Source organism: Poromitra crassiceps, assembly GCF_964638095.1.
Source record: "Poromitra crassiceps genome assembly, chromosome: 12".
In the NCBI taxonomy this organism is placed as follows: domain Eukaryota; kingdom Metazoa; phylum Chordata; class Actinopteri; order Beryciformes; family Melamphaidae; genus Poromitra; species Poromitra crassiceps.
The window spans coordinates 22,797,669-22,869,757 of record NC_139632.1 but is presented as its reverse complement, the minus strand read 5'-3'; the positions used below and the strand labels follow the sequence as shown (position 1 = coordinate 22,869,757).

General features: G+C 43.0%; 5 protein-coding genes across 5 annotated transcripts; 1 reads left to right on the top strand and 4 right to left on the bottom strand.

Annotated features, from left to right (window-relative positions):
* Positions 1–442: 442 nt before the first annotated feature.
* On the bottom strand, positions 443–12,351 carry cdh24a (cadherin 24, type 2a; the record flags this gene model as incomplete). The annotated part of the gene is made up of 13 exons (XM_083647273.1): positions 443–1,336; positions 1,444–1,843; positions 1,979–2,171; positions 2,375–2,683; positions 2,797–2,914; positions 3,461–3,582; positions 3,737–3,873; positions 4,008–4,264; positions 6,286–6,467; positions 8,242–8,409; positions 9,203–9,322; positions 9,434–9,728; positions 12,106–12,351. 13 exons carry the CDS (start codon positions 12,349–12,351, stop codon positions 443–445), a joined length of 3,441 nt encoding a protein of 1,146 aa, XP_083503399.1.
* A 10,135-nt stretch (positions 12,352–22,486) lies between these two features.
* Positions 22,487–23,548, bottom strand: psmb11b (proteasome 20S subunit beta 11b; the record flags this gene model as incomplete). Its single annotated transcript, XM_083647272.1, has 1 exon — positions 22,487–23,548. The coding sequence occupies one exon, from the start codon at positions 23,546–23,548 to the stop codon at positions 22,487–22,489; it is 1,062 nt and encodes a 353-aa protein (XP_083503398.1).
* Positions 23,549–24,439: 891 nt separating this feature from the next.
* Positions 24,440–37,689, top strand: LOC310786350 (protein sel-1 homolog 3). The gene is made up of 24 exons (XM_083647546.1): positions 24,440–24,543; positions 24,863–25,385; positions 25,563–25,689; positions 26,662–26,783; positions 26,970–27,085; positions 27,373–27,422; positions 28,355–28,478; positions 28,865–28,997; positions 29,282–29,422; positions 29,511–29,725; positions 29,811–29,990; positions 30,603–30,725; positions 30,875–31,015; positions 31,156–31,218; positions 31,308–31,484; positions 31,609–31,736; positions 32,809–32,892; positions 33,031–33,112; positions 33,276–33,351; positions 33,433–33,551; positions 33,751–33,872; positions 34,073–34,187; positions 34,423–34,486; positions 34,739–37,689. The coding sequence occupies exons 1-24, from the start codon at positions 24,484–24,486 to the stop codon at positions 35,017–35,019; spliced, it is 3,366 nt and encodes a 1,121-aa protein (XP_083503672.1). The 5' UTR covers positions 24,440–24,483; the 3' UTR covers positions 35,020–37,689.
* Positions 37,690–46,794: 9,105 nt separating this feature from the next.
* Positions 46,795–51,761, bottom strand: LOC310786089 (sodium-dependent phosphate transport protein 2B-like; the record flags this gene model as incomplete). The annotated part of the gene is made up of 12 exons (XM_083647271.1): positions 46,795–47,343; positions 47,446–47,570; positions 47,732–47,848; positions 48,141–48,308; positions 49,080–49,185; positions 49,579–49,674; positions 50,223–50,418; positions 50,542–50,653; positions 50,824–50,967; positions 51,259–51,387; positions 51,498–51,632; positions 51,719–51,761. The coding sequence occupies 12 exons, from the start codon at positions 51,759–51,761 to the stop codon at positions 46,795–46,797; spliced, it is 1,920 nt and encodes a 639-aa protein (XP_083503397.1).
* An 8,065-nt stretch (positions 51,762–59,826) lies between these two features.
* On the bottom strand, positions 59,827–61,544 carry LOC310786087 (chymotrypsin-like elastase family member 3B; the record flags this gene model as incomplete). Its single annotated transcript, XM_083647269.1, has 5 exons — positions 59,827–59,998; positions 60,414–60,542; positions 60,781–60,878; positions 61,270–61,358; positions 61,502–61,544. 5 exons carry the CDS (start codon positions 61,542–61,544, stop codon positions 59,827–59,829), a joined length of 531 nt encoding a protein of 176 aa, XP_083503395.1.
* Between the last annotated feature and the right edge of the window lie 10,545 nt (positions 61,545–72,089).

Here is a 72,089-nt window from a genome sequence, read left to right as displayed (position 1 = left end):
AACTATCAATATTAAATATCACACTTTCTGCTCAATATTTTACGAGGCCTATTTTCTAACAATGCAGCTTTCAGGGCTCAGAATCAATATTTCAGAAAGTAAATTTTTCATAACTTTAGCTTTGAAAGCCTAAGTGCATTATTCATATCAGTTACACTTACAAGAGCAGTGTAAAAGTGACCGATTTGAGATTTCATAATGCATTTTATAAACATAGTGGAGGTGACTCTTTGAGGTGTGCATTGATTCTGCCGTGGATCTTGGCTCCACCCTTCTCAGCATCCTGGCTTTTCTGGTTGGTTGGTTGGTTGGTTGGTTGGTTGGTTGGGGGGGGGGGCATGAATCTGTGTATTTTGCCACCCTATCATGCTTAAAATCCATCACTGTCAAGGCAGTTCTCTCTCTAATGTTACTTTTTCATCTAGCGCACGTCCTCTAGAGTCTAGAAGTCCCATCTCTGCTGCTCTACTTTGTTGTCCTCCTCAGTTTCTTGTCGATGTGTCTCATTGACTGTAGCCTCCATATTCTGGCCTTCCTCTACCACAGGTGTCTCTTCCTCTGTCAACTTTCTCTCCTGCTCCTTCTCCTGTTCCCTCTCCTTGATGATCTCCACCAGCCTCTGGAACTTCTGGTTTAACTCCTCCATGCCTCCCGCCGCTCTTCCCTCCTCCTTCTCCCCGTCGCTCTCCAGCGAGCTCAGCGACTCGGCCCTGGAGTCGCGCCCCTCGAACTCGTAAGTCTGCAGTGAGTCATACGGTGGCTGGGAGAGGTCAAAGGTCACCTGATCCAGACGGAAATTGAGGAAATCTTCTACTCTGAGAGGCAGCAGGTTGGTAGCACCTGCTCTCTCGGGCGCGTGCTCCGGCCCGCACGCCCAACCCTTGTTGCATCCAAACATCGCCCCAGGTAAGGGCAAAGGCTGCGGGGTCAAGTCCTTCCTTCCCATCCTGTACATGTTCAGAAGCTGCGCTCCCCCCGGGTACAAACCACTGCTGCTCGTCCCGTTCACAGACACCCCTCTGTTATTTGGATTGAGAGAGCCCACGATGCTGTATGTGTCCCCTCTCAGGTAGACGGGGGCGTTCACAGTCTTGACCTGGCCGCTGTTGGAATGGTTTCTCTCTGAGATGGAAGGAATTGAGGAGTCGGTGTCAGTTTCGTCGACTGTAGAGCTGGTCGCTTCAGTGCTGATCTGCGTCTGCGATGAACCCGGTCTGCCCTCCGGCTGGTTGGATGAGGAGCTGGTGTGACTCTGGCACGACGACTCATTTGGGTCACAGTAGCTCAGAGCTGCAGCTTTGTTTGCGAGTGTCGCCTCTGTTTCTGTTGGGTTAATCTGCAGAGGAAAACAAGAGGGAGGGAATTAGACGACACAGAAAGACACATGCAGAGCTTAGGGTAACGGCGGCATAATTCCATCTGTTTATATCAACACTGTCTGACCTTGACTTGGTCCTGGGTGTGTTTAGCGTCACAATTGTCCTCACTGGCTCCGCTCCTGACTGTGGATTTGCTCTTTGCCAGCATGTGTTCTGCCTCGTAACTACCCAGCTCAGCAGAGTGAGCTGCCCCGGGCTCCACGGGCTCCAAAGTGCTCTGGTTCTGGGTGACGAGGGAGTTAGCGATGTGGCTGCCGGTGAGCCCGTGGGTCAGCTGGGCTAGCTGCAAACCTGCCTCCAGCGGCCCTTCTGGGTAATCTCTGAGAACGGGCAGCGTGTGGACGCCGTAGCAGAGACGACCGTAGAGAGGAGCCGAGCCTGGCCGCTGAGGCTCCAGGCCGGGGCGGGGCGTACGACTCCAGCTGTACGTTCTGGCCCTCGGCGGATTCTGCTGGGTGTACCATCTGTGCAAAGAGACGAATGTCAGAGAGTGTCACACACACACACACACACACACACACACACACACACACACACAAACAAGCAGATACTTCCATAAGCCACCATCACAAGGATCAACTTTTTCGGACGCGGCTCACATGTTCCTGTTGTTCTGCATGCGCTGTATTCGGTGCGTGTTCTGCAGCGCCGTGATGTCAAAAGCTGCCGTGTCTGCTTCCCCTCCCCCCTCGTCATCGTAGGATATGATGTTCTCTCTGACATCATCGTCCTCCAAGGGGGAGTGGGGGTCTCGCTTCTGATGGCGCAATGACAGCGACAGTGCACACACCACTAAAGGGCAAAAACAGACACATTACCATAGTCTTTAGACACATTTACCATAGTCTTTAGACACATTTACCATAGTCTTTAGAGGCAACCTGACACGAAAGTCTCAAAAAGTCAAGAACATTATATGGCGAGTACTGCAGAGACATGCAGAAGCTCAAGCCAAGGATAGAAGGACAGCACAGAGTAGAGTAGAGTAAACGTACCCAGCAGAGTGGTGATGCAGGCCAGCATGGCTAGTAATGTGACCATGCTGAATATGAGAGATGGAGAGGCAGAAGGCATTGGCAGACAAACCATATGTCTTTCCCATCTCCTGTCCCTCTGTCTCCCCCTATCCTCTGTCTGCATGCCACCCCTCAGACAGGGACAAATGGTCACAGTGACCGTGCCAGTGTTGGTCAGACCAGAGGCGCCATCGCGCAACACAACTGGCACGTACAGGGTGAGTAAGGAGGAGGAGAAGCCAGGGAGAGGCTCCAAGGCTGACTGGAGCACCAGGCTGGCTGTCACACCTAATAACAACAGGGCAAAAATAAATAAATAAAAGAATCAAACAGCATGTTTGGCTGGCGTTGTGTTCTGTGATTGTGTGTGAAATAGGAAAAACAGACCAAATTGGTACTACCTCCACTTTCCTTGATGGTGAGGTTGAGGGCAGAGCTGGACTCAGGAGGGATGCTGAAGTGGACCGGAGTGTCCTGCCCTCCCTGGTCTTTGTCGATGGCTCGCATGACCTGCACCACCTGCGAAACACAGAAGAGGAAACTATTTGACCACCAAGACAACTCCATTAATGTCAATTAATTAGTAGCCTTTTTTTAATGCAAGTATCGATTATTTTAATTATCAAATGCTGAAGCAAAGGAGGATGAATCTTAGTATGTGAGGATGATACAGCAGCCAAGAATGAATCAACACAATTTTGAGAACTCTTAGACACTGTGGACACTATTTTATGTCTTCCTTGTGAGAGCTGCTGTAACGAGTACATTTCCCCACTGTGGGATTAATAAAGGCAATCAAATCCAAATCAAATCAAAGAAAATTTCCCCAAACAATTTTGTGAATTAAAGGAGGGGGTAAACCCAAGATTTAGGTTGGTTTACCTCTGCTGTACCCGTTGTCTCAGCATATAATGTTTTACCGTAAGAAATCAAATCAGAAATGATTTTAGAAAATCCTTTCAAAATTCATGTGACTTGCCAGAGCTCAGGAGAAGATGGATCGTACGCAGAAAACAATCTGAAGTGAAATGGAATATCAGTCAACGGATGACAGAAAAAACTGACCTGACCGGGAGCACTAGAGTCACAAACAGACGTTGTGTACTGCCTGTCCAACTCCGGCGCATTGTCATTCTGGTCCAGTGTCTCTATGGCAACCACAACCCTTGACACAAGATTGGGATTGTCTGGAGGAAAGGAAACCAGCACTTATGTTGAAAATATCTTGGAAATTCCAACATTTCCATTCCTCACTTAACCCCAGGCTACGCTGTCACTGAAATATGACCCTGGACTCAGCTGCGCCGCCTGTAGTGCCCGAGGGCAGAAGGGCTGACATACCCCTCTGTGTGGCGATGACAGTGATATTATGCCAGTGCTCCTGCTCGCGGTCCAGCTCCATCACTGTGCTGATGAGGCCTGTGTCAGAGGCGATGCGGAAAAACGCCTGGGGATCTGACTGTGGATCGATGGAATACCTGAGATACAGAAACAGACAGAAGGGAGAAAAGGAAAGCACGAGATAGACCAGAGAGAAATGTGAGTGAGTGAGTGAGCGAGGTGGGAAGTGAGTGAGTGACTGATTGACTGACTGCGAGGATGTAATGGCCACCTGATGTTGGAGCTCTGTCCGGTGTCGGGGTCCACAGCGTAGACCCGGCCGACGGAGCAGACCGGGGGGCAGTTCTCCGACACGTCCAGGTGGTACCGAGCCCTGGAGAACCGCGGGGGCTCGTCAGCATTAAGGACCATGACCCGCACTGTGGCCTTGTCCTTGAAAGGACCTTTCCTCAGGTAGCGAGCATCCACCACAGGGTTGGCAACCTCCACAGAGAATGAGTACGAGCTCCGGGTCTCATAATCCAGCAGCTGTAGACAGAAAAATAGCTCAGCCTTAGTCTGTATCTTAGTCTGTATGCTATGATATTGAGGCCCTTTCATAGATGGTTCATATATGTTTGTACTGTATATATCCATTATGCATATATACTGTATGACCAATCAGAATTCTTCCTGCTTTTCTCACTCCATATCTTCCTTGGGGAGTATTGAACTACATGTTATTAAATCAGTAGTTTAACTCCATTTTGCAGTAGCTTGCAGGTTGTTCTGTTCTACTACATTCATATTTGCATAGTGATTCAAGCACAGATAGTTAAATTACCTTTTGCTATTTTTTGTGTGTAGTTAACTACTGATTGTGAAGGCATGCCCAGGCAGGGGATGCATTCGTCAGGCAGCCATGGCGTTGCTCAGTGCTTACTCTCCATTCGCTCCCGCAGTATGAATTCTAAATATAGATTCTCACAATAAGTAAAAAGTAATGTACACAATAATTACAGTAGAAAGTAACTAAGTAAGAATCATCAATACTATGGCAAAAATGTGCCATATATACAGTATATACAGTATAAACAAAGTAGTGTGTTAACCAAACTAGATTTTTCCCTAGGGTAGCTTTGATGTAGTACAGTAATTGGTAGCTTGCAAAGAGCTGCTTTCAAGTAGATTCCCCAACATTGCTTCCTCTATAATTCACATATTCCTCTTTCTTTTGTCTTGCTTTTCTCACTCAATATCTCCTTCGATAACTAACTCACATTATTCCTATTTCTTTTGTGCTCATATACTACCCTGTAATTAATTTTCGTCTGCAATTACCCGTCAGGCTCTCATCCTTACCACATGTCCTTAATCTAATCTTGCACTGTACAATGGATGTCCAGTGTTGTAAACACCCTTATAAAGCAAGTATAAAGACAAATTCACATACGCTTCCTTTAATAAATTTTGAATGAAGGATTTATATTTTCAATCAGGTGATCATCAAATCATGGTAATTTATTCATTGTACATTGTAAAACTGCGTTAATCTGCACCTGTCATGGATAGAGGCGTTTGAATGGAGTGTTGAAATGTTTGGTGTCTAAATAGAAATAGTTTGTACAGCAACAGGCAGCAGAGCACGCATGTGAACACATTCTAAAGTGCCCCGAAATAATGTCACATTGTGCTAATTTGGTAGAGTGGCAATTTCAGCTAAATGAGAGAGTTTATTCAATCATGTTGGTCTCACAGCAGACTTGGTGAAGTGCGTTGTGGGACTGGATCTGTGTTTGTCTGATATCTTGTTTATTCACTGTGTCTATCAGCAGCCCTGACAGAGGCTGATTGAAATCATATTGAATGCAATCTCTGTGGCAGGAAAATAGAAAGTGACTGTGGTAACATTATGCAAAAAGTCTGGCATAAGCGCATCCAATCAGCTGTCACCCACGTTGTTGAATCCTGTTTTTATACTTTTTGTTGGTATGAAATTACGGTAATCTTGTTCTATACACATACACGTGTATATAACAAACATGTCTCTGTCCTCTCTTATACATATGTATATGTGTATATATGTACATATATATATATATATATATATATATATATATATATATACACACACACACAAAGATATGTATGTTCTATTCACATGAACACATGTATAGAACAGACATGTCTCTGTCCTCTCTTCATCCCATCTCATCACTCCATTGTTATAGTCGAGTCGGACTCGTGACTCGGACTTGAACTCGAGCATTCAGGCTTGTTAATTGATAAAGGCCTTTTTGTTTGTAATAGGCCCTAATCATTTCGCATAAGATATTGATAGCTATATGACTTTATTCAATTTCGTGCAAGTGCAGGCACGTGTGTTCCACCTACTGTACATGTGGATTCACGCTCACGTTCACAGTCAGACTCAGACTCTGATAATGGGCACTCGACTTGGACTCTTTGGTGACTCGGTCTTGGACTCGGGATCGAACACCGGGGACTTGAGACTCGACATGGATTGGACTTGAGATATAGTGACTGGACTACAACACTGCATCACTCACCTTGTTCAGCACAATGACTGCCTCTTGGTCTCTTCCAGTTATATTGAATGTGTCCCCCTCCTCAGCTTCCAGGATGGTATACTCCAGCTGAGCGTTTTCCCCCAGATCAGGATCTGTGGCAGTGAGGCGGCCCACCTCCACTCCTGGTGCTGCTAACTCAGATACAGAGAAGGACCAGGCACCTGCAGTGGGCACAGCATAGAAGAAAAGAATGAATTGAATGATTTTGGGCAGGAGCCCTGCATGTTGATTCAGGTCCCTATTCTTAAACCATTCACTAGGGTGAATTTGTCTGAAAAACACTGGACAGAGAAAGACAGGCATGGAGAGAAACCAAGCAGACAGGCCAAGCAGGAGGAAAAGACCTGGACGGTGCCTGCATCGCTTTTGTGTGTGTGCCCAAAAAACAAAGTTGCTTCAAAAAACAGTTATATGACTTGAAAAATAAATTGTAGTGGCAAAAATTTAATATTAAGATAATGCGCTATGTCACTGCTTGTTGTGGTTGCATACATTAGTGTTTCATTTGCATATTTTAGAAAAGTTATGTTTTATTCAGTGCCTCACTCTCCTAGTAAACAGTAGGCCTATTTCGCTAATATTTTCTTTTTTATATTTCACCTGTAGATAGAAGTAAGTAATTTTCAACTCTAATAACATTTCAAAGCTTCAAAATAGAATGGAAACTGAACTTTACCTGGCTGTCACATATAGTTAATTTATGCATCAAGAGTTATTTTAGTCAATCTAAAAAATGAAAAACCTTCTTAAAGTTAAATCACATCATTTGTGTTTTGGTAGTGCAGTTATGTTTCGCTTGGATTAAAGAATTTAACCGGCATGAAAAAGGCAGCCAATGATCTGTGGCAGCTTCTGTCAGTTTCATGGCGTGACATGACGATCTCTGCATCAGTCTCTAGGATGCTACATTTAAACTAGCTGCAGAGTCAATGCAGGGCTTTCATCTAATGCTGAGTGAGCAGGGCATATCTCAATCTAATCCTGACCGTTAATAATTCAAAGCCTCCGTAATATAAACAACAGTTAAAATCACACCTCTCTCATATCTCATATTCAAAGGGAATACTGGATGAGCTGTTTGTTTGAATTGTCACATTATTGTCAAATAGAAAATAATGGCCTTGAGTAAGGTGGTGTGGGAGGAAAGATTTGCTCATATATCAGTAAATAAATAATAAACGCTCAGCATTTGGAAATATGAAATTGCTTCTATAAAGCACTGTATTAGACTGCAATATATCAACATGAGGGGCGGAGGGGAGGGGTCTTTAAACATGAAGACGAATGGCAGGAAGGAGAGGCTGTCGGAGAAGAAGTAGAGAAGACGACTTCTCTGTGCGGGGAAGGATGCGGGGAGACGAGAGATACATAGAGGAATGGCCTGTACGTCTCAGAGTGTTAGACACATTCGGCAGTGATTTCACTGCCTATTGAAGCAGAAAGCACAATGCACTGAACTTTAGGATGAAATATTCATAGTGTGGAACGTGGAACAGCGTGGAGAAGAAAAGACCGACATGATCTTTCACTCTTCTTTGCTCGAGGCGCCGGCCATCTGAACCTCAGGGACCAAATGGGAAATTGTTTCCACGCATGTTAATGCCAATCATCTTGGCAGAGGATATGATATTGCAGTCGATGTTGGAAAAACAATGAACATAAAATAAGAGAGAAGTATTGACTGATGCACTGTTCAGCTTGAGTTATTTTAGAGCGCGTGTCTTATCTTGCACCAGGCCAGACAACATGGACCCAAAGGAGGGAAGGAATTTCAGACTACTGTCACAAATGCCATTACAAGACGTTTCATCATTTTAATCTTTTACACATTCACGCACACACACACACACACACACACACACATGCATACTCTACAGTCAGTGAGATTGAAAGCAGCCAGCAGTTAAGTAGTGATCTGATAACAGCAGTGCCTACTGCGTCTGAAGAGGGGGGGGTTGTCGTTGACATCGCTCAGCTTCACCGTGACCGTCGTCGTCCCTGATAACCCGCCCAGATGCCCCCCCATGTCTCTGGCCTGAAGGACAACCAGATATTCATCCTGGGTCTCTCTGTCCATGTCAGGTGCAGCTGTGCGCAGGACGCCTGGTGGGAGAGGACCGACAGCACAGACGGAGAGCAGTGAGTCGCAACACTACAGTAACAAAGATCACAGTGACACAATGCTTCTTGAAGTTATCAAATTGACACACAAGCATACATTTTTAATTACAATAAGGCAAAACCAACCAGGGGTGGACTTAGTGATTTGGGGGCCCTATGCAAAGGCAAAGCATGGGGCCCGCTGAATCCCAGCTATCTCCCTTTTTAATCCATCCTTCCTACAGTACATATTACAAGTTGGTGCTGAGAAAACTCTGCATGCAACGGCACTTTGTGTTGTTTCTCTGCAACACTGCCTTTTTTCTTTGTGGTGATACTTCTCCCTCAGCTACTCATGCAGTGGCAAGGAAAATGAGCTAAAGTAATAGTAACAAAATAGTACTAATCACACTAGAAGTGGAATAGCTCACTATATAGCCTGACTGATTAGGGTGGGTGATCATGACTTTATTGTAACAAAAAGACGAGTGTTTGTTGTACATTTCTATTCTTGTCTTTTTTATTGGCGCCCTCTGGCTGCTGGGGTCCAAGGCAGTGGCCTATCTTTACCTAATGGTAAAACCGCCTCTGAAACCAACGAGTCCATGATCCCAGGGAGGCATTTGCACAAGATAATGTCAATCTGACATATGGCAGCAGCACAGATATGACATGTGTTATAAATAGACTGCTGGGATTGACTGTATACAGTATGATCAGTCAGCCAGGCATATACTGTAATGCTAAATAGCTTTGAAGGGATGTGCGGCACTTGTGTGTGTGGCCATAAGCAGACCTGTCTGAGGGTCCACAGAGAAATAGTCCTGGCCTTGGGTAATGGCATACACCAGCCTGGCACTGTTCCCATAGGTTGGATCATCCGCGTCTCTGGCTGTCACCTGGACTATGGAGGTCCCTGTTAAAGAGAGGAGGCAGCATAGGTGACATGCCAAGGGAGACCTCTCAAAAGTTAAATGCAGTGGCTGTTTCTGGTGCCATTTAAATGCTGTCATAGTGCAAGCAATACCTATGTTGGCCATCTCCGGCACCGTGGCAACATAGGGTTCGTTGGGGAAGATAGGCGGGTTGTCGTTGATGTCTTGCACTCTGATGATGAACTCAGACGATGGCTCCAGGGCGCGGCCGGTCTGCCGGTCTGTCACTGTTGCGACGAGCCGGTACTGGTCCTTCTCCTCCCGGTCCAGGGACTTGGTGACGTGTATGTTGCCCGTCTTACTGTCAATAACAAACACAGAGCCCACCCCCTCTCCCTCCAATATATATTTAGTACGCCCATCGCCTCGGTCCATATCCGTGTGCAGCTGTAAGAAAAGAACATACAGAAGATACTAAATGAATGCAAACATGATGTAATGTGTGTTGCCGTCTGATCTCACGTCTTTTCACAACAATGTCAACACGAGGCACATGTGCTAATTCACATCTCGCATCCCTCATTAACGCTCATCCGTTTGTCTGGCAAGTACTGCAAACATGGCCATGTGAAATGGATCATGTACGTTAAGAAGATGTGCTCACTCAGTCTGAAATGAACGGTACCAGGTGTGGAACATACATATGGGATGACCAGGATGCGTACTGATGCATTCAGCAAATCAGCCCATTGGACCACACATGCCATTGGGGGATTGTTGAGGGCAAGAGCGCATCAATGGACGGTGGCCTTGCAAATGTCCCATGTTCACAGATTGACTATTCAGATTCACCATTGACACTGCTAAAGTATTCATTCCTTCCCTTAAACAATCCACCTCTAATTGCCTTTTCCTGTATCTTTAATCCTCCTTTTTTCAGTTTGTGTGTCTCCTCCTTCTTCTTCTTAAGCTACCTCTGTTACGCAGAGGGTCCATCTGCTCACATTTCGCTCTCCGTCTCCCTCTTCCTCTGACTATCTATTTTGCTCTTTGGCGCAGAGTGCTTGTTCAGTATTTAATGGCAAGAGGATATTAGTGTGAGCTAGCTGGGTAAAAGGCCAGACACACAGAAATAGAAAGCTAAAGAGATTACTCAGCCTCCATCACATATAGAGCTTTCTGACCACGGACCTTCACATCTCTCTACCCTTAAGGCAGGCACATCTGCACATGTTCATAATCCACGAGGCTTACCCACACCCTCTGCCGTGGACCTCACTTACTCGCACTCTAACCTGGAATCTTACAATTCAGCAGCAACACTGACCGATTGAAATGGACTGAGCAGTGTAGAGCGTCTTCATTTGATCATATCATTATTTATCATATCATTCATTTGATTTGCATTGCAGCAAAGTTTAATTTGAATTTGTTGTGTCTATATTGTCTGCAGTGAGTCAAAGCATGCCTGGCCTTAAGATGGATGCCCGTTTATTGCACTTGAAAGTGTTTACACTTTCCAAGATGATGCATGTATGTTCATCCCAGCTCCAGTTCACACAATTCGCCTTGACATGCAGGCACACGCCAGGCAGAAGTAGAGGCTCACTGAGCACACTTGGAGGATGAAGTCGGGGATTACTGAAACTCGCGATAGCAAACCCTACAAATTGCTAGTTGAGGGACTCTGAGTTTATTATTCATTTCCACACCCACAGCCCCCTGCCTCTGTCTTCCTTAGAGCTACAGTAGCTTGGGTTTTGATCCCACACTTAACCACCAGAGACATCTCTCTCAGTGTCGGTGCCTATCTCCCTCTCCTGCGTACACTCCCCGCTGTCCAGCCCGTCCTTCTCTGCAGCGCCACTCTCCTCTGTCTAATCGCTGGCTCAGTCGTGCTGTGCAGCAGTCTGCGTGGCACCATGCTCACGGTAGGGAAAAAACGGACCCAATCCATAAAAACAAGGGTGAAAAACAAAAGGAGGGTGGAAAGTCTCTTCCAGCTCCTTTGTCACTGTCTCCTTCTCTGTAATCAGAATTGTCCCTCCTCACACTCGTACTCTATCCTCCTCATGCCGCTTCCTTCGGCGGTGAACCTCTAGCTTTTGCATCTTGTGATTTGAATTGTTGATGAATTCACCTTTAACCTTGCGCAGCACTGGTCATAAGTTTTGCATGATTATCTCTGGTGTGTATGGAAGTAAAAGCAGCAGCATTGGGGGGGGATGAGTAGAACATCCAATCCCCTCACGACGCAGAGATGTTTTATTACAAGTAATCAAGTTGAGGAAGGCGCTCACAGTGAGCTGAGTCTCGTGTGTCTACTCTACTGATTGCTATAACATCCCTCCCTGACTGTATCAATAACAGCCAGAGAGGCAGATTAAACATTTATGAGGTGTACACAGCATTGGTAGGAATCCAATCTAGCCTGTCAGTATAACGTATGCTGCTAGCTGCTACAGCAGAGTGCACGGTGGCGTTCCCCTGTTAGCATTACAGCTGATATAATCCACACTCTGAGAAGAGCTGCCAGCAGCTGCATTAGCTGCCGAGCGCCTGTCTGTGAAGTGCTACAAGTAACCTCCGGGGATCAGGTGCACTCTGGATTAGATCATCTGAGACACTTTTCATGTTGTCACACACCGACAGCACTTGAATGTTGATGGTGTAGTAGACTGTAAAGACTCAAGCAACCTTGAGCTTGAGTGTGTGAACTGACAAGTGGGGGTGGGGTGGGGTGGTGTGGGACGGGGTGGTGTGGGGTGGGGACCCCTGCTGTACAAGGTGACTCACATGCTTACTAGTGGTGACAGCAGCTTACCCGTCCGATGAGCACAGGCTCGGGTCCTCTGTACTCTTCGATCACAAAGAACTGGTTCCACAGCCAGCTCCGGCGGCGGCGAGCGTGAGGCCGACCCTCCCCAGACGCCACGACCCGTTCAGCCCGGCCAGGCAGAACGTCAACACCTGTCTGCACGTGGCGCTCAGGCTGGACAGCAGACTCCTCATCTGACCCGGGGTCCAGACTGTGACCGTTATTTACAACTTCGTCCTCACTCTTGGACATTCGGGTCAAATGGCCGCTTTTTTCAGGAGGCAGAGAGCGGTGAAGGGTACGGTTTGGTGTCTGGGATTTTGCAGCAAATTGTGAGCGTAGACGTGTGACCGTTTGCCTTGCTGAGGGATTATTTACAATGTCAAAACCATTAGTCTCTCTCTCATTCAATTTAAACGCCACATCTGTCAGGGGTTTCATTTCATCCTCGGTGTTCTGAACAGGGCCTTCCCAATCTTTGATTCTCACTAAAGAAACAGAAGTATCGATGAACTTTGGGTACAGCGAGACTTTTGGACTTTTCTCAGATGCTACCTGCCATTCATCATCTTCCTCTGAAAGGCTGGCAGCCACTGAAGTGCCATCTCTCAGCCTCTCGCCCATGCAGACTAGAAGAAACAGAAGAGCAGCCTGCGCCGCCATGGCTGAGGGTCACTGGTCAGTACGTTTCAATAGAAGCTTGGAGAACGGCTGATCAGAGGCAGATTGTCACCACGCTCCATCCTGTCCTGTTTATTCTGGGTGCCTTCTTCCCTCTCTGTCATGTTTTTCTTTCCTCTCTCCGGGGTCAGACGTCATGTTGTTTTCTTCTGTCACATTTTCCCATGCAGACGCAGTACACATGCTGCAAGCTAGGGGTCCCACGGTCAGGACAGGATTACCTGTGAGAAGAGATAATTAGTGTAAGCTCTGCTGTCTTAATTAAAATGAAGGAAAATGGCTTCAAGGTAGAACGGACACAAATAAGTTGACACATTTCCCATTAGCTAATAAACAGGAGGTTTGATGTTTTATTAGACAAATTTGTGGAGAAAAGTTTTGTATTTTTATACTGTTTTTGATACTGCTGCTGTATGCTGAGCTCCCCTATGACTTACATGTACAGTATTGCAAAAAACACTTGTGAGTTTTATAAATAACTAATATTTGATATGTAAAAGGAGAAATCACACAATAATAAATGAATAATGTCCTTCTTCTTTTTTCTCCTTTTTTTAATCAAGTTTTTTCATTCCCCCGCCTCCCATTTTCTCCCCAATTGTACTTGGCCAATTCCCCCTGCTGTACCCGGTCGTTGCTCCACCCCCTCTGCAGATCTGGGGAGAGTTGTAGACTAGCACATGCGAGGACTTTCACTGGCAGGACGGAGTGCGTGGGAGGATCACTCCACCCCCCACGGTCTCCGCGGTGGTAGGCGAGTGCTTTTTCCAACACTACCCAGACGCCCCCCATGTGAAGTGTTTGATATAAAACAACGCAGTCCTTATTATTCTTATTCTTATTATTGTCGGATGCAAATCCTGCTTGGGTTAATTATAGCGTCAAGGTCTATGTATTTTCATTGGGTGAAGTAGTCTATGCTCTCTAAAATTTCAATCAGTTTTGTGCCTGGGGGCCAGGCGATGAGGAAGAGCACAGGTACTTTACCGTTTCTTGTCTCACCCAATTGCCTGGCCATCAGGTGATTGATGTCACCCCTAAAGATGTTCTCCCCATGCCTCAATGCCCAGTGGTGAAAGAAGTTCCCCTTTAAGAGATTAATTATGCTCATAAATAATGTCATCCATTTCTGTCCTCCTTTCCCCAAAAGTTTAACGCTCCGACTTTCGTTAGTATTATAGTCAGATCCCGGACATCGATCTTTGAGACTTGATGTACTGAAAACTGTCACCGGCTTAACAAGACTGAAAACGTGTCATCACAATTTGTCTGTCCGCCTCCTGCCAGCATTCATCACTCTGCCTCACTATTTCCTGCTCTGAATCCAAATCTTCTGTTCGTTTTTCACCTCTGTGCATGTGTGCCCTCACACACACACACGCTGCACGCACGTATGCACACGCACACACACACACACACACGCTGCACCCACGCATGCACGCACACACACACGCTGCACGCACAAACACACGTACACACAGACACACGCACATGCAGGTACGCACACACACACACACACACACATGTGCAGTCATGCACAAATATATAGATACACACCTATTTGGCCTCCAAACAAGCAAACTAACTTCAACAAAATGGGTTTACAGTAGGGCTGGCCGATATGGACCAAAAATCATATCTATGTTTTTCGGCTGAAAGGTGATACATAATATATCGGGTGGCCAAACTTTTTTGGTGGAGCCGCGGGCCAAGAGGCAGTTTTCAACCATGTTAGACTGAAAGAAAAACTGTGTTTTTAGACCAGAAAAGCCATGTGCCATCAAAAATTAATTTTATACCAAAATAAGTATACGACACAGAGCCTAGTAGTTTATTGATGTGCTCACCTATTACAATGGGTATTTCTGTATCTCTAGACATTTTCTTTTCAATTTCTGTGCCAATTTAACCAAAGTTCTGTATAAAAAAACTGTGCAAAATAGACTGTGCCAGGGTACTAAACAGGGGCGGTTCTAGGCCGTTTTTGGGTGGGCTTTAGCCCACCCAAAAATAGTCTCAGCCCACCCAAAAAAATAGAGGCAAAAAAAAAGTTTTTTTTTTTTTTTTTTTTTTTTCCCTCTCCAAATCCATGGTGGTCACTAGTAGCAGTTTCTGACTACACTCAATGCGCTGTGTGCGTGTTTCCCCCCCCCCCTCTATGTTCTTAGGGTGGGCTGAGACAAAAAATTAGGGGGGTTCAGCCCACCCGAAAAGTTTCTAGAACCGCGGCTGCGCAGGCGCTCCCTCCTCCATCTATCTGCCTAATCCCACATCACTTCACACAGGTCACACACAGTACAGCAGCGAAGTGGTCCTCCACAGTCCACACAATCGTTCTCCCGACTCATGATCAATGAAACTGTGAGGTGAGCATTGAGCAGTCAGAGTCGTTAGTAGTTACTTAATTAGCGCATATTGATATGCAAATTAGCGCGTAACGTTGTTTCGTAGGCTAAACAAAAGAACTTGTGGCTGTGCCTGCCAGACAAACAGGTGGACTGGAGGAAGGTAGGTAGGCTACCATAGCACCAGCCAGCCATGTCATGCTAGCTTGCAGTAAAGTGGGTGTAAATGGATGCAATGTTTTTTGAGAAACATATGGGCATAAGTGACAAACATATTTTCAAACGGGTCCCTTGTTATCTGAATGAAATTAAGCCCTTCAGAATCGCAAGTGGCTGCTTTACACAGCCTGTCTGATGTGATGATGATGATAGCTTAACATGCGTGCATGGCATGCTATTCCCTTTTCTTTCCTTCTTTCCTTATTTTTGCACGCTGTGGTGGTGGTAGCCTACCAACTTCCAACCAGTCAGATCTTGTTTTTTCCCACAATAATTTCATAATACCATTTGTAATGCCACCGTTGTAGTGCTGTTGTTCAAAATTAAAGTACATTTTCTCAGATTTATTGGTGTCTTTCTAGTCACACAATTTAATAGTCAGTGTTTCCCATACACTGATCTATTTGTGGTGGTACACCCTACATAGATTTTGACCCCCACAAATACTGCCACATATTAATTTCAACTAGTTGACTGCAAACTCCTGCTTTAGTGCTTACAGTATATTATTATCTTGTCGGAATATTATTCCAGCCAATAAGTTAGGAAGTTCCCTTTTGATATAATTTTACTTTTGTTTTGCCTACAAAGCAAAATGTTACTTTACTTGAAACTCCCCTGAAGTGATTTTGGTATTATTTATGCAAGCATAATTCTACCATATAGAACCTGTATGCAGAATATATATAGTATATATAGGGAAACAATTATTTTTTCATCGCTGTAAAACCACAGAACGGTAAAGAAGATATTGATGTGTGTAGTTCTTCATAGATCTAGTCTCTTCATTTTGATCTCAAAGTGCGCCAGTTTGATCCATTTTTACTTGAAACTGTACAAAATTTTCTTCCGGGGGGGCATGCCCCCGGACCCCCCTAGGGGTTCAGCGGTCCATGACCTTTGGGTGGGCTGAGCCCACCCAAAGCTATGATGCTAAACGCGCCCCTGGTACTAAAGTATAATCCTTTTTCCCTTTTAAACCAAAAAGGAGAGGGGAAAAAAACCAACAACAAGACAACATTTGCTCATTTTTCCGTTTTTGGTTAAACGAAAAATGGGCCCGTTTTCTCCTTTTTGTTTTAAAATGGGAAAACGGGTTATACTTCAGTACACCGACCACCAGTTTTGAAGTGGCCTGCCATGAATTTGGAATTTGGCGGGCCACTTATAAACGGGCAACAGGCCGCAGTTGGCCCGCGGGCCGTGGTTTGACCCCCTGTGATATAATATCTTGGTATTTCCTATAAAGTGGGCTAAATGTTCAGTTGTAACTTGGTGCTTTCACAAAATATTTACACAATGAGATTTTTGAAAAATAATCAGCAATGTGGATATATGACTCAGTTGGTACTCGGTAAAGGCAAATAATAGAACAGCTAGAACAGGTGGTAAGTTCAGAAAATCACTTTACTGTAATGCAGCCTTTAAAACCAGGAAAAGACCAAACTTATGCGATATTACGATGTCCAAAATCTAAGAAGATTTCTATTCTCATATCATGATATCGATATATAGTTATATCAATATATTCCCCAGCCCTAGTTTACAGTAAAAAGATTTAACGATATAAATCATTAAATGTTCATGCAGGAGCTGATATGATATGCACTTGATTGTGGTGCCTATAGCAAATAAATGACACGGTTCATACCTGAAATAACTCATAACTCTGCATTTTCCAACCTGCTGCGTTCTCTGACTCTGGCTGAATGAAGGTGCAATGAAAATAATGCATCATTGCTCTAAAATACATTAATTTAGATGCAAATGAGCAGAGGGTCGGCCTTTGGTAAGACACTATTAACCTTAGATGGTGCTGTCTAATATGAACCAGATATATATCCAAATTGAAATGTTTATAAAACAGGACACATGAGAATCATAAACCTTGCTCTTTTTCACAACTTAAATTGACCTACTTTGTACAAAAGTAGACTTGAGAACAGAGAGAGAATTTGAGCTTTTGATCATATGAAATATTGTGCTATTCTCTTTACATAATGTCTTCTCAGAAGGGAAATTACCCTTGAAAAGGCGAACTTTTGTGAGTGAGTGTGCCTTTCTTTTCCTTTTTTTTGCACATACATCATAGCATCTCATCAATATTAATGCCTAATGTTCAGTCACTGTAAAGCAGTGTCTCTGTTTCCCCATCATATTTTAACCACTCATTCTTCCGTCCAAAACACTATTGTCTGTCTCTGCTATTGTGCATCATGGAACACACGTGTCTATGCAAGCTTTGTGACCAAATCACAATGGCAGCATGACATGTCATTCACTGCTGTTTGAAGTCTTTAGAGATAGCAGTGTGTGCATGAGATATATGTGTGAAATGTAATGGCGGCAAAGAGGATGAAAGACGTTGGCCGATTCTCTGTTGCCGGCTCAGGAGGGAATGATGAGTGGTGACATAGCTCTAAATTGCAAATCGCTGTTTCAGTCTCACTTCACTTGGTGTCGAGTCGCTTCACTGCAACAAGACTATTTCATTTCTATTAAAAATAGCCTGTGCATGGCAGGCGTTTACATGGGGAGAGGGAGGTGGGAGAGGGGGGGGGGGGGGCGGAAGAACATTGGAAGGGGGACAGCCTGCCTGGCTTAAACGGCCGAGACGCCGAGAGATCTGCTCCATTCGTGCATCTCTCCCACACTCTGCTACTGCCATTCGTCTTAATGTTTAAAGACTGCTGCACCACCCCCCACCCCCCCCCCCCCCCCCTCTCTCTCTCTCTCTCTCTCTCTCTCTGTCTCTGCTCAGTGGATGTAGAAATCTGTGAAGTCTCTCTCCAAATCAGACTGGAGAAGAGAGGAGAGGCCCACTCCACTGTACTCCGCACATCAGTCAGTCACCTCCTTATTGTCAACAGCTGACACTCACAGCTTAACCCCAAGTGATCACAGCCAGAGCGCTGTGCTGAACAAGTGTCTCGCAGCCATGTGCTTCTTTGTCAAATGAATATGCTTCTGTGGTAGGTCTACTGCAACATATACACAGTTACAAGGTACTGTGTGTGTGTGTGTGTGTGTGTGTGTGTGTGTGTGTGTGTGTGTGTGTGTGTGTGTGTGTGTGTGTGTGTGTGTGTGTGTGTGTGTGTGTGTGTGTGTGCATGCATGTGCATGTCTGTGTGCATGTGGGGAGGGGGGGGGGATTTTGTGCTCAAATAATGATGCCTACACTTGAGATTTGAGAATTGTGTTGATAATAATTCCCTCTCACATTATGTTAGTAGACAGAATTACATTATAACATTTCAGGCTCATTTGGCCTCTCTTTTTTGTCACACACACACACACGCACGCACGCACGCGCGCACACACACACACACACACACACACACACACACACACACACACACACACTCTCGCACACACACACACACACACGCACACACGCACACACGCACACACACACACACACGCACACACACACACACACACACACACACCAGGGCTGTTCATTAATAGTAGACACAGCCTGGAGCAGGACCTTGTCTTGTTATAGAGAGAGAGCTAGAAAGATGACTTCCTTGATGCATGTTAATGTGATTTACACACTTGGGCTAACTATTATAATGAATGAAACGACCCAAACAGGCTGCTGAGTGCTGACCAACGTGCAGAGAGGTGGGCCTGCTAGTACGTCTCCGTGTGAAAGTGCAAGCGGCAGGTGATGGTGATACGCACGCATGGACAAGCGCACAAGCGCGCACAAGCGCACGCGCACACGCACGCACACACACGCACACGCACACGCACACACAGGTACGGTGAGTAGCCAGGAAAGGATCGGAGGGAAGCACTCTCCGTACCATCTGTCAAAGCTTGGCGCTTAGTTCAGTCACGCAGAATCTCGTCTGTTTTCCAGCTCCCTGTTATTTTTCACCTGTTCTTTAAATAGCACACACACGCACGGTAACATCTGCTCATGGCATCAAAAGGGAGAAAGACTAAGAATCCGAAAGGTGCTTCTACAAATTATCTTCTTTACGAGCGCACTCGGCTCCACATCCACTGAAACAGTTTGAGCATCCGAGTGAGTAGCCTAATGATGACCGAGCCTCCAACAGAAATAACTGACTGAGCGATACTAGATATAAAGTAGCCTATAGCCGATGACTGGAAACTTCTCACATCTACGATAGACAAGCGGGCTTTCGCCCAAACAAATAAACTGTCATAATTTCCAAAGTATTCAGTATCGATCTTACCGTCAGACAGATGTGTGCCGGCTTCTGCAGCTGGCCGCTGCTTCAAGTCAACTGAAATGATCAAACGTGGGAAAGGATGCGGAGGGTTCCTCCTCTGACTGAGCAAGACGGTCTGTCCACTACCACGGTCTCTCTCTCCCTCCCCCCCCCCCCCCATATAAAAATAGGCTATATTTATCTACTGTTTAAATTTGTGGCATTCTGAATACAGTAGGCTATCTGTTTTATTAGCCTATATAGGATTACTTTATTTGTTCTCTTTTATTTGTTCTAAAATTCACATGAGGCACACATTTCCCATAAATAGATTTAGAAAATGTGCAACAATTTGTGCACTTTCAGTGCACCTGCCATATAAAAAACGTTTGACTTACAGACGCTGAAAAAGACATTGATATGTCACATCAGTCATTTCTCTTCGGGCCATATGCTCTTATGCTCCTTATCATGTGAAAATACCTCTAAGCAAATGTTTTCTCTTCTGTCAATGAAGTTTTGTCACAGCTCTTTGTGACCGTGCCATGTTGACACCTTCCAAAATATTGAGATGAGGCTATAATTATGGGTGAATTTGGAGGCTATTGTAAATGTGGGGCAGTAGTGACAGCATCATCATGTAGCTATTAGGCTCTGGCTTGTGGGCCCCTTGTTGTTTGGCCTTGGGTCTGTGCCCGGGTGGTCCGTTCAGTAATCATCCATATAAGCAATTGGCCTACAAACAGGCTCAACAAGACAAGTTTGAAGTATTCCAAAAGTAATCCAAAGTATTTAGAATGAATATGTTACAAAGTACATTTTAGGGCATGTATTCAGTAATCTGTAGTGGAATATGTTTTAAAAGTAACCCTCCCAACACTGTTTATTTATCTTTTTATTATATAATATTATATAGGCTTGCAGGGATGCTGTGCAAATATCACAGTAAAACATCAAAGTAGCTATAACATAACATTACATATAAGTCCCCATATAGGAATATTACAGTGTTTTTTTCATTGGGGCTGGACTCGAGATAGAGTTTGCCTCTGATAAAAAAACAACGTTCAGTTCCATGGCAGAGTGATGCACTCTGATTGACTCACATAGAGAAAGTGCTGTTCATACACAACATGGTGCAGTCCTTCCTGCCTTGCAGGGATCTTTCTGATCTGTCTTGAACTCTCTCTCCAGCTGATCCTTGAACCTGACTGATAGCTTGTGACCTGAGGGGCGCTCTTCAAATCCTCTGAATCCAGCTGGGAAACCTGGACAGTGGTTCTCAGCCCTTTTCATATCAAGGACCCCTAGTCCACATTAGGGTCACAGACCCCCATTTGATGAGATTGTTGTCTCTTGGACCAAAATCGGAGAATATTGTTTTATTGTTAAATATGACTTTGTCCAGAACTCCATGACTCTATGTTGTAGGTAGCTACAGAACAGTGAAACACATAGTCATTCTTCTACATGCTATAATTGTTCTTATAGACGGTTTTAACTTGAAAACATGCTAAATTGCCCCTAGCTTACTTCCTGTTGCAGTGTTTGCTAATACGTTTGAAATACGCTTTCAAACTGTTCCCTAGCAACACAATTCTGTGAAAACTGTCTATAAATGAACTAATTAAGTTTAACGATACCTCGATTTGATGGGGACCCCCTGGGATGCCCTCAAGGTCCCCTGGTGGTCCCCAGACCCTACATTGAGAACTACTGACCTAAACTAAAGCATGGTTCCCCACTCAGGATGAACACTGCCTTGTCCTCCTTTGTAGAGTTATGATGGTCGCTTGAGTATTGTGTTTAACTTGTACAGTGCTAAAACAGACTGAACAGGCAAGATCAACAAAAGATAATTTATTAAAATGTGTATTTGAAGAGTGTCAAAGAAACTTTCGAGGAATTCTGTCGGCACACAATTCTGTATTCAACACCTACCAATTATTCCCAGAGCAAAATGTGTTCTGTTATCTACTCGGCGCTGCATTATAACCTTCTCATTACAATTTCTTCCAGACATTTTCTCTTTTCACTAAACCCTGCTGCTGCATATCGCTGCACCCTGCTTCTTTTTGATGCTCCCTTCTGACGCTTATCTGAACCAGACATGCAAGTTGAAATAATCTAACACACTTGAAATGATTACGATTCAACATCTAAATTGAAATGTCAGCCAGTAATTTGTAAATGCTGTAGTACATTTATGATGATAACTTATAAGTGCAAACATGACATCAGCTGCTTATTAGAGGGAGCAAATTATTTCAGTTCATTAATTTTGTATCCGCTGCTAAGAATCCATCATGTCTCTCCAAAATAATCCAAAACATGTTCTCACTTCCCTCATAGCATTTTATTTCTTTCATGTATTCACTGAGACTATAGATGGTTTTAACTTGACAACAAAAACATTCTAAATTGAACCCCAGCTCACTTCCTGTTGCAGTGTTTGCTATGGACGAAAAAAATAAAATAAAAAAGAAGTAGAGCAGGACTCACAATTCCGTGAAAACCGTCTATACCCGTAAGTCACAGTTCGGGGTGTGAATCTTTGGGTATCTCAAGATTCGTTTCGGTTTCAATTCCTGGGGTCACGATTCGATTCGAAATCGATTCTCCATTCAAAACGATTCCAGATTCAAAATTGATTGTCGATTCAGTACATAGGGGGATTTCAGGATCTACTCCAGTCCACTGTGTGCTGAGGCCACACACAAAGGCAAACCTAAAACAATTCATGCTAAACTTTCACAAATAAAAACTTCTAAAAGTGATTAGCCTATTCTTAATGACTTCAAGAAAAATAAGTTAAAGTAATACAAAAAATAAAAATGCTCTTACATAAAAAAAAAAAAAGATTTTGGAAGTTGAGAATCGATTCCAAAACAATTATTTGTAAAGAATCACGATTCTCACACACATTTCTTTTTTTGGGGGGGGGGGGGGACATCCCTAGCCCACAGCTGTCTCTCCCTCCTTTCCTTTCTGTCTTCGCCTCTCCTTCTCCCTGTAATACTCCTCTTTCAGATCCTCTCTGTCCCTGCGGGTCCAGCCTTTTGAAGTGATGTGATAAAGGTCGACACAGTTTCCAGAGTAGGCGTCCCTGTGCGTGGCTCTGTACACGGCTTCCCTGGCTACTGAAACAGCCTCTCTCACGGTCAGCCCCCACTGCACCTCCTGGTCCAGCACAGAGTAGGCGTACGGCGATCCTGAGCCCACAGAAAAGAGCGTCCCCTGCAGGCGGGTGCCGTCACTGCACACATAGTACAGACTGGGCCCGGAGAAACATTGTCTCCCTTTAGGAAAGCATTGCTGTTCGCCGACGGTTGAAGAGGGGCACCGAGGCTTTGCTTTTTCCAGGGAGATGTTTTCCAGACTGGCACTCACAGACAGGTCCTCCAGACCCCTCTCTATACCTCCACGAGGGCCTCCAGCCACCTCTCCTCCATCCCAGCCACACAAAGTGGCAGCCACGCACAGCTCGGTTCCCTTAAATGGGTGAAGCATGTGTGAGAGCAGTTTGGCAGCGCCGCCTGTGGATAACCGTCTGCCATGGCGGAGTTGGTAAAGCCGCAGTTCTCGACCCAGAATTCTTTTCCAAAGGGCGCAGTCGGCCGACGTGCCTGAGGTGGTACCCACCAGGTGGCTGTGGATGGGCACAATCTTTTGGGCGGCCGGGCACGCCACGAGCCCAGAGCAACTGGAACGGGTGTCTGCTGCGGCCAGCACACCGCCCTGGAACACGAAGGCCAGGGTGGTGGTGCCGTGAGACATGGGGAAAGGCAGAGGCACAGCGTGAGAGGGAGGAAGGCCAACGGGCATGGAGAGCGCTGGCAGGATGGAGTCCTGAGATGAGATGGTACTGGAGCTCTGGACGGCGCTGATTTGGCCAAACTGGATCGGGCTTTCATCTAGGTACTCTGCAACTGGGATATAAAAACTAAAGGGACTCGCACTGTTGCTCAAGCGCAAACCGCTGACATAGTCACGTCTAGTCTTCTTTCCAAAAGGCATTGAAGAATGTTCTGTGGCAAAACTGTCAAGAAACTGATCCTGGATATTACATAGATCCTGTAAAGCCATTGAATATGACCACACAGGCTGATAATTTTGAATAACAACCTGTAAAATGTCTTATCATTTAATTTGCTTCTTTGCTCCCTTGAGCCGCTCTATAGACCTATCAAAGCGATTCATACCACTTCTCTAAGACAAGGTTCATATGCCATCTAAGCCTATTTAAAAGCAGTCACCCTTTATATAGGAAACCAAGATGGTGAGGCAGCCTCCTTCTCTAATGTTGTCATCTAAAACAACGTATCAGCAACAGTTCCATAATGCCTCATTACATTGACTCTGACGCCTTAACATCTATCGCCCACGACTAAGTAATTCTTGCTCTGAGATCAGGTTCTTGCTCAGATGTGATTTCTTCAGTTAGTTTCGTTTTGTGTGGACGTGGGCCAAAGAGGACACGCACTCAGGATGGCAAAGTCTAAGCCGGGGCACTGAATGAGCTTCCTGAAATTAGTGCTTTAATGAATCACTGGTATGGAAAGTTCCTAATAGAATCAGTAATAAAATTAATCTTACACAACCATTTTGGTTGGACTTGATGTAGGTCAATCTGGCACACAGCAGAGCAGATCCAGCCAAGCCTTGAAGGTAGTTAATCCTTTAAGGCACTTCATGCAAATCACTGAACTTGCAGCACCAGAATATCAGGTAGTTCCACATCACACAGCAACACCTGCATCACACAGGCTACCTGTCACCTGGACACAGACTATAGAGTGACGCCTCTCTCAACGACTGAAAAGACTTTCAGACGGGCTACTTTATTTTATATACTACTTACTACTTGTCTAACGGATTCACAATTATTAACTCAAGGAATATATACAGTATGTACGGTAATTCTTTCCACAATTGATCTGAAATCAAACAAAATGAACGCGTCGCACTCTAACATCTTTGGATATGCCTTTGTTGCTGCTGTAATATTAATGGTAAGTAATGCTATTACATGTTACCATATATATACATTATGTATATGATATGTGATTGGATATGATAACCCTAATAATAGGAATATGTTTGTTGTGAATATGGCTAATCTTTTTTATGGCTTGGTATATCTTTTTCTTTTTGAAGCAAGGAAACAGCCTCTCAAAAATATGATGTCCAACTCACTATGTCTGCAGCCTGATGTGTTTGAATGAGGAAGACTGTACGTTCACCTGTATTCAACAGGACATTGATGTGACTAATGCATTCATTACATTCCCTAAATTAGAATTTCATTTCAATGTCTTTGGTTTCACACAGGAACAATGTGTGTCACAAGTGTCCCAGGGTGGTGACAGCCTGCACGATCATTTCATAGCATTTGACTCGATCCCTGACGAAGTGATAGATGGCTCAGCCATCCGTTTGCAGTACCAATGTTCCTGGCCATGTCAGCTCGGTGTGGAGGTGGTGGTGATATCTCCACCCAGTAGGACGGGGCTGGTGGTGTTCAGGAGGGAATGGCTCCGCAGCAAACCCGACCGAGGCCCCAGGTTCCAAGAGGTGCAGCTCAGATTGCCTCCATCCCTTGTATACCGACGCGACTTCTTCAACAGGCACATTTTGGAGGTCCAGAGTGTGACAGTGCGCGCTTGGTTAGACCATCTTCATGATGACTATGGACACAGCACATACCACGACTCGGAGCTGAGGATCGACAAGGTGCTACAGTTTGTGCCTCTCTCTGAACGTCCGACTAAACCTCCCACTGGGTGCCCTTCATGGCCGGCTGAACTGAAGTGGCAGATGACCAGAGATCGTGATCAGTGTCCGCATGAGTCAGGTCAGGCCTCAATCAACCTGTTATGTTTCCATAGCGCATACTGTCCAGGTTACATCTGTATCACAGGTCCCACTCTGAGAAACCTGTTGCTTTTAATGGAAGCTTGAGGAGGGGACACTGTCAAAAGACAAAATATGCTTGATGAATCTAATTGTTGCCTCCTTTATTTCTGCACAGACACAATCGATATGTTAAAGTTCCCCCTGGCAAGTACCGGCGAGCACTTTGGAGTGGTCCGAAAGTTCCAGCCTTTCATCGACAGAGACCTGGAGAGAGCCCGTCTCCATGCTGTCACAGAGCCAAGGTTGGACTCAGCCGTGCCATTCAATTCATTTTAGCTGGTGCTTCAGTTCAGTTCGCTTCCTGGCTAACCTGCATAGAGTTAACATTTTAGAAATTGGAATTGCAACATTTTAGACGGAGGTGTTAACTATGGTAAAAAAAAACAATGACACACACCCTCAGTAAACTAATGACAAATCACCATATTGCTATATGTAATAACAGTGTTCTTGTAAATCTATCGATTTTGGACCTATATATCATTTGTCTCTGGTTCTTTGACCCGCAGACAATATCTCCCAAGTCAACTGCGACCAACCGATATATTTATATTGACAGCCTTGACATCAGCAACACTGCACCATTTCCACTCATACAGGCAGTGGATGGTCTTCTCTCAAACTGTATACCCACCTCTGTTTCCAATGTGACCTGAGCATCAACAAACGCCAGTAACACACTTTCACCCCACAGCAGATTCTGCTGCGGCAGAGACAAATAGTTCCCTCATTTCCTGCTTAGTGAAAGTGTGTGCAATGGCACGTAACAAATTGCAACGAAGCTTGCTGTTTTAACCGCCTGACTCTGCAGTCAATTGTCCAAATACTAACTACAGGCATGTAAGAGAGAAATTGAATACAGGTCCAAACTTATCCTTGAATGCAGTATGGCCAGATCAGGTCCAAGTCACAGAGGTTTGTGTTGATCTCAGCAGTTTGATGTGGACCACAAAGTCATGGCTGTTTCCTTCTCAGTGCTGCCAGCTGTTACAGCACACCCCACTTTTATTTTGACTTCACTGTCGTTATAAATTACTTTATAGGCGTCATGAAGCCTCTTCATCAGAGCGTAAGCTCTTTAGTTATGGTTGTTGAAATTAATGCTGAGGTCCGTCATTTTCAGCAGATAGTACAGCGATCCAAATTCAGCCTCACGCTTCAGTAGCCAAAGAAATGTGTTTGCGTCAAATCCTGTTTGGTTGCTTGCTTTTCAGCGTGGCCATATCTGTATGGATCTACCTGCTGAAGGGGTGTCACAGGGAGCTGTGTAACATCATCCATCACGTTGACAGGAGAAATATATACGACTCCCTTCTGATGCAGCTTACAGGCACAGGTGGGTCATAGCAGCTCATGGATACACCTGATAGCAGTTTAGGGGATAAAAGTGAAGTGTCATGTGATTATTATGAGTGATGATGATATGTATTTTGTGAGATTGTGAAACAGACTGCAATATGTATTAATCAGGAGTTTTGCTTCTCCTGTGGTGAAATATATGACTGTCATATCTCTTGTGTAGGGGATGTCATAATTCAGGCACGCTTGACAACTGGAGGAGATGAAGCTTTCCGGTCCCATGTGGTGCTGCCCCTGTGGAAGTGGATTAGATTAGACTGTTACATACTGGACTCAAAGGTATGGAACCGAAGCAGGTGCCTCCAGGAGGTGGGCTAAGGAGTGGCAATTCAGATCCAGCTTATGACAAAAACTTCCAGTCCTCCTCTCTCATCATAGTTTAGTTAGGAATCCTGGCATTGCAGTGTTTGGTTTCCTTTAGGAACAGCTGGAAGGTCCTGTAAGATGCTTCTCTTCCAGCTGTGAAACTTCAGGCGATTGCAGCGTGCTCTGCAATTTGGAGATGTTCACAGCTGAGTAGATGTATCTGTGTCGAGATCTCATGCTTTATTTTGTCTTACTTTTAGGCGATGCTGGATACAACATGGGATAATGAAACTCACAGAAATATATATAAGTAAGACATTTTATCGACTTTATTTTTTTGCAATGTTACAGTTTTACAGAGTGGTAATAGAAAGTCTGCTCACAACTGTGTGATATGGCAATTCTACAGCCCATGAGGGGAAAAAAAACTGCTAGACGGAGTCATGTGCAGTTGTGCACAGCTTCAAAAATAATTGCCTGTGAACTTTACACCATTTCTGAACTATACCACTTCCCCATTCAGCGGAAAGGCGTTAAAATGTTAAAGAACTCCTCACACCCGGCAAACCCTCGATTCTCCTTTCGGGTAAAAGACTCCACTGTATTAAGAGCAGAACATCTCGCTTTCATAAGAGCACCTACCCTGAAGCAATCTGCATCCTAAAGGCTTGACTGGTTGTATAAACAAGCACATGTCACTTTAAGGGCATGGGCCATATAGTTGCACTAATTGCATTTGTTGTATTGTAATTGTGGCTGTGTGTGTGTGTGTGTGTGTGTGTGTGTGTGTGTGTGTGTGTGTGTGTGTGTGTGTGTGTGTGTGTGTGTGTGTGTGTGTGTGTGTGTGTTCTGTGGATACCTCTTGTGTGCACTGTGTGATGATATGTTTTGCTGTTGTTGAGCACACCGGAACAAATTCCAAAGCAACTGTAAGGTTGATATGGCAATAAATGATTGAATCTTGAAATCGTGAATCTGGTGAAATGAGCCGTGAGGACAAAGTAAAATAAGCAAAAACACAAAACTGTTTCCATTACAAAACAACACCCAGAGATCCACTTTGTGCCATTTAATTTGTGTGTTCTCAGGCTTGACTCTCTGTAAAGTACTTTCTGGCTGAGAGGTTCTGCAAGAGTACGCATTGCAGCAATGGCCAGACAATGGTGACAGAAATGCCGGCCCGCCGCCCACACAATAATCATGATTGTTTTAAAGGTTTGAGTGTTGTTGAATATCTTGTAGATTTCGGAACAATATCCACTATGATGACACCGATGGGTACTTTGCCATTGGAGGAGGCAAGTACATGCCAGGCATCAAGGGATATTTTGGGAATATCAAATACTATCGTTTTGGAACTAAAAAGGTACAGCCTCTCATTGTTTTTTGTTAAGTATTTTCTAATCATGAGTCAAATATCTGTCAATGAGTTACACACAGTGTTTCCATTATTATGAATATGATATTATCTAGACCAGTGCTTCTCAAAGTGGGGTCCGGGGACCCCCAGGGGTTATTTATTTTCACTATAATTCCATCCATAAGTAACACAATGACGGAATGTATGACTATTTTGGTCATGCGTTTCATATCAAATGGGGGGTCCGTGGTCTAATTTGTGTCAGTTAAGGGGTCCTTCATGTGAAAAAGTTTGAGAACCGCTGATATAGGCTATGTTAATACTTTTGTTCTGTTAATCCCATTGTGACACAGTTTTCCCAGTGTGATGAAATAATTATGACGATGTTACAGGTGGAAAATCCACTTTTCCCTAAGACGACATTAGAGGATCTGGATAAGACTCATCGCAAGTGTGAGAAAATGAAAGGATTTGCAGCAGCTTTTCTCCAGGGAGTGCCTCAGAGTCACCAAGCTTTAAATAAAGGTGAAATATTATTTTAATAAGTCTGTTTAATGGGTGATGCAACTCGTCTATAGGGATCGCCGATTTGAATACCAACCTAGCATTACTCACAAATAACACTGCATGTGACACTTTATAGACACTTTTATCCAAAGTACCTTATATAGCCTCTAGAGTGCATGTTTTACTATAGGTGGCATCAGAGGGAATTGGCTCTGGAAGTGTTCGTGCCATACTCTACCCAAACAGCTATACAAGACCACAGTTGGCCCTGTGAGATAACATTACTTTTAATTTTCTTTCAGATTTCTGTGTCCCTCACTTCATAACATTGTGGGGCCAGTTTGGACGGCATATCTGTCAACAGACCTGGACCTGGGAAACACAACTTAAGCACAGTGCACTTTTTCATTTCTTGCAAACAAAAGTGGAGGATTTCAGAACAGGTATTGCATTGTATGAATTATCCAAATATCAGTGATAGAATGAATGTATTATCCACACAGTTATTTACAATCTCTTCTATATCTGTAGGATCTTGGGGCACATGCAAGCTTCAGCACCTCAGCACTAGTTTGTTTGAGCAGGCTGTTGGTGTAATGTTCAGTTTGGATCAGTCAGACGTCCAAGTCACATCCACCCAAATAGCTCTGCTGGAGGCGTCCTCCTGCTTTGGAAATCACCAAGCGTCTCTCTTGCTGGCCACCATCCACCTTGCTGGCCTGGGGCGCCCCATGGACCAACAGCAGGTAGAGTCAACACCCTCCTTGTCACTTTATTAAAGGTGATGGCACTCCTGGCATGATGACTCATTTTGGCCTCTGTGTCTTTCAGGGTCATGTCTATAGTTTGATTGGTGCGGTGGGAGATAACCGTTTCACCCTCATGCATGTAGGCTACAAGCACACACAAGGGATCGACGGCTTTCCCAAAGACTTTGACATGGCTTATAGCTACTATTCCAATGTTGGGGCACAAACCAATATTGACAGTTGGAACATACAGGAAAAGCAGGTAAATTTACAACACCTATACGACATTCAATGGTCTGAAAAAGTGAAGTGTTATTATTATTTGTTATTATAGTAGTAGTAGTAGTAGTAGTAGTAGCAGCAGTAATAGTAATATTAGTAATAGTAATATTTCAATCATGAGAGACTCGTTGGAAAGATTAACATACTTTATTGAACCAATAAACAGTTTAAGCGTGGCGTATGACTCCATGAAATGATGACGCTCCTCTTGATGTGAGAGAGGGGGGGCGTCAGTGCCGTATGGGATAGATAATCCCCCCATGGGGATTTCTACAGGAGCCATGACATTGGTGGTGATCAGGGGAGGGGGTGGGGCGAAACTATTGCGCCAGTGACGATGAACAGCTGCTGAGGATGCTGGCACAAATGTAGAGGTCAGTCTTCCATGATTGAAATTTAGTCAAGACAACACTAGTAGTAGTAATAGTAATATTAGTAGTAGCAGTAATATTAGTAGTAGTAGTAGTAGTAGTAGCAGCAGTAATAGTAATATTAGTAGTAGTAGTAGTAGCAGTAGCAGTAATAGTAATATTAGTAGTAGTAGTGGTAGTCTGCTAAATCAACATCTCCCCTTCCTGTATCTTTTCTAAAGCAATACACACCTGATCGTGTCTATCTGAACAATGAGGAGGATTTAAAACGCCTGACACATGAGTCAAGTGATGCCTTTCAGTTTCTGAAATACCAAGCAGAGAGAGGACACGTAGAATCTCAGGTATGTGTATTATACAAAACAATTGACTGTTTACTATGTGTCTTTGGTGGCAAAAAGGAGTACAAATAGCTGAAGTTAATGTATTATCAGTAGGGCAGGGGCAGGGTCTACAGAACTGGCTAACAAAAAAGAAATGTGATTACCTTTAGAAACTCCTGGGAACAATTCTTTTTTGGGGGAAAAATGGAGCCTCGAAAGACATAGCAAGTGCAGTGAAATGGCTTGAGAGGAGTGCTATGCAGATGGAGGACGCCTCAGCCATGTATGACTACTCCATCTTACTGCTGAAGGTAAGGTTATGAAGACTGTCATTCTTTTACAAAGAACTGAACACTGGAAATTGTGTGTGTGTGTGTGCGTGTGTGTGCGCGTGCGTGAGTGTGTGTGTTTTGACAATTATTGATTGACTGATTGATGTTGCCTCTTCTAGGGCCAGGGGGTGAAAAAGAACATTACCCTCGGTATTCTGCTGCTAGAGAAAGCTGCAGCGATGGTACTGTACAGGATTACTTTGAACTCATCAATCTGTATGTTTTCCGTGTGCTCCTTTACCTAATAGCACTTTCTATCCCCATGCTTAAGGGGTCAAGTCGTGCCTTGAATGCTTTAGGATGGTACCACAGCACCCTACTGGAAGACCACAGAACTGCAATGAAATACTTTGAACAAGCTGCGCACAACGGGAGTGATGATGGCATGTATAACCTGGGAGTCTATCACCTCACTGGGGGCAACCCAGACCGTCCGTGGATGAATGAGGTTTGAGAGCACTCTATCAAAATTAACAGCAGGTTGAAGTTTCAATATTTGACATAATGTAGAGTCTATGTATTTGACATAGGTTGATGAAATATCTAGACAGATTTTGTCATGTGATCAACAGACGGCCGCGTTCCAGCAGTTTCTGAATGCGTCCAGGTTGGGTCATGTAGGCGCTACAGTGGAGGCGGCCCGCTACCTGTCAACAGGAACCCTGGAAGGCGTGTCACAGGATGTGGAGCGGGCTGTGATGTAAGAGTCTCTCAAGATGTGGAGAGGGCTGTGATGTAAGAGTCTCTCAAGATGTGGAGAGGGCTGTGATGTAAGAGTGATGTAAGAGTGTCTCAAGATGTGGAGAGGGCTGTGATGTAAGAGTGATGTAAGAGTGTCTCAAGATGTGGAGAGGGCTGTTTTTATGATGCTGTTGCACTGTAGCCTGCAGCTCAGTGGCATCTCATTCCAATGCCAGGGGCTAATTCAAGGTCATTGGCATTATTGTCTGGCTTAGAGAGACCCTGGTTAGCAATGTGACTTTAGTCTCTTTTGAATTTAACTAGGGTATTTGCCCCGAAGCCAAGGCTCGCCCGCTGCGTGGCCTCGCCTGCTGTATTGGCATGCGCAGTGCACAATTGCTCAACTTTGCATCACTGATGACCTGATCACAATGCCTATGACATCACTGATGATGTCACAATGCCTATGACATAATCAGTGCCTATATGACATGTCATAAGATTAATTGGTCAATAATGATGTCACTGATGATGACATCACCAGCGGAGGTCCAAAATGTGTGACTCAGTAGCCAATGAATAGCCAGGAAGGGGGCTCGCGCTACGTTTCAATGCTAAAATAAAGCTGATAATATCCAATTTGATTCTTTAAACGTCTGACCCTTTCAAAGTACATCACAAATGGTCCATTTTGCTGCTACTCGACAGTGCTGCTTCATCCAGAACCTTACTTCGGGAACTCGAGAGTAAAAAATGTGTCCATTGGAATGGAAATGTCGCAACTCTTATGACATCACTCATGATGTCATAGGTGCTGATGATGCCATAGGCATTGTGACATCATCAGTGGGACAAAAATGTAGTGTAAACAGACAGACAGACAGATATTGCCCACTTGCTCACTTTTATATAACAAAGGAAGGATGATGAAGAGGGCGGCTGTTTTCAGAATGACCTCGAGTAATCCCAAAGTGTTTAGGTCATGTTACAGTGTCGTATCACTTTTCTGTGAAATCCACAACGTGCCATTCAGCGTTTACATGGAATAATTAAATTCCATAATAGTTTATCATCCTTTACCTGCCATGTAGATTGTTGAAAAGAGTCTGTGAGCGGAATGGACACCTTGGATATATGATCAGAGAGGCTCTGCAGGCCTACCTCCGGGGCTCTTGGTAAGGACTTTCATTTTAACGACTTTTCATTTGTCCTCATTTTAATCATTTTATATAGTCACTACTAAAATGGTCTTTAGTTGCTCAAATTATCTTCATGTGCCATTGTTGTAACATTTCCAAACATTGATTTCACAGGGGTGAAGCTCTTCTAAAATATGTTTTGGCAGCTGAAACTGGTCTGGGTCTGGCCCAGTCAAATGTGGCTCACCTGTGTGAGGTATGTTGACTTTGATTTGACTGTAACTCACCATCTCCGTCCTTGAGATAATAACAGCATTAGTTAAACAAGGACAGTCATCGTTTGATTTGAAGCACACCCCTAAAATCCCACTCAAATATTCGTTCAATATTCATTCAATATTTCATTCTCCCAATTGCAGAAACTGAATCTGGGTTATGATTGTCAATGGCGATATTATAACTATTCCACATTCAACTATGATCCCCATCCATCTGGTGAGTTCCTGTTTTGTCACATTGCCTTCACCTCTCTGTCAATCAGTTGGACAAACAGCAAGCACCTATCTTGTTTTACAGGTCTGCTGAAAATGGGAGACTACTACTACTATTGGTCCAGCGGCCGAGAAGACTCATTATCTGTGGTTGGCCGGGCTGTATCGATGTACAGCAGAGCAGCTCTAGCAGGCAGTCCTCAGGTGACAGATTTACTCAGGCTGTAATCTCACCACCAACCTCATGATCAAATTAATTAGCCGTCCACTGGCCTAAGCCTGGTGTAATAAAAACAACAAACAGAGTTATGCAACCATGTTATTATTTAGAAAGTTTCTCAGTGAACAAGCCATCAAGCCACTGTTAAAGTCTCATGATTTTTATTTTCACATTGACTGGCAGGGAATGTACAACTTGTTTGTGTTGGCGCAACAAGGGCACGTCTATCCTCCGAGTCTCCGAGGCGTGGTGAATGTGTCGCGTCATGATGACCTGGACATTTTGGCAGAGAAGATCTTACAAAGGTGCCTCTTTAATCGAAAGACTAACACAACAATGAATGATGAATAATATTCTGATTATTGTACAGATAACTGATATTAGAGCGTTGCATAGGAAATTATACTGGCAGTATGCTGTGCTTGTAGTTGTATAGATTGAACAGTAATATGGAGGTGTGATATGTACAATGTGTAATATGTTTTTCATTGATTTGTTTCTGAAGATGTGCAGAGATCGAGGGTGAAGAAGCCGTAACGCCATGTTCTTTAGCCCTGCTCAGAGTCCAGATGGGAAAAGCCTTGAGCAAAATGACTCAGAACAGTGCACAGCTCGTGTTGGTAGGCATAAGGCAATCATCTCATTTGTAGAGAAATCCAGGCTGCACCCCTGTTTTGTCTTCCTTTGATAATATGATGTATCCTGAAATAGCCTCCATCTATTGAGTCAGTATAAGTGAAAAATACAGATCACACCTTCCTCATGAATAAGAAATTAAAGACACTATAGACTGCTATTTTGAGAATGAAAAAATGTGATAATTTATTTAAACCTGCCTTTTCTGTTCCTCTATAGGCTTACGCATCTCTTCTCAGTTTCTTCGTCATTGTCATTATTGTTCCAGTGCAAATCTGTTTTGGTAAGTCAGACTTCTAATCTTCTGCATTGCATCACGTGGCATGTATTTGCCACAAGGTGGTGTAATTTCCCCAGACATTGATTTACTGACTCATGCCCTGACTTGCATGCTACATAAAAAGAGAACTTGTGCTATCACCTTATTGAAATTCCTCGTTATCCTTTTCTCTTAAATTGTTTGCCACGAGTGGGAAAACTCCTTAGCTCTATTATGAAACGTGAAAATAATATTAATACCTGTTTTCATCCTCAGAGCATTTGCAAATGAACACAGAAGTAAGGAATGGCAATCGCCATGCAGTGGGGGTGAGGACAAGGATGTTGGCTGTCAATCAAACCGGTGTCATCAATAGAATGCCAGATGGCATCATGGGAAGGCTGGGCATAGGCGGCATCTCAAGAATGGCTGAGAATCTCTGGCTTAGCATAGTGAATGGCGAGCAGTGGCTCCGGCAGACCAGTGATTTGGCCGTGACTGTGTCAGGCGTGTGTCTGTGTGCCTTCTGGATCACGCTGCTCTCTCATCTTTTATGACATACAATAGCCAATACAGTGATCCAATAGCCACAGTAAAGCCCCAGACAGTCCATAAGAGTGTGCATTTAGGGGATGAGTTACAACGCTATTCATAGGACACGTTTGTATTTTCGAGGCACCTGACTCATTTTAACTTCGGAGAATGAAATAAGAGAGGTGCTGCTGACAGGACTGTGAGTGTACCACTTTATCAGGCAGTTGATAATGATTTCCATTATTTCACTAGTGTAAAATACTTATGGCGGGCGCTGTGTACTGCATTTAGGGTTCTAACTGAAGCCACAAACCACCAGGAAGCAACGGTTACATTCCAGATGATGAAGATAGACTTGCAGTTTCTAACGGCCTGTATCATTGTAATGTGTACACTGAAAGTTTAACACAATTTCACCAATTAATGGGCTGTAATGTTTCCTTTAGAATTCAGCGACTTCTTTTGTGAGAATTAATGACTTCAATAATGGCTTCACACTTCTATAATTGAAAGGCAAATGCTGTGATGGTTGGGTTATAAGCACAAAGGGCTGACCCGAGCCTCACAGATCCATTGGTGACTGACAGGAATCTTAGTTCTAATAGGTCAACTATTAAGACGTGTTCCTGGCCCTATCAGTGACATACTGATGATAAGTGCCTGACAGGAGACTGGACATGCAGTTAAAGCATGCAGGGCCCCTCCCAAACATTGGATCCAAGGCTGTGCAGTGGGCCAGTGGCATTCCACTGCTTATTGATTTAATCCCTGAGCGGACAGGTGCCTTAATCCCAGTCAATATATAAGATAAGGCAACAGAATCCATTTTACCCATCCCTAAGGGAGACGGCTTGAAAGGCTGAGTTGCCATAGCAATGTAAGACATATCTGCAACACACACCATTTGAGTTAAAAATCTGCTTTTGTGGTGTTTGTGTTACTGTTACCATGATGATAACCTGATGGCCTGTACCCCATAGAGGGATTCTGTTTCTGTGCACTCTGACATATATCTGGACTATAGGTCATGTTATGCAGTCCTTAAATGTTATTTACAGCTCTAGATGACTGTTGTGTTGTTGCCTGGTGTTCATGGAGCTGTCATTAGTTAAATAAGGAGTTTCACATTGTAAACAGCAGTATAGCTCCTTCACTTCAGACTGATGATGCCTGTGTAATTTTGGAATGGGATAATGATTGCACTTGCACTTCCTTGTTCTATCCTTGTCCCTCTTGTCCTCTCTCTCTGTTTGCCTTCTCCCAGTTAACTATAGGTCACCAAATCTGAAATATTACATAGCCTACTGTTTATGCACTGTAACCTCAGCAGCCTCACTTGACAGGTTGCTCTCTCGTAGGTTTATTGGCCACCAGCTAATATTTTGAAAAACAAAGCAGCACAAAACAAAATGATAAATCCACAGAAACAAAGGTTGAAATGATATTGGCTGAGTTTCCCAACAAAGAAGCTTCTTAAGAGTTAAGAAGCTTCTTAAGGAGTTAAGAAGCTTCTTAAGGAGTTAAGAAGGCTCCAAAGAAGTGTTTCCCAAACGCCTTCTTAACAGTCGAGAAAAATAAAAAAAATAGAAGTCTCTTAAGAAGCATCTTAACTGGAGCGGCTCACTTGATGGCACTCTGAGCCCAGCAGTGGGCCACGACTCAGTGGTTGAGAAACACTGTTAACACCTAATCATGGTCATGTTAAACTTTATTAAACATTATTTATTTCAGACATGGACTGCAGTTCAAATTGCTTTATATACACAGCATACAACAAAACAGAGAAACACTACAGAATTTAAGCGACCTTGGGTTCTGTGAAAGGTGCTATATAAATCCACAACATTATAAAAGGAATCCATTCTGATTAGAGGAATATAGCCTACGGTAAAACATAAGTAACCATACATACAGGGGAGATTTTCAAGTGTTCCCTAATTTTAAACACTAAAGGGTACATGAAAGAAAGGAAAAAGGGAAAAACACAAGAGGAACAGTGGACACAAGTATCTCCTTTTGCCTGACGCGGCTGGATCTGCCAGTGTTTTGTCATTAAGAAGGTGTTAAGAAGGCTCCAGACCCTTCTTACAAAACCTTCTTAACGAAAGATCATCTTAGCGCTAAGAAGCTTTTGGGAAACGCAGCCTTCTTAACAGAGGATAATTGGAAGATAATTTTAGGCTAAGAAGCAATCGGGAAACGCGTTGGCTTCGTTGGCTTCTTACGGGAGCCTTAAGAAGGGTCAAAGAAGCTTCTTAGCGCTAAGAAGCTTTTGGGAAACGCATGCCTTCGTAAAGAAGCAATTGGGAAACGCGTTTGCTTCTTAAGGGGGCCTTAAGAAGGGTTGAATTAGCTTCTTAGCGCAAAGAAGCTTTTGGGAAACCCAGCCATTGACATTGATGTTGAATCTAGTGAATCAGAAATATGCATTTACCTTTAGAAACCATAACAAACCATGCACAATTTGTCACTGAAGATGTACAGTACAATTTAATGGTTCTAAAGCACAATTCTATTACTGATACTCTTAATTATGCTGTAAAAGTGTTTCCCAAAGGCTGGGTCGGGACCCACAGGTGGGTCACAGAAGATTTTATTTGGGTCGTCAAATAAATTTGCAGAATTTCTTCCACAGTCTTTTATTTAATATCTGTATATTGTTTTACTGAGAGGAAATAAAAAACATTGAGACAGCCTGCTAACTCTGCCTAAAAGCTTTTATTTGGTCTCATTTATAAGTATTGGATGCGTACTGTATATGTCAATAACGTGCATAAAACAAAGTTATGATTTACCAATTATATAGCTCTTTGAAATGGCTGGTTTACCTATTCAAGATAATAAGGTGATGCAGAACTGGCAGTAAAAACTGTCAAGAAACTTTCATTTATTCACAAATTCATTCTTCTCACGATTTATAGATGAGGCCTATTGTGATTTGGGTTGCGATGGTTTGTCATTTTTAAAATGTGGGTCCCCAGAATCTTTTTTGGGAACCATTGCTGAAACAACAATCATTAATTATTATATGTTTTTAGCATTTAAATGTTTTCGTCATTTTAATGAAAGTTACCTGGTTAGTAACTTAAAAAAAAGTCTTAGCTGATGTAGACTGTTGCAATGTGCTATTGTACTGTAAGTCGCTTTGGATAAAAGTAAATGACATAATGTAATGTCATGCAGGCCTAAGCAAACTGAGATGCTGCAGGTATACAGCCACCAGCCCAAGTTATTTAGTGTTAATTGTGGTGGTATTTAGACACTTTTTCCACACAGTTATTATTGTATATATAGTAGCTAATGTAAATGTTTGTTTTAGCCTGTGCATACCTTGTGTGTGTGTGTGTGTGTGTGTGTGTGTGTGTGTGTGTGTGTGTGTGTGTGTGTGTGTGTGCGCACACACACGCGTGCGTGTGTGTGTGTGACTGTGAGTACATAAGAGTTACGCAAACAAGGAGCCTAACTCCTTTTATGTGCACACTTGGCCAATAAAGATGATTCTGATTCTGTAAAGGGAATCTGAGGTTATGCTTGATCAACACCCTGGGCTTATAGTATTTGAAAGGCATGTGGCAGATCCTCTTAATTTCCATTTGATTGTTTAATGAGTTGATAACAATACTGATGGATGTGACCATAAGCTTGAGTTGTGGTGCTGCTGTCTTTCAGTTCATTGCTATCAGACTAATATTAGTGCAGAATCTCACATTTGATTTATTGATTGATTGATTGAGTTCTTTATTGATAATGAATACACAGTATATACAACATACATATATACATACACAGGCCCACCATTATCAAAAGGATAAAAACGCAATAAAGCTGACAGCTTATTTCCATTGCGGTCCTCGTGATGACTGTTATAAAATGTGTACTGTTGTGTGTATGTCTGGATGTGTGTAAGTGTGTGATAGTGTGAGTGCCACAAGCACTTGTCAGAGTCTGAGGGTAATGCGTGGGTGTGCCTGCCACGCAGGGGGGAGAATGATATGGGAAAGTGGGGCACAGTGAATAACCAATAAAAATAAGCATAAAATAAGATAAAAGACAATTTGTGCTATTAATAAATAAACCCATCAAATCCTAATAAAAAACATACTTTAAAAAATAATCAAATAAAATAAATAAAATAAATAAAATACTATAAGATCTAATAACATATAGGGTCGAGTGAGACACCGGCTCAGTTACTGGCTGGCCGACAACAGGTCGCCCCCCACCTCAGTCACCTTGGCTACCATCAAATCCATCCTACATGAACCTGAACATGAACAAATTTACAACTATTTGTACATTGATATTCAGTTCAGTTAAACTCTCACTGAACCTGCTGTTCAAGCATCAGGCTGGAGGGCAACAGGATGGGATCAAAACTTTGACTGCCAGTGCCTTCTTGTCAAGAATACATCGGTTTATTTAATTTGTACAAGTGTCAAAGTCCTGTGGTTTCAGCCCCACTGGCATTATGTTTATTATTATGCATGTATGCTATCAGTAAACCTCAAAAAATGCAAAGAACGCATTTTATGATTCTGACCCGAGTATGGCTGCACAATTAATTGTGTACAGTTGCATACGCTTTGTTATTTTAGTTTCCAACATAGCATTTATTCAGCAACATGTAAACATCTAATTTAATATCATAGAACAGCTGCTGTACTATAAGCACCCTCACTGACTTTCCATTAAATTATTCTGCTAGTCCCAATTAGCACTGTGACCAATCACTGCCGCTAAGAGCCATCATGTGACTTCAGCATGCACACAGCCATAGCAGAAACAACACGCACAGCTGGCAGGAGAAACCAGCAGCTTAGCCAAATAACCAAAACTGATAAACTGATATTAGTCCAAACATTGGGTAAGAATGGATAAACCCCTTTGTTGATAGAGACAAATGCACAAACTATTTGGAAATATTTTGGTTACAAAAAAGTTTACGTCAAGCAGACTATCAAGTTTTCTAGGTGTTGTTGCACCTCAGTCAGGAATAACACTGCAGTGAGTGTTCCCAAACTCATTAAGATCAATGACTGCGGTCAATAACTGTGGTCACACTATTAGGCACCATTCATTAATCAAGAAGATAATTTTGGCCAGACAGATACAGCTCTAAGCAAGGCACACACACACACACACACACACACACACACACACACACACACACACACACACACACACACACACACACACACACACACACACACACACACACACACACACACACACACACACACAATACTGGTGCACACTTAAGTGCATCCATTGCACGGTCACATGCACATGCAAGATCACACTAACCTGCCTAGCTATCGCTGTAAAACCATTGGTCATTGGTGCTACACTACCTTTCAGTATGGGGAGTTCAACTTTGTATTTGCAGTGATACCTCACTCAGGCTGACTGTTCACCTCAGATGCCTCTGTTGTTAACCTGCATTCTTCACATACTGAGAAACTAAGGAAACCAGAGCAGAAGTCAACTTGTAAGCCTGACTTCCTTGTTTGAGGAATAGTGTTGCCAGATTTAGTTAGTATAAAGGCCCAGACATAAGGTCACACCAGGTCACCAGCCGTGTTGGGGATAACACGTATACAAAGTATTACTGTAATCATATGACATTTGTCTGTAACAGTGTTGGGCATTAAAGTAAGGTAACGAGTTACTGTAATTTTATTACTTTCCCAGTAACTAGTAATGTAAGGGATTACAATTCCCAAAACAGTTATTAGAGTTACTATAATCCAAGTAACTTAAAGTTACTGCATTACTTTATCAAGCGCTGGCACAGCGCTAAGACGAAGTGTGGAGATAGGTCTGGCTATGAAAGACTACTGCGTTGCCAGAACGCAATTAGTTTTTTGTCCTATAAAAAGTATGTAGTTTGGCTGATTGTTAACTCCTCCTGTAAGGTTAATTATTGTTCCAATAAGTGGATTCAGTTCTCTAAACAGTAAAGTAATAGTAAAGTAGCGAGTAACGTAACAAATTATTTTTGATACCAAGTAAGTAAAGTAATTTTAGTCATTTCTAATGGCGTAATAAGTAGTTAATTACATTTCCTGAGTAACTTGCCCAACACTGGTCTGTAATGCAGTAATGTAAGGCATTATGGTTCCTAAATTCAATAATCACATTACAGTTACTAATCAAACAATGATGTCATTACTTGTGTTACATTATTCCTCTCATGCAGACACAAAAATGGCAGAGCGGTCTGCAACTTTTTAGGGGAGTAGAGATATGCACATTACTTTGAATTTGTTGTGCGGAATCTATGGACAAGAATGTGACCAGGCCAGAAACAACTGTCCACTGCTGTGAGTGTGAACACAACATCAATTGTGATCTCTTCAAGCACCTGCAAAGGCAACATGCTAACACACATCTTAACGAAAGACCCCTGGAGCCAGAATGATGCCCAAGCTCAGTGTATGCCGGCTTGGTTGGGCGATGTAACACAAAAATAATATAACGAGTAATAGTGTAACAAATTACTTTCTACAGGGAGTAAATAAGTGAAGTAATGCATTACTTTTTTAAAGTAACGAATAATGTGTAATAAATTACTAACGAGTAATGTGTAATACATTACTTTTTTTTTGTAACAACCCCAACACTGGTCACCAGGTCATAAAAATGTGCTGTAGTGCACTAGGCTACTGAACTATGATTATTATCACAAGTGTTATCCTGGCAATGCCTACTGTATATTCATATCAGCAAACAATAAATCTATTGAGGACTTGAAATATTAAGTGCAATTCATTGCCCTGTGGGGTAGTTACACAGGGCAAAATACAATATAATGTACACCTCGACTCCTTAGCCTCAGCTGGATTGTTCACAGCTTGGTATCACGAAAAAAAAGGCCTGTAGGTGTCTGACTTATTTTTTTACAGGGCTGCTGTACAGGACACTCTGATGTGTGAGACAGTTAACAGAATGGCAATGACACGAGTCGAGCCAGGGAAGGTTCTTCTCTTAATCCATGTGACAGACAGACGATGCTTTGTATGGGCTTATAGTGCATTCGTACAGTTACCACCCATCTCAAGGAAGTAACAAAGTAGGGAGTCATACTCCAAAGTAAATGTTAAAACAATAATTTATTGGGCGCAGTGGGTAGAGCGTGTACCATAAATGCTTAGTCCTCCCTATGGCCGTCCCGGGTTCGAATCCATCTAACTTTCCTGTTAAACTGTCCTATCTAATAAAGGCAAAATGCAGAATAAATAAATACTTTATTGATTAAAACTAAGGTGAAAATAACTAGACAATACAAACTACATTAAACAGAAGAACAGAACAAAATGATGAGGGAGGAGAGACACACTGAATGATCTTAGGTTTTTTAAAGCGAAGGAGTAGGCTACACGGGCCTAGGTGCACCCAATCAGCCTTAACGATGACCCCACCCACCACGCTCCTGCAAGTCACAGAAACATGAGTGGGAGGGTCATCTCAAGATACAGATAATGACGTCTCTCTGCACACCCCTCTATTACGCAAGATACAGATAATGACGTCTCTCTACACACCCCTATTATGCAGCGACTGATCGTTTGCATTGCCATGTGATGCTTTAATGAGTTGATAACAGACTGATTGGTGTGACCTAGAATATTGGTATTTCAGTTTTATTGCTTTTTGACTGCTACAAGAACAGGCTGTCTGTCTGCAGGTCCTGAAAAAGTATTAAATTACATTATATTATCCACGCTCAAGGCCTCATAACAAAAGGTCTTCAATACAGTTCATGACAGTGAGGTATCAGCTCAGTCATACAGACCTATTCTGACATATTTTCATTGTCACATTTATTTAAATTGAAATTAAAATTGGACTTTTACTGTTATCCATATCAAATTCTAACTGGCATTAAAAACGGTATTAGAAATCCTAACTTGAAGAACCTGCAGAATGAATGGACTCCCAAACACAATGTCTGAAAATGCAAATGCCTGCACTAAAAAGTGTGAGAAAAACGTTTTTGCACAAAAAGGCTGCGTGGAGAAACGACTAGAAACTGGTCAAGTTTGACATTGAAGTAGCACATTGAAAAGTAAGGGATCAAGTCGGTGTGGTAGATGGGTACATTTAGCCTGTTAAAAGCATCCTGATAATGTCATCTCACAAACTCTTTCAATCTAGAATGTGAGGTAACGTTATCAGCATGGTTGCATATGGTTTCAATTCTAATACCAAGAAACGTTCTACTATGAGAGAAGTTTTAATTTATAGCGATAGGTTTTCTATTTTAACCATGACCAAAACCTAACCCAAACCTGGGACTTCAAATAATTAGGTATCAGATTTTTTTTTTAAATCTGGAAATGGAAACTGACAAACAAAAAACAAAAACTTGCATTCATGTACATAAACATGCACAATATTAATGGTTAACACTGGTTATTGGTGCAGCACGTGTTGCGAGGGGTGTAGCCTGCCAGCACTGAAATCATTGCCAAGATATTCAGATAATAGGTCTTTTTACCAAATGCTCGTTTTGTGTTTACAAGTGTGTCAACTCACTTAGAATTACACAGAGCACGTGGCGCCTGGTGGCTCAGTTGTCAGATGCACCATGTGACTGTGACATCTTGGGTTTGAATGTGGCCCAGGACCTTTGTCGTGGTTGTTTACCCCTGCCTCTCATTTTGCTCAATGTGCTGCTAGTTTCAGCAGCCAGAAACCTCTCAGTTGTGACCAGAGTGGCTGGTGGTCCACACTCCAGTCCATCTGGCTGTTCGCACCACGCCAAACAAAGTGAACAGAGGGTAAACACTCCAGTGTTGGCTTCGACGGCATCAAATGTGTTAGGCTTGACAGAAAGTGGGAACCAAACTAACTCTGTTACATTTACAAATCTCATGCAAAGATGATCAGAGCTCAGCTCACAAGAGAAAGGGAATAATGAGAACCAGGGAGTTATGCAAGTTGAACAGTGAGAGGGCTCAATGTGTGAGGTCAGCATGATCTCACTGGCAAAACACCTAAAAATATGCTTTTAACATGTTCTTTCATCTGTATCATATCAGTTATAATTGCTGTCTGTCTCTTAAGAACACTCTCAAAGTGAATTTTGCCATTTCTGCAAGCCAATAGCCCAGTCAGCTACTGTATGCTGGAAACCCTTTTGGAAACTTTGTAACAATCCTGAGCCATTTTGTTGAAAAATGTTAGCAGCTAACGTTTAGGGTGATGAGGGTAAGCAACATTTACAGCTACAAGCCTTCAACAATCACTGGATGTCTCCTTTGCTGTGAGCAATAACAAAGTAATTTCTCGGTTTGATTATTTCTTTCTAATCTAACTGGAATGTGGAATGGATAGATACTGTACAGTAGATGGATATTTTAATTTCATATTGAATGATTAAAGGATATTCATTTTGTCGTTTTTCCAGTCTAGTCTACAGCAATGTAACAGCCTCACAGTATATTGGCAACATGTAGCCAGTAGCCACTGGTAATACTAAATGATAATGAAGTTTGATTTTGGAAATACTGAGGTTTTTGGTGTTCGTGCTTGGGTTGTCATATTTGGTCTGGCAGAAAAGGGCTGTTCAGACAAGTAGACAAGCTATCTGACTCTATGATGTTGACTCAACTCAATTTACTAGATATCATTATATGTGCTGCCTTACACAATGAATTATTTTCATTGTATTTAATAGCCTGCTTCCTGTTCCATCTTTGCGTTCTGCATTGTAACACCAGAAACGTGTCTGGGGTTCAAGTTGAGGCAGGAAATGCGACACAAGTGGACTGGGCTGGAACGCACAGAAGCAGAGCAAATGTTCTTCTAAATATAACAACTGAAACTGAAGATAAAACTGGTCACACTTTACATGAACTCCTGAACAGCTGTTTTCATGGCACATTCATGAAGGCTGATTTGGGCCTTTACGTAGCTTTCATTAGGTGTTCAGATAATGTCCAGATTATATATTGATTGACACATTATTTCATTGCTGCAAAAATCAGGTAGTTCAATCATGCACAAATCAAAGCTGTCAAATGGGTTGAATCAGTAATCATGAATGTTGTTTAGGCATTATAAATGTTTTATAAACTTGAGTTCATGTTATGTAAGAGAGGAGTCAATTGATTATTTGATTGTTTTCTTAGGACCAGCCTACCTTTAATTGACTTGATGGTGTCACCATGGCTTGTTGATTGATTTGAAGTGATCTGGACCTGAAATCATTAACATACCACTCCCATTCATTTGCCTGCAATATAAATTAAAACGGCATTTCAAGCTACTGGAAACACAATGCAGTGTAGAAAAAGCTTGTATTACATAAGTGCATATCAGCATTGTCCACAGTACAAGTGTGTAGCCTAATAGCTTGATGAGCTTTATACTGCCGAGTCCACTGGGCACTCCTGGACCTCATAAATAGAGATAGTAGATAAGAACTAATAGACAGCTAATGGTGTAGAGGTGTAGCGTAGAGGTGTAGACTAAAGGATACGTGGCGTGTGTGGGAGGAGCAGACTCTTATGGTCTCAGGAAGTCAGAGGGCTGCAAGACCAGGCAAAGTCCCTCTCTTCAAGCTGATAGGCCAGCCAGCAGACAGCTATTGCTACAGAATTTCATCAAGCCACTGTCATTTTCTCAAAGCAAATGAATCTAGTAAATCCTCTGATCCATAGTGTATGCAAGCCCATCAGTATCAGGGCGGATTTCTGAGTAAATTTATTATTATTATTGTTATATATCAATAGTTCTAGATTACTTTGGCTTCAGGCAATACATATCAAGCTATTGCCTATCTATCTATCTATCTATCTATCTATCTATCTATCTATCTATCTATCTATCTATCTATCTATCTATATAAAAGGGTCAAGTGGGCAATCTCTGTTCTGTTTAAATTTTTAGCCCACTGATGATGTCATAGTGATGTCATAAGAGCAAAATCATCTTATGACATCACTGATGACGTCATAGTGATGTCATAAGAGTAGATTCAACTTATGACATCACTGATGATGGCATAGGCACTGATGATGTCATAGGCATTGTGACATTACTGTGATGTCATCAGTGAGTGATATCATCAGTGAGCTGCGGGCACACTCGAGGTGCAGGGCCAGCTCGGCGAGCGGCAGGGCGGGCGAGGCCACTCAGCAGGCGAGCCTAGGATTCACTAGTATAATAATGTACCTTCAAATGCTGAGATGATAGAACCCTAGTCTCGCTTGCAGAGGCTGGCAAGCGAGACTTATAGAACCCTAATAGAACCCTGACAATAAAAGTGATATGACACTTTTACAAATAATATTTTTTTATTTACAAACATCATACTCTTAAATACTGAATAACAAATATTCAAATGCTACATGAAACATCTCATCATGTAATCTGCAATAAACCCAATGCCTCACATATATATATAGTATATCATAAAAAATAATTATAAAAATAACAATTCTGAACATTCTGAACCAACCATATTTACGCCATAGCTCCTGCTTTACAGACAATCAGCTAGAACTGCAGAACAATACATTGAAAACATAAAACAACATCACAGGCACAGCTACTATAGGTTCTAGACTCAAACATATACAAAGTGTCTACTCAACACTTCTGGCGATATTCTCCAGCATGATGCTTTTACAGTGTTTACTACAGTGGATGCCATCCAGTAAAGGGGAATGAATCATCAATATGGAGTGGTGAACAATTACAAGCGTGTTATAAATAGGTTGTTGCATATTTGCATGTTGCATAGAGTATCTCTTGTAGATGCATACAGCAGTTAACATGGAATGATTATGTTAAAGTTGCGTTGCTTTGACAGTCTCTTTGGTCTCCCCAGCCTCCTCATCTTTAGACATTGCTGGGTTATCATACATTTCCAGACTCTTGCTGCTGTTCTTCCTGATCGTCTCATCCTCCGAGGACTTGTAGCACTTGCAGCACCTGCAGCACTTACGTTTGTGACAGCAACCCAAGCAACCCGTCACCAGGCTGTCCCAGGGTGCCATGGAGTGCAGCGGCCGGGGCAAAAAGTCCCAGTTGCGTAGGCCACTGGGCAGGTAGCGGGGCCAGCGAGACTGCATCACATTTACAACGATGATAAAGATTGCCAAAACAACGATTGGCACGCCGACGCCGACCAGGTACTGCCAGCCGGCCACTGACAGGCCAAATACGGTCAGAGGCATCACCAGGAAGCAAAGGAAGAGGTAGAGCGCAGCAAACCAACGGTATTTGGCCGTATGGTTCCCCAGGCCTCTGGCCAGCCTGATGGGTATGCGTGTGATGGGGATGGGATACCACAGCATGATCCCCATGATGTTGAAGAAGAAGTGACAAAGTGCGATCTAGAAGGAACACAAAGATTCAATCAAGGCTAGGAGAGGAAATACAGGCACACAACGTACAGGCACACAACGTACAGTCACCTTCTATTGTTTGTAACCGACCTGCAGTGAGTTGGCGAGTGTGTCACCAGGAGCAGCCATAGCAGCAAGGATGGCAGTGGTTGTCGTACCAATGTTTGACCCCAGTGTCAGAGGATAGGCTCTCTCAAGGCTGATGACACCAATACCTGATAAAAAGCAATTTGTGACAAGACATACGCTAAAAATGTCACCAGATATTGAATACAGTACATTGTATGGAGTTGTCTTTCAGCTCCAAATGTCAAAACGATGATACTGGGTGAACAGATTTTAATGATTAGGTAAAAACGGACAGAAAGCGACTTACCGACAAGGGGAGTTATAGCTGAGGTGAAAACAGAGCTGCTCTGTACAATGAAGGTCATTCCTGCTCCCACCAGAATAGCAATGTAGCCAGTGACCCAGGCGAAGGGGAACGGGAAATCTAGACAAGCGGAAAGACAGGAGGCGAGCAATAAACCTGATGAAGTGAACATATAGTATGATCTGATGCACTGCACACTATACACACACAGCAAACGAGGATCTCCGTTTAGTTCTTGTGCCTGAGTTTCTCCTTCACACAACAGGACGGAGGAACCTGCAGGTGAGCCAGAGGCCACAGAGAGGCTTCTTTACCTGTGTTGCTCATCAAGCACCACCACGGCAGGAGAGATGCTGACTATCAAACAGGAGGTTCTGTCGGAGAACGGAGAGAGAGGTTCTGGGTCACGTACCTGTGTTGAGCACCTTCTTGATGACCACAGCCACCTGTCCCTTCAGCATGGAGTTGAGCAACTTGACGATGAGGATGAGGCAGGAGCAGAGGACGAACAACGCCAGAGCGAGAAGAATGAGGCCCACCGCCAGGTCAGGCAAGTTAGCGTTGGCAAAGATATGCGCACCTGCAATGGACAGGCGAGCACATGTTTAGCACATGGCCTCTCTCTCTCTCTCTCTCCCTCCCTCCCTCTCTGGTTGCATTTTACGGCAGCTAAAGATATCGTCTTGTGGAATGTTTAGCATTAAAATGGCCTCTCTCTCTCTCTCTCTCTCCCTCTCTGGTTGCATTTTACGGCATCTAAAGATAGCCTCATGTGTGGATGAGTCACTTCATAAAATGGACTTAACAAACCTTCCCTGATAAATGAAGCTGATAAAACAATAAGAATGGTATTCTGTGGAAACTACTGTCTCCCCCGATAGCGGTCTCTTTAATTTGAGCATACAGCACTTAGCAGTCCCACGGCCGATGACCCAAAGCAGGGCGGTATATTGCACAAAGCCATGGATTGATCTGAGCAAACAGGAGAGAGATGGGCTCATTTTGTTTGGCTATTTTAGAAGCAAGCACCAAACTATTTGCTTTAATTGGCTGTCTAAGACCTGAGAGCAGTGGTCCATTTTATGCTCATGTGGGACTCAGGTACTTCGGCAAGACACCATGAATAGACCTATTGAGCAGGTAGGCAGTGCAATGGAGGACATTTGCTGAGTCAGTATAAGAACTCAATGGTAGTCATTGTCCCTATATCAGAAGGTCTGGATGAAGGAGGGTTGCTGTGGCAGAATGAGTCGCTCATATTTCACAGGGCTTTGGTAGATCAAGTAATCCAGAATGGCTTTGTAGCCGTTTTTTTGCGATCATGGCTATTCAGCGATGGAGGCATGCTTACATTTCTTGAGGTAAATGGTCTCAGACATATTCTTCTGGGTCCAGGTCAGGTTGCCCTCCACCCAACAGAGGCCTGTGCAGTTCTCCACGGTCACATTAAAATAAGTCTGGGAGAAAAGAATGCACACCAGAAGAGGCATTGAATGTAAAAGTATACGAGGCCAAGGAAAGCAAATGCACAATAGTTCAGAATTTAACAGAGCCACGGTAATCATACCACCGTTATAATCTCTAAATTATTACACACAACAGTCCACCTTCTATACTGTAAAATACACCTTGACAGAATCCCTGTGGCCGGGAATCGGGATACAACAGCGACAATCATTAACAGAAAAAAAAGCAGCTGTAAAAAGATAGCAAACTCGTACCACAGCTTTATCTTGTTTTTACTGTTTGAAAACTTGTAAATCAGAGCAGATGTGTTCAGTTCAATGTGTGGCAAACTACAATGAACTAATTATCATCTCTGCATTTGGTGAAGCTTGTTGATTCCTTACCACGTTGGTCTCAGTTTCACACCACTTTTTTATCAGACTCTTGTTCCTGGCTGACGCGTCACCGGTGGCAATGTCTCTGATAACAGACTGGTCCAGCTAAGGGAACACAAATGTGACAAAAAGAATATGTCAGTGAGGCATTTCTTCGAATCTAATGTATTTGTTGGTCTAAGTTCTTAGTCATACACAACTTTCATGCCTGTAGTTTTTTATCTGATCATTATAGTGTGTCAGTGCCTTGTTGTTGTTTTCTCTGATCTTTGCTCAACCCCCTCTGCCGATTCGAGCAACCACTTCTTTTCACCTGACAGCGAGGAGTGTCACCGGCAGGATGCAGCGCGTAGGAGGATCACGTTATTCCCCCCAGTTCCCCTCCCGCCGAACAGGTGCCCCAACTGAGCAGTGGAAGCATTAGTGCAGAGCAGACTCATACCCCACTGGTTTCTCACCCACAGACACGGCCAATTGTGTCTGTAGGAATGCCTGACCAAGCCGGAAGTACCGCTGAATTGAACCCGGCTCTCAGCTGTGTTAGGCGTGTGCGTTTACCTCTACTCTACACAGACTTCCCTCAGTGCCTTAGTTATGTTGTAATTCCATCTCTTTAGTGATGAGATTTTTCAGTCTCACTGATGCTACTGTACCTGGATGATGGAGTCGGTGAGCGGGTCTGTGATGACATTGAGCAGGTCGGGGGCATTGTCTCCACCTTGGATGTTGAAGGAGTCGATCATAAGCTTGGTGAGTTTGTACAGAACCCCTGTGGCGACCTCCAAGGGCAGAAGTACCAGCACAGACAGCCAGTTGAAGAAGTCATGGACCGTAGCACCAGCAAATGCCCTGGAAGGAAAAATATTGTTTTGAATATCAGTTTCAGCATTGTTTTCCATAATACTACTGTACCATTGTTTTTATTTTAGACATGTCAAAGGCAGGTTATCATTACACACTTTACACACTTACCTGCGGAACTCATTTCGGTCTCCCGCTTGCATCATGGCCACAATTGTATTGGTGACAGATGTTCCAATATTGGCACCCATAATAATCGGCACTGCAGACTGGACATCTAGCACTACAGAAATTAAATTACACGATATTAATATATAATAATAAAGTATGGCTCTGTGTGTGTGTGTGTGTGTGTGTGTGTGTGTGTGTGTGTGTGTGTGTGTGTGTGTGTGTGTGTGTGTGTGTGCCTGCCTGCGAGTGTGTGTACATTTGTGTGTGATTACACATACGTACATCCAGAGGACACCATGCTGACCACAATTGAAGAGGAGGTGCTGGAGCTCTGCACCAGCACGGTGACTAACACCCCGATCACTAGGCCAGCCACAGGGTTAGACAACACGGCATTGTCCTGGAAGATGTCACCAGCTGCCTTCCCTGTGCACACACAAACATCCTCAGGTCAAAAACATAGCCACTACTCCATACACACTCACACATTACTGTACATAGAATAGACAGGCCCACCAACGCTAACATTTTTGTGGCCTGATCAAACAAATTAACTAAATTTGCAGTGACAGCAATCCCTGTCACAATCTTTATCAAAACCCCAGTTATCTTCACTTGACTTTTATCCCATGCAATTATGCTGTGTTGACCACTAATAATCAAGATATTAAATGCCATCAAATAAACATTGTGTGAATTGAGAGAGGTTCAAGTTACCTCCGACTAGCTGGAAAGCAGAGCTGAGAACATCCAGAGAGCAGACGAACATGTAGAGGAATCCAAGCAGCATGACAAACTTCACTATAGCTGTCCCGATCCTCATTAGCTTTCCTTTGGTGTCCAGGTCTGTTAACAAAAAGTAAAATAATTGATTGAGCAGCAGGTTTTGCGAAGACGTCAGGGCATTCCCCATTACGCTAAAATCACTGTGCACTGAGAATGGCGAGATGCCTCACCTGACCACTTGAGCCCGGTGTCTTTCAACTCCGGGAGATCCCAGGGATCTGCAGCATCTGGATCTCCATCCACCAGGTCCACTGTGGAGTAAGCCGGCAGGATGGCCACATCTTTAGTCGGAGTGTTTTTATTGTCTATTGGAGAGAAGGGAGACATGTTAGAAGAGGTGGTATCAACACTGTTAGAGGATCTATAAACCATCCCAGAGAAAAGAACATACCAAGAGAGGGAGAATCGCTCCCCACTTCTGGCCTTGGAGCCATGGCTATCTGCTGAATCAGAAGTCAAGCATTCAAACAATTGAAAAAGAACAGAAAAAGCAGGGCCTGGCAGCGTTTAATTTGAAGTCTAATGATGGAGCAAAAGCTTGGGCTAAAGTAGATATTATGCTGCACCTGTGTAACTATAGACTACACCAGCACCCCCTCTCAAAATGCACAAAACGAGCTTATATTGTAACATTTTAATTTCCTGACATTATTTTGATATCAACCTGTGCTTGTCATCAAAATAGTATTTGTTACAATCTATAGACAAGATAAATAATAATAAATCATATCACTAAGACATTATTATAGCATTATATAGCACTTCATACATAAAATGCAGCTCAAAGTGCTTTACAATGAATAGAGAAAAAGACAAATTCAGGCAAAATAACCTTTCTATTATAGGTTGATCACTTTTTTTAGTATCATAATCTGAGATTTAATATCTCAAAGATTATGAGACTAAAATAAGACGTCCTGCCAATATAGAAACACAAAAGCCAGCAACAGGCAGCGAATTTCACTTTATCAACAGGATTTAGGGTCTCCAAGTGAATTAAAGCACTAATTAAAGTAGGCCTAATTGCGCATATAAATATCTTGCTTTCCCTATAGCTTTCTCCCTCTGATAAAGTAGGCAATTTCTTCCAAAGTGTAAAAAGGTAAGCTATAAGTCAGAAAGACAGCTCTTCAAGTAATTCCATAGCGCCGGTCATCTGGGTTTATCGATAAGGATAATCGCCTAATGATGGCAGCAGCCTTACGCACCTGCAGCGGAGTGCTTGTTTTTCAGGAGCCCTTAGCGGTGAAGAGGAGGGGAGGCAGGGTTTACCTGGTTACCTGTTGCTCAGAGGCAGAGTCCTGCTTTTATACCGCCCACACAGGGGAACCCGCTGCTGGCCGGGCAAAGGTCGCGCACATGTGCCGACCCACGGGGCATCCTTATCAAATGTGGGGCACACACCGCGGTAGCAGGCCTAATAAAACTGAAAGTCGCCAATCAGAAGATGTTCTGAATTATGTGTGTGGACTGATTTTTAGGAAAATATGCTTTGGTGCTGTTATTGTAATACAGACAGACTGCTAGCAATATTTAGTTGGATGGAAATGTCGATTCCAGTGGACTATGGCTAGCTATCATCAGTGTATACAAACTATTGCAGGCCACTGAAATATAGCAGCAATCTGCAGGCATAGAGTGATAGAGCCGCCCTAACCCAAGGCACAGGACATATAGGCCAATTACCTCGAGAAAGCTGCCCCCTGGTGGCTGTAAATGGGGCACCAGGTTATTCCCTCATGCTATCTTTCCTAAATTGCCATGCCGCACAGTTGCATGAAATTCCTCGCAATTTTAATATACAGTAGGCTATATGTATTTAATATACAGTAGGCTATATGTATGCACTCATTGTTTGGTGTCACATTGGAGCAATAACTGGGTATTTTGGGCACATGGGCACCATGTGGGCAGTGATCAGTCAAGAAGTCTGCATGCCTTGGAAAGGAAAATTAAAAATTGTCAGGCAGTTTGTCAGTACAGTAATACTAAAACTCAGCCGGATTTGTTTGCTTTTCCGATCATCTTGTGAGTGACCACAACAGTGCTCACATACTGTAGGCTACAGTTCATACATACCCCTGTTATACATTCTCCACACCCCGTCACACAGGCCTATGTGCCTCTCTCTCTCTCTCTCTCTCTCTCTCTCTCTGTCTCTCTCTCTCTCTCTCTCTCTCTCTCACACACACACACACACACACACACACACACACACACACACACACAATATATGTGTATGGCTTATATTTGGCACACGCGTGGGCGCACACATAGGCTGCTACACACACACACACACACGCACACGCACACACACACACACACACACCCACACGCACACGCACACACACACACACACACACACACACACACACACACACACACACACACACACACACACACACACACACACACACACACACACACACACACTACCTATTAGTCTACCTTTATGGCAGAAGATAGGACTATAACAACCCTGCTTTTGGACTTAAATCAAGAAAATATTGCTTTTTATACATCAGTAAATGATTAAACAAGAATCATTTTAGATCTGAACTGTAATAAAATCATAACCACAGGCTTAATGCTGTAGATATAAAAAGAGTTCAGTGAGTCGTTTGAAAATACTTCAACTTGAAAGGTATGGACTCTGCAAAGTATTTATTATTTGTTGTTCAATTGACTGATGAGTTTGTTTGGGTTCAAGGTTCCCCTCCCTTGTCAGCAATCTTTTCTATGACTTCAACCCCTTTAATATTCAAATTAATTATATAGTATACGTATTATAATGTAATATAGTGTGAAATTAATATAAAATGTCATGGAATACTGTACTGTAGCTTGAGCTGAGCACTCCTTTTTGCTGATATGATTTAGATGGTGCACTGGTCTCTGAAATTGAACTCCAAGCCTGTGTAAGAGTCCCCCATGATGCATCTCATCTGTTTTTGCCCCTAGAGACATTTTTATGCTTTCCAGCAGACAAGCCTCTAAATCTATATGCCTGTAGATCTGCTGAAGTCACTGATTGACTGTAAGGTTTTTAGAGGCCTTTGTTGAACTGCATGTCTGAAACACCTGTGGTAGTAACCTTTACAGGCCAGCTGCTAGCCCCCATGTGCTGTAGCACACATCACATACACAACACATCAGATACACAACAGAAAAAAACCAATGGAAATGTTGTCAGTCAGTCAACACATAAACTAAACATCTTTACTGAAAATTACTTTAAATTCTGTGCATCCAAGAATTATGATGGACATCCACTCATGTGCCAACATGAGTGCCAACCTATTAGGAGATGTACTCCCAAACAATAATATGGGAGACATAGGCTATATAAAACGAAGCTGAGCCCAGAGGCACTCCACACATTCAAGATTCAAGTTTCAAGATACTTTAATAGCCATAGTAAGTCATTAGATTACAAATGAGGAATTTGACTAAGTATGCAGCGCAGCGGTCACATCAATAGTCTCTTCCCTCTGCCCCCAGTCTGGACTGTTAACTTTTCATTGTACAACTCCCCTCTCTTCCCTCTGCCCCCAGTCTGGACTTGAACCCATATCCTCACTCAGCACCAGTCACTTTATGCAAAATTACTATTTGTTAATTTTATTGCACTTTCTGCCATCACTATTTGCACTATCTGACTTTTATTACAGTGATTACAGTGACCTTATTATGACCCCTACGGTAGTATTTTATTGTATGTTTTTTATCTATTTTATCTTCGTATTTATGTCATGTGTTGTCTCCTATCTGTACATTTGAGTTTATTATTATTATTATTATTATTATTATTATTATGATTTCCCCACATTTTCTCCCCAATTGTACTTGGCCAATTTCCCCCTGCTGCCCCAGTTGCTGCTCTATACCCTCTGCCGATCTGGGGAGAACCGCAGACTAGCACCATGCTTCCCCCGACACATGCGCAGTTCAAGTTGCCAGCCGCTTCTTTTCACTTAACAGCGGGGAGCTTCACCGGCAGGATAGCACGTGGGCATTTTGAGTCTTTAATCAATTTCATTCTGGGTTTGGAGAAACAATTACAGCGCACTGTGACAAGCAGCATCATAGTCAAAAGTGTGGCTTCTACAGTACTATGACTATGTGTAAATGACAAAAAAATATAGCCTAATGCTGGAAATCATATAATGCTTGATACAAAATATTATAAATAATGCTGCATTAAAACCCTTGAATCATATTGAATTTATTATTTCGACCAGCTTATACTTTTGGGGGCTAACTACATCAAATGAAAGATTTGATCAACCCTGCAACAGCAATAATGCATTTTTAAACAAGGCACAAAACATTTTTATTCATCATTTATTCATCTCCTGGCATTTATATCTTGTCATCTACTCCCCACACAGCATGTGTGAATCTGACCATGAAAAGTGAACGTCTTTCTTTTTAATTTTTAATTTAAGCATACGAAACTGCAATATTTATCTTAGGCAATATTGCCAGTGGCTGATAAAAGCTCCATCTTCATATAAACCACTATGAAAATGATCAATATGAAAATTATTCATTCGAATATTGTATGCATTTCAACAGGCGTAATTAGCCCTTAAGCACTGCACAGATAATACCTGTTAGTTACCTAGAATTAATTGTTTGAGCACTCACCCAGAGACTTAGCTTCTGTGCAATTATGACCTGATAATGGTGTGATGGTTATTCATATTACAGTACTTTATGTGTAGGTTTGTCCTTGACCTATACAATACTTGGATGATGTGGAGCTGTGCCGGAGCTAACCTCGACTGAATAAAAAAATACAGTGTAATCTTAAAGAGCATCTATATAACATAATATAGCATCTTCATGTGGCTAGTGGAGCCTACATTTTACAATTCACCCAGTTATTCATTGACTAACCCATTAGATTTGATGCATGTTTGTTTTTTTCCCCCGTGTGACTCCAGACCCACATGGAAAGATCAAATGAGCCATACCTTTAACCTTTGGAATGTTGCTTTTATTGTTGCGGGCTCCACCCACACTCAAATCAAAATGCTTTGAAATGGTCTCTGTAACCAGTGGTGCTTTTTGTCCCCCCACCCACACACACACACACACACACACACACACACACACACACACACACACACACAAACATAATAAACAAAATCAAAACAAAATAAAACGACAACAATGAGACCAGTCAGCTCAGTATGTTTTTCTTTCCCCCAAGATCTATTTTAAGTGTATACGCTTACCAATTCTCTAATTTTTTCCCCAGATGTCTGACTCTGCCTTGAGTCTTGAATGTTTTATGTCTTTTTTTTCTCCATGAGAATTATTACAGCATCAGAGTCAATGATTGCCTTCAGGGCCACCGAGTTGATGCTAGGTGCCATGCTGGCATAGTCCGCCGAAGGTCAAAGAGTTTGTCCTCTTGTTAGCACTGGGGGGCGCCCTCTGGTCCTACACTACACTACCGTGTGAGTAGGCTGTGCTGTAATCCATAAAGCCATAAAACTCAGCTGCCAGAACTTGTCCTAACTGGTTGAATCTCTGAGGGTGGTGAGACTGAGCTGCTAGGTCATGACCAAACTCACAATGCATTTGGATGTGATGGAACATAGGATTTGGTATATTCAGCCTGTGTTCCAATAACATGATGATATTTTGCCTATTTGGATTCTTCTTGTTCAAAGGCATGTTATTAGATCTTGACAGTAAATGATAACCTCACCTACACTGACCATTAGCATGCAGCATGGAAAGTACCCTTTCTGTAAATATTAATTATGTAATATCTGACATGTTACAATAATGAGTATCCCAACACTGCAAAATAAGATTTAAAAATTGTATTAGCTGTTGAGAGCAAACTAAAATTACTTTAGTAATTTTTTTAGTTCATCTTGATTAATGAATTCTGAAAAGAAAAAACACTAACAAAAAAATTATTTCTAGCTGCTGAATTATGTCAAAAAGAAATTTGATATTTTCCCACAATATAATATTGCTGTTGACTTGCGTGAGACACTACTGCCCCCGACTGGCCTGAGTGTAATTTACTGACAACTGGAATATCATCATTAGTTATATTGTTTTGGCTTCACTGATCTGAAGCACTAACACATGATTTGATGGCATATAGAACATTGTACTTCTGGAGTTTTGTGATGTCTTCTCAAGTTCTCACTCTATGCTGCATGTTGCATAGATGGTACACTGAGGTACAGTTCTCACCTTGAGAAAGGCCAGTTTGGCCGAAACATGTCGGTGGAAGCCATATTTTATTAAAGGCTTTTTAAAATATTCTTGAAGAGTTGCCTTGGACTTCCTTTGTTCTTTGTACAGTAGGTGGTGTTGAGTGTCATGGCCCACATTACCAATGAGGAAATGATCATGAACAATTAAATCATCAACATCTTTCACTGGTCAGTGAAGTGAGTAAGAGCAGTGGTATTCTGATGTACAGAATCATATACATAATGTTATGTTAATGATTTAATCAAAGAAAATTCAAGATTAAGTTAATTGTCACTCCGAAGAGTTTATATACATATTATGTCTGTGAGTTCTATCATTGTGAGTGTTAGCAGTGATCATAGTAGTTGACATAATGCAGTGAGTGACCTCTTTCTACAGCAGCTCCTTTACTTTCCACTGAGTGGAGCTGCTGCTCTGATTGGTTCCCCTATCTACCAGCAGATGGAGACAGATAAAGATTGGGAGCTTGGTATCACACATTATTGAATGTAAAACATCTGCCTTTCTAAATCTAATGCACAGAAACAATTCACTCCAAAAGAGACAATGCACCATGGACATGTTGTGGGATCTATGACATCACTGATGATGTCACTGTTGTCACAATTTTCTGTCACGTTTTGTGTCACAGAAACATGACCAAAATTGTGACTAACAGACACCGCCCGCCCAACTAGGCAACATGTTATGGGATTTATGACATCACTGATGTGGTTTCACTGCAGTAAACCATCAGGTTTTACAGAATGTAGGGAAACAGTGGATGGATAAATCCAGAAGGAGGCAGTAATGCAACATAAAGGATGCCAAACAAATGCCACAGAAGAAGAAAAGGAAACAAATGACAAATGTAGGCCTATTACAAATTGAATCATGTGACAGCAAATAGTTTATCTTTATCTCTAGAGCCACACAGTAATTGATTTGATTTGATTTGATTGATTTATTTTGTTCATGCATCCAAAAGGCACATGCAGATTCACAGTTGAATACAGTTACAATGAGGGGCACATGAAAGGGAGACCCCAAAGAAGCAAGAAATGCTTATGGTAGGGGACCCAAGATATAAAAATTGCAAAACAGACAATAGTTACGCCATACACACCCAGCCGCCACTCATGCATCCACTCCCCACCCCCCGCACACACATACACACACACCAACAACACCCATACATACACACACAGACACACAGACACACACAGACACAGACACACACACACACACACACACACACACACACACACACACACACACACACACACACACACACACACACACACACACACACACACTCACTCACTCACTCACATAACACACACACCAAATACATAATACCAAAAAAATTAACCTGACTCTGCCAGACGGGGGCGGTATTGTGTTCACAGTAATACCATGCTATCAGATAAACTCAACAATCACACAGCTGTCTAAGACTCTAAGTACCGGTACTACTAATACTGGATATTATAGGTTTGTCAAAAATGGCTGGCGATGCTCCTCTGTCTGATCCAGCACACTGCTTAGGGGAACATTTTGCTATCAAGGTTAGCTTATTGCTGCCTATTTATCTGATGTGAAAAGCTCAACAGGGCTTTTTCACAGATGCCATTTTGTGTCTAAAAGGCAGGGTAAACACAAGTGCAACCAACTCATTAATTAGCAGCACTGGAACACCTAAAATTAGGACTGAAAGTGGAAACCCTAATTAATGTTTTGGTGCACCTGTGTTACTTCCTGCCTTTTAGACACAATGGCTTCTGTGAAAAGGGCCTAGTGCCACCCGGGGGCATGCTGCAGGTTCATGTGACATTTGGCCAGCCTCAGGGTGATTGTTTGATAGCAATGGTTCATAAGTCCTCCACACAGAAAGATGCTCAGCCATTCATCTTCTTATCACACAACAAACAGGGATGAAATATGAAGTGTTGCGATGCTTTTTCATAGAGGTGGGTCTTTTTTTTTTTACCACTGTTCTCTTTCATATTTTCTAAGACAAGAAAAACATGCTGACCCTGTTGTGAAACCCAGGAAATATCTGAATCTGGATAGTGAAAATAATATTTATTGGGACATGAGACAATACTTTTTTCATAGTTGATTATCTGTCATTGTCCAGTAGATCCTTAGTAGTGAAGCATGATCTGAGGAGACAAAGTCAGAATCAATAGAAAAAGCTGGTCAATAGCACAGAAACATATTGCTGTGTGTATATGTAGATTGCAGATTGCATAACCATTATGACAGCGCTCATAGAGGTGATGAGTCCCACACAGTGACATTACTGTAAAGGGTTCCCCAGCCTGAGATGTAACATGGTGCCCCGTGAGCAGGGATCTCTCCAGCCTCAGGAAGACAAGCCAGGCCAATGCTGTCCTTCATGATGGGACTCTTATCCAGTTTCAGCAGGGCAAGATCATTGCTGTGGGGAGGGGGGGGGGGGGGGTCAACATAGTTCAGATATTTCCTTCAAGATAATAACTGATCATATGAAGCGCTTCTCATATAGTAGGTTACAATACTGACATTTTTTGTTGGGTTCTTTGCCTACATATGTTAATTAACAAGCAACATAGTCATTATCATGGGTGTTCTAGGTGATACAACATGATTATTTTCATTATCTCCTCCATAGAGTGGTCAGAGGGTCGGCTACAACAGGACCTCATGGAGCTGTGGGTGTTCAGGGATGCATGTTGTTGAGCTGAGTGACCAATAAGACGAGCACTCACCCGTCATCCACATGGTCAATAAGACGAGCACTCACCCGTCACCCACATGGTCAATAAGACGAGCACTCACCCGTCACCCACATGGTCAATAAGACGAGCACTCACCCGTCACCCACATGGTCAATGTCCCAGCTGGGGTGGACAACAATGCGCAGCACGTCTCTGATCTGCTCAGTTCCCTCCTGTTGGCTCATGTCATGCTCTCCCAGGACCACACGGTAGACGTCTCCCGGCCTGGAAACCAAATGTCACCAATTTCTCTCATTTCAAAATGTAATTACTACCCACAGAATGTTCCTCATAATTTGGTCATTATCACAATGTCAGCACTGTTTTGATCTCATAGCACAACACTAAACACTGGCACATGTTGCATGACCAGTGCTCATGAAGCTCCCAGCTGTTATTCTGAGCCCAGAGTGACCCTTGGACTATACAGTAGCAGTAGTATAGTAGTCTTATTGTTGGTCACCAGATGCAGTGGCCAGCGGTCAGGACCCAGCGAGGACCAATCAGAGTTCCTCCACAAGTGTGATGGAAACGGCTGCCATGCTTCACCTGCAGGGAAATCTGACAACAAATATTTTTGAGTTGTGAATAATTTATGCAATTATGATTAATTTCAGGACTTAATTAAACAACCCGATCTCCAAAAAAATTGTAAAATAGCAACGTTTGTGGACAAACGTTGGTATTTTACAATGTCGGCTAAGAAATTGTAAAATGGGAACGTATGTGTCTACAGCGGTGGGCGTGGTTTGGGCGTGTTTTACGGAGATTTTCTGTTTCTAACCCCTCCCCCTCCCCCTACTCTAATCCTAACCCTAAAATCTCAGAACGTTACTATTTTACAATTTTCGAGCCGAAATTGTAAAATAGCAACGTTGGTCCATATCGTTGGTATTATACAATTTTCTGTGAGACTGTGTTGCAATGAATTAAAACAGATGTTTTTTTTTACCTGCCAAGGCCAGCTGTGGGGGCGAGCATCCTCTCCATTCACCACTCTATTGGTATTAGGCTTGAAAGTTGGCGTACCACATCCATAAACTATGTAACACACAATAATCAAATATAGATTTCTATTTGAGAGTAGGCTATAGAGCTAATTGTCCCACAATTGATGTCAGTGCCTGACATCTGTATTATTTCTTTGTTTGATTTGGTTTTTCAAACCAAGACATGCTACTCACCACATGCTGCCAGAAGCAGCAACATGGCCAGTCTCTGCAGCATGGTGTCAGTCTGTAGAGAATGTACTTTCTCTCCCTCACAGCTCTAGCTCTCTTATACCCCCTCAGTCTGTCTGTCACCTCACACACTGATTACACAGACAGACCCTATGGAACTCCGTTATCAGCACCCACCACCAACTTTAGCTGGGAAGAACTTCCTGTTCCACAGATGCAGCCCACACATTATTTTGGTCCACTGGACTGTATATATATATACCGTATATATATATATATATATATATATATATATATATACTTGATGACGTCATCAGTGATGTCATCACTAACACTACATGCTGCCTGGCATATAGCATAAGTTGTGAATAAATAAATCACTTCTCCAGATACAAGATAGTGTTCTTCTGCTTGGGCTTTAAAACTGCTCTTACTCGGGAGGTACGGTGGTGCAGTGGTAAGCACTATCGCCTCACAGCTCGAAGGTCGTGGGTTCGATTCCCACCTGGGCCGATGTGAACACTGAAGGAATGCGTGCCCGTCCGCATGTCCTCGAGTGCCCACCACCCGGGTGGGGGTCGGCAAAATGGCCTTTCTGTGTGGAGTTTGCATGTTCTCCCCGTGCCTCCCGGGTGTCTCCTTCATATAGGAACCCCCTTCACAAAAACATGCAACATCCTGGTTGCTTATATGGTTCCTCCTCTGATCGTTAAGGGCGCCTGTTCAGAGGGAGGGGAACTGGTTGGAATAGCGTGAACCTCCCACGTGCTATGTCCTACCGGTGAAGCTTCCTCGGGCAGGTGAAAAAAAGCGGCTGACTTGACTGCCCATGTCTCGGAGGATGCATGGAATCAGTCTCGGCTCTCCCCAGATCGGCAGAGGATGGAGTAGCAACCAGGATTGAGTAATTCAAATGAGCACTAAACGGGGGATAAAAATGGGATAAAAAATCGGGAAAAAAAACATAAAAAAAAAAAAAAAACTGCTCTTACTGTGCATTAGTATAAGTGTGTACTCTGTGCGTGCGTGTGCATGCGTGTGTGTGAGAGAGAGAACTGAGGTTGCATCTCCTGTGAATAATATTGTGAAAGAGGACAACAGGCAAAAGAGGAGAGGAAGGCAGAGAAATGGAGCGGGGGGCTTAGTGTCGTCAGCTGTGTTGGTGCTGTGAGAAAGTGTGACCACAGAACTGGATAGCTTTGGGTTACCTTCAAGAGAAACAGCCCTGTAACAACTTTTTCCCCTTTAATAACATGTAATACGTCTACACTGGGGCCCAGGCTCCCGGAGAGTCTGGAGCCAATTCTTCACGCCTCTCAGACAGCATCCTTTCCTCCATGGGGAAATTAATATCGCTCTCAGGAGGAGACAGCACACATCTATAAATTCCCCCCTTTTAAGGAGCAAATCAAATCAATACTGCCTCAACAGCTAAAAGGCTCTGTTTGTTTTCTCGCCGTGTTATGATAATTCTCCACACCAGATATTTTATGTAAAGATTTATGAAGCTGACATGTGCAGCATGTTTGCATAACATAGCAATGACAGAACTGTGAATAATTCTGATTAGCATTGCAGACGTTATAACTCACAGTGAATTAACCATTGAGGTTGCTTACCGGAGGTTAGTGGCGGGTGCAGGAGGGAAGGGGGGGTCCAAAGGCATGTCATTTATTATGAGAGCAAGGTGCTCTGTTGAACCTATACAGTAAAATCTACAAAAATAAGCAATAACCTTGACAATGAATGAATGTGAATATACACACTTTTAAATCACTTTAGTGCTGCCGGTGAAATACTGTGAATTAGGATATGATACCTTGCTTCTTTTCACTCCACACACCACTGGCAACTTTATTACTGTACATAAACTGACAGATATAGGAGCTCACAAACACAAGAAGAAAGAACCTTTTTTTGTACAGCCCACCCTCATAATTAGAGCAGATTCACTTTTTGCACTTTTGCACTTTTACTAAAGCAAATTCATTGCGTAGAATTACAGCACACTGTAATTTCACAAGATGTTTCAATAAATCTTTACTGCATACTTTGTAAATAATAAGACTTAAAAACTTTTTTACAGCTTCATTGTAATGTTTTGATTAGAGCAGGCAGTCCACAGGAGAGCTTCACCAAAAAACATCAGTGATGTCATTAATGGACAAATGACATCACTGGTCCCCATCTTAACTCAAATCAACTCTCAATAACTGTCAAACTAAATGAATGGCTGCAAAACTGTTTTACAGTTTTTGGATATGTGTGAGATCATGTGCAAAATAGATCAGCATTGTTTTTCAGTGAAGCTCTCCTTTAAGACAGAGTATGGGAGACATAGGAGGAAAAGCCATATCAAATATTATTACAAAACAGTCATATCATGTATCTAATTTGAATGAAAAATACACTTTGCATATTAAAGCATGTATTATGTTTTGTATTTTCTTAAATAACATGCAATCAATTTAGTCTACTCTGTCAAAATTATTGCAATACAACTTTAAAGTGGCAAATGGCCTGCATTTATATAGCGCTTTTATCCAAAGCGCTTTACAGTAGGTACATTCACCCATTCACACACTGATGGCGGCAGGTTACCACGCAGGGTGCTGGCACACCAATGGGAGCAATTTGGGGTTCAGTGTCTTGCCCAAGGACACTTCGACATGCAGACTGGAGGAGCCGGGAATCGAACCACCGACCTCTTTTATCCAAAGCGATTAGTAGACGACCCGCTCTACCTCCTGAGCTACAGCCGTCCATTAAAGTATCATACCATTGGATTTCATGGTAAAATTAATAGGTTACTGTAAAATAATATGAGCTCTTCTTAAACTGAGTGTATCCATATCCTTTTTTATTGTTTTTCTTTTTTTTTTTATACTAGCCTACTACTTGTAAATTTCCATTGAGACAGCCCACAGCTAGGCCTATAGAACAAAGTAAATCAATATTTCCAAAGAGAAATACAGTTCCCACAGTAGCGTGTCTGCTCTTTATTTACTGGTAGCTTAAGACAGAGATAAATTATCTGAGACCATGCCTTCACCGTTTAAGGCCAAGTGTATCTGCTAAGGTTTTCAGATATGTCAAAAAATCTGCCTTGCGGAGCCTGGAGACTGAGGAAATCCTGCAAATGGGCAGCTTTGAACATAAATCACATTTTAGTGGCCTGTCAGATCACCTGGCCAATATTCTGTTTCCACTCATATAAAAGAGGAATATCAGTCATTAATATTAGGCATAAAATGGAAAAGTGGAGGAATAAATGGAGGGTATAGAATGTCCAACCTCTCGTGAGTTAGTTCATGATAAAGGAGGAAAAGGGACTTTATTTAAAAGAATATATATACTGTAATCAATTAATTCTAGGCCTTATCTGGTCCCCTTTCTTTTGACCCCCCCTTGGCTATTTTGGTACCATCCACTCCTCTCCCTGCTGTCTGTGTTTGCAGTGGCTGGTTGCAGAGTGAAGTGAAGTCCTCCTTGAGGCTCCAGTCAGAGTTGATTATGTGTGGAAGTAACTCAGCACGAATTACAGCCTCAGTTTGCCTAACAGTACTGGATCATTTTTGGACATGCAGTCATGTCCTCTCGCCGGCTAAGGAGACTGTCTGTGTGAGCTGATTCCTCCAGTTATGTGTGTTCCCTATCAGTGCTCCTCTGGATGAGATGGATTATGTCTAATTACTGCAGCAGATGTTAGTGCTGAGTATTAAAAAACAACTTTATTTATCCAGGGAAGTTGACTGAGTGTGCATGTGTGTGCGTTTTTTTTTTTTTGCAACATCCTGTTTCACACTCGCACGTTACACACTTTCTCACCTGAGAGCCGCACAGTCTCCTACTGTCACTTGAGCTTCGCTGCAGCACTCGGGGGTTAAGTGCCTTGTTCAAAGGCGCCTCGGCAGTAGATGTTGAAGGAGAGGACTCTTTCTCATTCATTTCCCTGCACTACAAAATAAGAATTTAAGGAATGTTAAACATCATTACCCTGTTATATTGTATCTGTCTGTTATGTATTGAGATGTCATTTCACATTTAGACTGACTTGGTTACAGTTGTCATGTTTAGGTCATTTCAGGCACACCCGGGGATGTTAATGTTAGCAAATGAAGAGTGATATGTAAGCTTGTCGTCGTAAGTCCAGGCCTAAATCAAAGCCAAATTTGTTTTGCCCTCAAGTGTCTTGTTCAGATGGCAGCACAATGGTGAGGTCATTGTCAGAAGGAAAAACAGCCACAAAGAAGCACAACCCTCTTTGTTGTCTGTCAGGGGCCCTCAAGCCAACTAAACAAAACCCAGAAGAAAAGAACGGGCCATTCATAACAACCAATTAGACTCTCTTCTGATAATTGGCATTGATAGATGAAGGAAACCCCAATCCAAATAAACTCACACACCCTCTGGGCCCAGCAGCTGCAGCCGAGCTTCACAGATACAGTACTTCACAGAGGATACGGAGAATCTCTCTCTCTCTGCCATGCTCTCTCTCTCTCTCTCTCTCTCTCTCTCTGTGTTACCACCATCGTCTTCTTTTCTTTCGCCGTCTTTGTCTGACAGTGCAACCTCGGCACCTCAGACCTTAACTGTTCCCCACTGGGCAGCTCAGAATCTGTGGGTTTTTAATGGTTTTTACTGGTAATTGACTCCATTTGGGCATCTTGAGGCTCCTGTGGCGACACTTTTCAGTTTGATTCATTGCCACCCCCCCGCCTCACCGACTCCCCTCCACCCATTCCCCTTCCCCCCCAGTCCCCTACTCCTTGGGTCCCTAACTATCCCCCCCCCCCCCCCCCCAGGTCCCCTACTCCCTGGGTCCCTAACTAAAACCCCTCCCCCCCAGTCCCCTACTCCTTGGGTCCCTAACTAAAACCTTGTTGGACAAATTAAAAGCAGTTTAGTCTGTTGCACTGGCTCACATCGTGAGCCCATAAACACAAGTGCTTTGGTCATTTAAGACAGAGGCCCTATGATTATCTCTGCTCCTTTAACTCACAAATCAGATGTGGCTTCAGCTCCAGGTCCTGACATGTCAGAGACATTTAGACATGTTAAAGACATTTAGACATGTCAGAGACATTTAGACATGTTAGATACCTTTAGACATGTTAGAGACATTTAGACATGTTAGAGACATTTAGACATGTCAGAGACATTTAGACATGTTAGATACCTTTAGACATGTTAGAGACATTTAGACATGTCAGAGAGATTTAGACATGTTAGAGACATGTTAGAGACCTTTAGACATGTCAGAGACATTTAGACATGTTAGAGACCTTTAGACATGTCAGAGACATTTAGACATGTTAGAGACCTTTAGACATGTCAGAGACATTTAGACATGTTAGAGACCTTTAGACATGTTAGAGACCTGACATGTTAGATACCTTTAGACATGTTAGAAACCTTTATACATGTTAGAGACCTTTAGACATGTTAGAGACATTTAGACATGTCAGAGACATTTAGACATGTTAGAGACCTTTATACATGTTAGAGACCTTTATACATGTTAGAGACCTTTAGACATGTTAGAGACATTTAGACATGTCAGAGACATTTAGACATGTTAGAGACCTTTATACATGTTAAGAGACATTTAGACATGTTAGAGCCCTTTAGACATGTTAGAGACCTTTAGACATGTTAGAGACCTTTATACATGTTAGAGACATTTAGACATGTGAGATTTAGACATGTTAGAGAGACCTTTAGACATGTTAGAGACATTTTAGAAATGTTTTATTGCGTACAAAGGAGGACAGTGAAAATGAGCAGCCTACTGTCATTCAAACCAGCCGTCAATTCTACCAAAATGAGGGAGCATCCCGACGCATGGAGAGCACTCGATGAACGGAGCGGATTTGATTTTGACTCGGTGATGAGATAGAAGGGTGGAGCGCAATTTCACATTGTAACAGTCAAAACTGTAGTGACAGATGGAAATGAATTCAATGTTCATGTGTGAGATTTAGGAAAACACGTTTTGGCACTGACCCCCTCCATGGTGCCACCTGGTTATTGTGAGATTAAATTGAACTGAACAGATCCACAATTCATGGTCCACAACATCAAAAGCAAATCGACATAATAAGGTTTAAACGCTAACTTTCTGATGGCTAATGACCCTCAAATTGACTGTCGGGTTAAATTAGAAAGCTCAGTGCTTAACACTAACCTAGCAGAGTTGAAATGAAATCTGCTACTGAATTGTACTTTCTAAGGGATGTTTTGAGAGAAACTCTGAGACATCAACAGAGGGATAGTGATAGAGAAACACCAGACAGAGAAAATTGAAAGAGCGTCTCCTTCCTTAGTCCCCTCTCCCCCACAGAGGCTAGAGTTACTTGGCTGAGACTGATGGACAATAACAACGAAACCCTCCCAACACAGCCCTCCATATTTCATGCTACACTATTTTTTGTAATTTCTTGTCATCTTGCTTCTCTTTGTTCTCGTGTTTCAAGCTCTGGACTTCAAGCCAAAGATGAAATCCCTGGAGAAATCTTTACGCCACCACATTAACACTTCAGACAACGTGTGAAGTTTCCCAAATTCTCAACATACCGATTCTTTTTTAAAGTTGTTTTTTAAGTTGTGTAAAATTGTTTTCCCATGCTGGAAAAGTACAATGAACACCATAAAAACCGGATCCCATACTCATAACATAAGTGAACGAACGTTTGGGCTAATCATTAGCATCAATATGGCCGTGGCTTAACAGAGAAGGCCTACCTTCTACCTTTTTTTTTTTTCCAATATTTTATTTTCAGTTTTCAGAATATCAAAAACAAACAAACTCAGACACAGGAAAAGAAAAGAAAGAAAAAGAATACATATATATCGACATTCCAATGACAATGTGCTGCTACCAGCCGCATAAGGTGCCTATACAGTATGTGCTTCTAAGAGATGTTGTGCATGGGATCCCACGCAAGGGGTTCATGAGAAACCAACCGGTAGACCAAAAACACGTCCCAGATAACAGATTTTTTTTTTAAAGTGAGTTGGTCCGCAGGAACCTGAGTCTCTCCATTCGTATAAAAGAGATCATGTCCACCAACCACAGCTGAAAAGGAGGGGAGGGGGACTTCCATTCTTGCAGAATGAGTTTTTTGGTGACAGTTCTCCCCTGTGTCAGACAGAGACTGTTGCACAGCTGTAGGAAAGTTGAGAGAGGACTCTGGGCAGCCAAAGTTGGCGAGTTCTGCCTCCGGCTGAAGGGTTATTTTGGAGGCTTTAGAGTACCAGTCAAATATTTTGGCCCAGAATCCCGTCAGTGAAGGGCAGAACCAGAAGGCATGAGACAGAGTGCCCTCCGACACCTGACATCTGTCACACAGTGACAGTGGTGATACAGAAGGGTAGATTGTGCAACTTATGCTTAGAATAGTGCAGACGGTGAACAACTTTAAATTGGATGAGCTGGTGTCTACTATTAACTGAGCAGAGTTGTATCACAGACATGCTCCTATCCCAGATAAGTCAATGCCAAGTTCCCCCTGCCACTCCTCTCTAATCCTCTCAGTAGAGGCTAGGTGCAGTTGTCAGCATACCTTCTAATTTGATGCAGCTCCGGCTGGTACCGGTCTCTGGGTTGATCCACACGTCTCGGTGTCCCCCCTCGTTGTCTAGTCTAGGCAGGCGAGCCCGGTCCGAACCGAACCGCTGGCTCTCCTCTGTGCAGATCAATGTATGCGCGGTGGCTTTTTCGGGCTTCCCAACGTGCAGAGGGCCGTCGAAATGACCGATGCACAAACAACTACATCCATTCACGGGTGAAACATCTACTGTGGTTCGCTTCAGTGTCAACAGTCATTATTGGTAGTTCATGGTTTTGGTCATCAGGGTACAACATTTAATCCTGCTCCCACACGGTCAAGTTTGTCCATGTTAACAAACATTTCCCCATGCGCTCTCAGTGAGTTCCCATGGCTCTTTTCCTATCCCCTCGCTTACAGCCAAGCCTGCCTTGAAATGGCATCCAGCTCACGCTGGAAGGTCGCCCTCTAGCCAGGCCAGCCAATCATATTAGCCCAAACGCATGACACACATCAATAACCCTACTCCATTTCCCCAAAATGGCTGCTATGATTGACAGTTAAACTAAGCAATGGCTGCTCATGGATATGACTGTAACAATATGTGTATGTGATATTGTAAGTCGCTTTGGATAAAAGCGTCTGCTAAATGACGTAATGTACTGTAGTGTGTGTGTGTGTGTGTGTGTGTGTGTGTGTGTGTGTGTGTGTGTGTGTGTGTGACTAATACAATGCATATGAGAAGAACCAGTATTTTGATGGTAAATACGTACGATTTTCTTGCGTATGCTTTTTCACAGTATGAGCAGCACATGCACATGTATGTGTGAGCGCTTATATACTTGCAGCCCTGAACAGATGCAGTTTAATCATGGCGAGAGGCTGCTTTTCAGGATATTTGCACTTTTCTGTACGTGTCGGGTTCATAATGGGGCCATTGAACAGCTTCAGCTCACCTCACACTCACACTGACACACACACACACACACACACACACACTCACACTCACACTGACACACCACGCGCGCAAGCATGCACACATACACATACACACACACACACACACACACACACACACACACACACACACACACACACACACACACACACACACACACACACACACACACACACACACACACTCACACTCACACTGACACCTGCAACACCCCTGCAAATTGGCAGGCAGTGGTAGTTTAATATACTGCGCTGTGAAGACTTCATAAATCTCCAGCAGCCGAGCTAATAGTGCAGCTTAAAGGCCACTGAAGACACAGAGCCAGGCCAGATGCACAGTGCATGATTCATTGAAATATTTTCCTCGCAATGTCACGATGACACCTCGGCAACACAACATTCTTAATATACTATAACATCATATACTGATACGGCAAAAATGTCGAGCCATTCGAGGCAGAAATACGTCAATTTAACATCTCTACCTTTTCTTGGTTGTAAAATGAAAAGACAAAGTAAACGTGTGTAACTCGAGATGACCTTGCAGTCAGATGGCCGGCGGCACCGACGTGTTAATGAAAGTGACACGTACTCAGCTCAACCCGAAACCCGAGTCTTAAACAAATACATACAAATCACGGGCCTGATGGGTCCAGCACCGCTTTCACAGGGCCCGTTCTCAATGCAGCCATGGGAAAAAGCAGCTCTCCTGTCCTTGCAGGTAAATACACCTGTATATTTCTAATTTTATGTAAACATTATATAAATATTGTCACAAATTCGTTGACATAAACTTGGAGCACGCTGACTGGAGGAGCCTGCTGAAGTTGAGAGCGACACACAAAGAGCTCTCTGTGTTCCATGGAGCATTTACACAGGTTCTCACACTTGAACACCATACGCTCAACCACTCAACCAGCAACACTCTAACACACACTCGCAATTAAAAAGGTCATTTTGTGCCACCCATACATACTGCTGGTACTCTGCTCAATCATCTGCACATTCATCGTGCACACTGTACAATATAGCTCCAAACTATTTTTTATCATTTAGAATTCCTCCTATAAAGGTTTCTATAACTCGTAATGCATCTCATGTTTCCCACTTTGGATTTATTTGTATTCTTTAAAAGGAATAGTCTGTGGGGTCAGGGGTCAGCAGTGTGGCGCTGAGCATGCTGTTACTCCAAACACAAGGCGAGTGTGCTAGGGCCTGTGTGCGTGTGTGTGTGCGCGCGTGTGTGCCTGTGCGTGTGTGCCTGTGCGTGTGTGTTTGTGTGTGTGTGCCTGTGCGTGCGTGCGTGCGCGCGTGCGTGCATGTGTGTGTGTGTGTGTGTGTGTGTGCGTGCATGTGTGTGTGTGCTAGGGCCCATGTGCTAGTGATTTCAGCCCTCTCCTCTGTGTACGCTGGGATGACAGGGGCTGAGGTTTGGACTGCCTGGTGCCGGCAGCACCACTGTCAACGGGGGACCCAAGGCACTGATTGGTTGTGAAGGAAGCCCGTGTTGATAAAAAGACGGTATGCTGGCGGCCGATTGGCTGCTGTCCTTGTAGAGGTCCTACACTAAACAGCCTGTCATGTTCTCCTCAGACACTGGAAAGGTTATTCAGAGGACAGTGCCAGATGGTCCTACATTAGGGGAATGCAACTTTGGGGTTTTTGGAGTTTTAATTTTTCTGAAGGTATTGTATTTTTTTTTTTTTGTTAAACAATGAAGCTGGAGATGACCTACAATGTGCTGCAAGACCCTTAGTGGAGTTATTCTTCATCTAATGGACAGGGTGTCCCACATTTCCCTTTCAGACCAGTCTAGTAGCCCTATGACATGTGCCTGTGAGTTTTCCTTAGCAAGTAATGAGAGCAGGTGCAGATGATTCCCTCTTGGACCTCTTGAGTCCAGGATGTTGCTGTCTGTCTAACTGCCTCTCTGGTGTCTGTCTGGCTCCTCCAGACAAGGATTCTCACAGGACGTGTCGGGGCCATTTGTCTCCTTTCTTTTCCATGGAAGTCTTTTGGGCAGATTCTTCTGCGGTTATGTAAGTCTTTGGGTGTGAGGAAAGGAGATTGGAAGTCTCTCAAAT

Bases quoted from the DNA above. Each gene is read 5' to 3' on its own strand.
- LOC310786350 (XM_083647546.1), top strand. From the start codon at position 24,484: ATGAACGCGTCGCACTCTAACATCTTTGGATATGCCTTTGTTGCTGCT. The intron at 30,726-30,874 runs GTATGTGTATTA...GATTACCTTTAG, and splicing joins GAGGACACGTAGAATCTCAG to AAACTCCTGGGAACAATTCT. The intron at 31,485-31,608 runs GTTTGAGAGCAC...TGTGATCAACAG, and splicing joins ACCGTCCGTGGATGAATGAG to ACGGCCGCGTTCCAGCAGTT.